This window comes from Hydra vulgaris, chromosome 07, assembly GCF_038396675.1.
Source record: "Hydra vulgaris chromosome 07, alternate assembly HydraT2T_AEP".
NCBI lineage: Eukaryota > Metazoa > Cnidaria > Hydrozoa > Anthoathecata > Hydridae > Hydra > Hydra vulgaris.
Genome location: NC_088926.1, coordinates 38,692,829 through 38,764,917, shown reverse-complemented (window position 1 = coordinate 38,764,917; position 72,089 = coordinate 38,692,829). Strand labels below are relative to the sequence as shown.

General features: G+C 28.3%; 1 protein-coding gene and 2 long non-coding RNA genes across 4 annotated transcripts in view; all 3 read left to right on the top strand.

Annotated features, from left to right (window-relative positions):
* Positions 1–17,904: 17,904 nt before the first annotated feature.
* Positions 17,905–48,185, top strand: LOC136082465 (uncharacterized). The gene is made up of 4 exons (XM_065801841.1): positions 17,905–18,141; positions 18,233–18,283; positions 18,350–18,604; positions 44,102–48,185. The coding sequence occupies exons 2-4, from the start codon at positions 18,238–18,240 to the stop codon at positions 47,968–47,970; spliced, it is 4,170 nt and encodes a 1,389-aa protein (XP_065657913.1). The 5' UTR covers positions 17,905–18,141; positions 18,233–18,237; the 3' UTR covers positions 47,971–48,185.
* LOC136082466 (uncharacterized) lies at positions 29,100–33,221 on the top strand. The gene is made up of 3 exons (XR_010639712.1): positions 29,100–29,516; positions 29,794–29,866; positions 30,205–33,221. It is a non-coding gene; the product is annotated as an uncharacterized LOC136082466 (long non-coding RNA).
* A 22,195-nt stretch (positions 48,186–70,380) lies between the features above and the next one.
* Positions 70,381–72,089, top strand: part of LOC136082177 (uncharacterized) — a 5,145-nt gene continuing 3,436 nt past the window's right edge. Inside the window, exons 1-2 of one of the 2 annotated variants that reach the window (XR_010639471.1) lie at positions 70,381–70,587; positions 71,639–71,865. This is a non-coding gene — a long non-coding RNA (uncharacterized LOC136082177). Of the gene's footprint in view, positions 70,588–71,638; positions 71,882–72,089 lie in introns of both variants that reach the window. The other variant, XR_010639470.1, reaches the window with a different exon arrangement.

Sequence of the window (72,089 nt, the reverse complement as noted above, 5' to 3'; positions counted from 1 at the left end):
AGTTAAACTCAGTAGTATCCTTAATATTTTTAAGTTTCCCGGATTACCTAATCCTTATTTCACCCTGTCTGTAAGTATGGTATGGAGAAGACGAAAAAGTTCTTCTATTGGATTAAGCTGTAGCGTGTGTGCTGACAGATACCTAATAGCTATGCCATGAGAGGCTAGTGCTTGCCTAACAGAAAGACTCCAGTGAAATTTAAAATCGTCCATTACAAACACCGCCGCTTCCGCATCTGCATTCGTAATCGCTGGTGTAAACTTTGTAGTAATGAAAGTACAAAATGAATCTGCATTCCAGCCTCCAGTTTTTATTTCATAAACCAGCACTCCCATTGTTGAAACAGCACAAATCAAACTAACATTAACAAACTTACCACAATTACAGTCTTTTTAAAGCAAACTGTTCTTCTTTCATGGTAAACGAGGTTAAAAATACTCAAGACGAAAACTCTTTACATTCGATGATGGTTTATTAAATTTAGTTTTAGGTCTCTATTTAATTTTTTTTTTAATTTTATGCCGTTTAAGTGTATACAAATCCTATGTTAATAACAATATATATATATGTAGCTGGGGCGAGAAAAAGACTAATATGTCTTATCGCCAAGCCCCTTGATAAATTCCGAAAGTATAAAGTTTTATTTAAAAATAAGCACTTTCTTTAACAATATAAAATAAACAAACGTAAAATTGCTAAGAAAAATAAATAAATATGACATTTATTATTAAAAAGTAACAAGAAACGCTTTTTACTTTAACATATTTTTCTTAAAGCACGAAAAAATTTAAATTTTAATACTATAAAATCATGAATTAATTTTTATTAATAATATTTTTTAAATCTTAAACTTCAAATAACAAAACCAAAGTCTAAAAATAAAAAAGAATAACAATACATATTAAACAACAAAAACATAAATAAATTTGAAAAGTTACCAAGTGCATTTAACTTAAGCGCTTTTAAAATTAATGTACTTTTCATTTAATTGAGGGATCAATCGTAAAGATATTTTAAATTTTTTGAAATAGTTTTGTGGTAGATCAATTTTTAGTAATAACTGTCTAAGTTTAGCTATGAACTCATTTAACTTTGTAAGAGTTTTAAGTTCAGTGAGTATTTTATTCCTCGCCCTTGGTCCTCTAATTGAAATTGAAAACTCAGTTGCCGCAAAACAACTTTTAGTGATAGGTGTTATTTGAATATCTAGTTAAGTATTTATTCTGATTAATTTTGAATAAGAGAATAAAAGTTTTTTGAATAATACTTTTATTAATTTTGAACATAAAAATAATAAGATGATAAATATTTATTTGGTAGATATTTAGTATATTTAACTTAGTAAATAACGGTTGGTAGGGTGTATAGCGACTTTCATCGGATATAACTCTGATTGCATATTTTTGCATATTATAGAGTTTTTTGATTTACCTTTTATTGGTACTACGCCATGCAATATTAGCGTAATAAAAATAGGAATAAATAAAAAATGTAAATATAATAGTTTTATACAACTTGAAATTAAAAATAGTTTTGCCCTGTAAAGTAGGCCAATGCTCCTTGATATTTTACCAATCAATATATTTTATATGATCTCTCCTTGTCTTATTTTCGTCAAGGAGTACTCCTAGAAATTCTAATGATACTTTTTTATTTCGCAATTGTTAATACAAAGATTTGGAAGTTTTAATGGATTTTTGTCACGTTCATGTTCATGCCCAGTAAACACAGATTGGTTCAGAATTGGTCAATATTTAGTCGAAATTGGTCGAAAAATTGATAAAACGTTTAGCGACCTATTATTGACAAAAAATCGACGCTTAATTTGAAATGTATAATTCAAACTTTTTGTATATACGTTTACTAAACGCCGATCTAACGTTTAGAATATCGACTTACATTAGTCAATATTGTAAACCTTTAATCGACCTTAATTAAACGTAAACATTCATAGATTTAAAATCTACGCTTTAAATCTTTAAATTTAACCGTTTGTTAAACGTCAATCAAACGTTTACAATATTGACTAATATTAGTTGTTATTCTAAACGTTTGATCGACATTTAATAAACATTTATTACATTATAATATAGTAATATAGCCATTGGTCAGAAGACTCGCATAACAGCTTGAGTCACGCGGTTTAAATAGGCATAATTAAAACGAAATAAAAAAAATTACTTTTTATTGGCTAAATAACTAAATTAGATGCGTTTTCAAGATTCACTTCCTTACAACAACTGAAAGCAAAACGACTGATTAATAAATAATAAACGAGTGTCGGTAGCGCCATTTTAATTCAATGAAGTTAAAAGCCTCTTATCACAATAATCTACCTTCTTAAATGCCAACAAATTAATGGACTCAGTTGTTTTAGAAATTATTGATTGCAACATTGTCATAGTTAAAAATATGAGTTGGTGGTCTGTCGTTATGAAAGTCCTGCTGCAAGAACTTTTTTCGTAAGTTTTATAAGCAGTTTAAATTCATTTTGTTAGGGCTAGTATGATTGTGTAACAGTAGGTATTCATCTTTGCATTAATCAAGAGGTTAAATAAGTAAATTTTTAATTTTTTTATTTTAGATGCATTTTAGCTTAATTTAGTTACATTTGCTAAAGAAAATTGGTAGAACAGAGCTGGTAAAATCCACTGTATATAATATGGCGCGACGTTACGAAGTTTTTAATGTCAAAAATAAACATGGATGGTACAGGAAATTTCCGAAACTTCCATTCAGAAAATCCTCTATATATAAAGTTGTTCAGTGTAATTCCAATTTTGATTTATGAATGTACATTTAAAATGCTAACTATTTTACCCAAGTAAAAATTCCACTACCAAAAGCATGGTCATTTAATTTTTTTAAATCATCTAAACATAAAATAAAAGTATAGTATACGTAGTATAGTATAAAAGTTTATAAACATATTATAATAGTTATAAAAAATATAAAAAATAAGACCAGGTCTTTTATAACTATATCTTATTTATAAATTTAATTACTTTTATAACTATATCCTATTTATAAATTTCACGACCTAATATAGCTCTTATTACTTATATAAAGTTAAAAAGTTATAACGTAGTTTTAACTTATATTAGTTTTAAAACTTAAATAAATTAAATTTACGTTAACAAAATTAAAGAAACTAATAGACATGTTTAATGTACGTTTACTTAGACTAAATCTAAACGCTTTATATACGTTAATTAGACTAGATTTAAACGCAAATTAAACAAAATCTATACGCTTTATATACGTATAATAATCCTATAATAGACGTCTAAAATACGTTTGAATATAGACGTTTTATGGACGTTTGTTCTAAACGTTAATCTGGATTTCATTCTAGACGGATAATTGACCAAATCTGAACGTTTTGTTGAAACGTTGTTTTGACGTTTAGTAGACGTTTGTGTGTTTACTGGGTGATAGCGATTGAAAAAAGTGTATTTTGTTTTAGTTAAATTTAGAGTTAATTTGTATGCTGTAAACCATTCAGCAAGGTATAGTAGCTCTGTGTTTACAATTTTAGATAAAAATTTTATATCACTGTGAGCATAAAATAGATTAGTATCACCTGCAAACAAGATTGTGTCTAATATATTACAAGATTTGCTTATATCATTGATATATACTACAAACAAGAGTGGTCCTAATATAGATCCTTGTGGTACTCCACAAGATATATTCATGTTGTTAGTTTTTCCGTTATTATGAGAAATATATTGCTGTCTGTTTTCAGGTAGCTTTTAAACTATTTAAGGTTCGAGTCTTTAATACCGCAGTTTTTTTAATTTGGTTAATAAAATATAATGATTCACAATGTCAAAAGCCTTGTTGATATCAATAAAAGTACCTTAAGCATATTTTTTTTCATCAAAATATTTAAGAATTTCATGAACAAGATGAACAATTGCCTGATCAGCAGAGTGACCTTTTTTGAATCCAAATTGTTTATTATAAAGAATGTTAATAATATCTAAGAAATAGTAGTCTTTTATACGTAATATGTTCTAATATTTTTGTGAAGCATAGTAGAATTGAAACAGGCCTATAATTTGCGATACAAGTTGCATCTCCAGATTTTAGAACTGGTATCACCCTTGCAACTTTTAATTTGTCAGGAAAGATTCAATGCTCTAAAGAAAGACTGAAAATATGCAAAAACTGAGTTTTTAAATTAAATATTGATTTAATTATTGTATTGCTACTAACCTCATCAACTCCATTACCTTTACTTGATTTTAATAAATTTACAGCATCATGTAGTTCTTTTTCAGATAACTTATTATTTTCCATAAGATTATTATTAGAGGTTAAGTATGATTCAGAGCTAGTTTTACTATTTTTTATTTTTGAGGCCAAACTTGGGCCCGTATGAAACGCATGATTGAAAGAGTTAGCAATTAAAGAATCATTAATAATTTCACGATTATTTATAATGAGTTTTTTGGGAAACCCATTAGTGCTTATGATTTTTTTACCTATCACCTCTTTCATTATGCGCCACATTTTTTGTACATTATTTTTGCAGTTAAGTAACTGATTAGTATAGTATTGCCTAATTAAATACTTTTTAACTGTTTCGAAGAGCCGTTTGTAGTTTTTATATTTTGTTTCGTTTTCATAAGTTCTTTTTTTAATAAACTTTTCGTATAAGCGTTGTTTTTTTGTTTTTTTGTGACTTTATTATTCCCGTTGTTATCCAAAGATTTTGCTGGGATTTTGATAAACTTACTAATAATCGGGTAAAGCTTCATTATAGTGGCTTTGAAATATGCTATGAAAACGATCGTAAGCTTCCTCTGCATTTTTAATTTTTAAAATAGTTTTCCAATTTGTTGTGGATAACAGATTAATAAAAGTAATAATGGATGAATTATTAATTATTCACTTTTTAATTTTATTTTTTCCTGATATTTTATAGATGTTTTTTTGTGAAATTATAAACACTGGAAAGTGGTCTGAAATATCAGTGACAAATATTCCAGTTTTAACTTTTATGTTTTTGAATTCGTTAATTGTGATTTGATCAATTAATGTAATAATATTTTTTGTTATGCGTGTTGGTTTGTTAATTGTTGGAATGAAACCCTTTTGAAATATAATATTGGTAAAATTTCTGACGCTTTTATTTTTTTTATAACCGAGCAAGTCTAAATTGAGATCACAAAATAAACTAGTTTGCCACAAATATCATTTTTTATAATTAAACAATTTAAGTGTTTGTTAAATGCTTTTATATTACCTGAAGGCTAATTTTATTATTAAATTTATTGATAGATTAAATTATTATTTATCTAAATATTCATTTATCTAGATTTAAATTTAATTATTTATAATTATTGTTAACACTCAAATATTTACCCAAATGATGGAAGAGAAAATAGCAGAACCAATCATAAAACAAAGAAAATGTAACAGAAAAGCACATTGAAATGCTTAAACATTTAGTTGAAAGAAATGATTCTACAACAAGATTTCCACTTCTCTTAATTTATCTATGCACACAGTTCAAAATCTTGTCATTAAGTTTAACAGAGGAGAATTCAACGACATGACAGCGTTCAAGTCGTTTTCTGATTAGAAACGAGGTAAATGACCTATAAACGCTTAAATAAAAAATATTATTGAATTATGCGTACAAGAAAACAATTATTGTACGCAAAAAGCAATAAAAGAAAATCTTTCTGCTGAAGGCAGTATGTCTCAGCCTACAATTTCAAGAAAACTCAAACGCTCTGATTTATCAAGAAAGTGTGTTAGGCATGTGCCAGAAGAATAAAACTCAACACGAGTTATTGATGCACGCTAGGCATTTGCAAGCGAATGTAACAGTATTTCAAATGAAAAATGGATTTATTTGGATGAAACTGGATTTAATGTGCACACTAACAGCACATATGGTTATTCGCTAAGAATGAATAAACACGCATATAAGAATAAATAAACACACATATAAGAATGAATAAACAAGCATATAAAAATGGAAAGACGCGCATAGACAGTACAGCAGTGGATTCCGCCCTTCAGTTGTGTTACAGGCATTGATAGTATTTAAAGTTAAACTTAATTAGGCTTCATTTTGAGTAAATTAAACGGTAGCTAGGAATCTGGCTGATCGGGCCAGATTCCTAGCTACTGTTTGATTTTCTCAAAATGAAACCTAACTAAGTGGATTGGTTGCAATTACCTGTTGAACATTGGACAAAGACGAAGGACTAGAAAAACTAGAACTATGTTAAAAAAACATTCGATTTTTTAGAAGTGTCTGATGACTGCGCTGAACAAGCAGTCAAGCCGATCCAAGACTTTAAAAACAAAATCAAAGATCCAAAGCAGTTACAATACGAGCTTCAGATTTTTTAAAATTATCGCAAACGAGTGTCTCTCATTGAAAAAAGGATAACTTAAATAGCATATAATTCTTTTTAACATTGTTTTTGGCAATTTTGAACGTTAGTAACATATAATTTTCGCCCTGTGCTACCCCAAAATATTTTTCTTTCAGCCAAGTTTTTTTACCTGTAATACTTTACTTAATGAAAAATAACATACTAAAAGTTCTTGAATGAATTTTGAAAAACTGACAGTGAAATCTTAAAAAATATTGAAAAATAGGCGCAAAAACTACAATTTGCTTAAATTAGGGAACTGTGCCACCCCTAAATAATGTTTGATAGTCTTAAATTTTTACAATAATTATTTTATCATAATGCACCCCACATAAAAAGTTTAACTCAAAATTAAAAAAGCAATGCGGAAACGGGACACCCTGACGCTCCCTAGACTTTAAATAGGATATCTTTTAAGTAATCAAAACATTCTATAACAATAGTACTGTTTATGCCATCTGCTCCGGTTGATTTATTTTTTTAAAGATTTTTGAAAGCTTTTTCAAACTCTTGAAATGATAGTTCAGAAGATAATTCCTAGAAACCAACTGCAATTTTCCACCTAAAGTAAAAAAATCTCTAAATGCAGCATTTGTATAATGAAACTCGTTTGCTACTTTGGAACCGATGTCAACAAAGAATTTATTAAACTTATGAGCTATAGATCTTGATTCGCATATATATTCTTGCTATCAACTATAATCGTTTGGGGAAGGAAATCTGAGCATCGCTTTTGTCTACCACTAATTTCAGTAATTATTTGCCAAGTACGTTTTGAGTAATTACAACATTTTATTTAACTTGCTTTCTTGGCGGTTTGTTTTTTTGGTGTCCTCACAAAACAAACACTAAGTCAGCGGTAATAATAGAAGAAATCGTTAAAAAAAGTTAATTAAAACAATTCACGCAAAAACAGATTTTAATTTAGCGTAAATAAAAGAAATAGTTAAGAAAAATAATTAAAACAAACAATAAACTTTTAGCATTTTAGTTTAGCGTAAATAAATAGAATCGCTGTTTAACAATAAAAAAAAAAATTTAATAAAACTGTTTAGAACAAAATTTTAAAAATGGACTGAAAAGTAAAAAAATAAAAAATTTCACAGGACCCAAGGACTTTTTTTACTTTATGCCCAACATTTTCAGTCATTGAATTAAATGGATATTTCAGGTCGTGTACGTACACAAAGTTTCTTCGGTCCCGCGAAATAGTTTGTTTTTTTGCTTTTTAGTCCATTTTTAAAATGTTATATTTAAAAAGATTTTTTGATAGATTTTTTATTTTTATATTTATCTTTAAGTCTTGAGAGGTAATTTGTTTCAAGTTTTGTTTCAAGATGGTTATAAAAATCTTCAGTTTAATTTGTGATGATTTTTTAAATATCCTGGTCACCCATGGGTTTTCTATTTTTTTTGGATTTCTTGTTTTTACAATGATAGGAAAGTTGGCGTCATACACGAAATAAAAAGTTTCTAAAAAAATTATCGTAAATAACAGCATACTTGCCTTCACTGCGTAGTCTTTTTACTTCCTCCCATTACTTTTAATGACTTTCGATAGTTTCCTTCGCAAATTCGCAAAATCGCAAATATTTTTTGCATATATATTTTACATACATATTTTGCATATATATTCTGCAAATATATTTTGTGAAATCACAAAGATTTTTTTATCATGAGATTTAAATATTAATGAAACAAAGCAATATGAAAGCAGAGACGTCAGATGACGGGAAAATTTATATCCAAGATACAAAAACTTCTTAACTTCTTCGATACATGCCTAATATCAAAAAGTCTATAGAATCATATAAAGCATATATTTTTATAGATGACATTTAGATTTTGAAGCTCTTAAATTTAATTTTCTTTAGGCTCCAGGGCTCTAATTCAGCTTGTAACCAGGGCCCTGATTTAGCTTGTAACGGCCCAATATAAATTTATTTATGAATCACAAACAAAATAAAGAAAATAGAAAAAATAATGAAACACGTAATTAAAAGATTAACTTGGAACAAATAATACTATTATACTATAAATTAGATAAAAATGTTAGATTACCAAAAAGTAAACAAAATGCTAGGTAGCATGTAAAAGTCAAAAATTAATAAACAAAAATTAAAGGTTTAAAAAATCAAATTGAATAGAAAGAAATTGAAATTTTAAGATTACTATTAAACTAAATTGATTTTTAGTTGATTAATAGTAAATCCATAATTGATCAATTGACTATTCAATTTTTTAAAGTTTACTTATTTTGACACTCGACTAATTAATATGAATTAACTAGAGTTTATTTTTATAATTATATTGAAATGTTATTGTGCTTTAGTAATTAAACAATTATTCATTTATGATCTATTGAAAAAACTTAATCTTAAAAATATATTCGTTGGGTTTTCAGGATTTATTTTTTTCGATTGTTTTTATTTCTATTTTTCTCAATCTCTGTGTGTTTACATCAAAACACAGCTGTGTGTTTACATCAAAAAAAAGCTTTTTTTTGTGTCATTTCCTGATGATAGATTTTCTTTAAATTTTGTCCATATGGTCTTGTTTGATTACAATGCAACTTTTAATTATTAATTGCGGTAGTGGTGTAGTGGTTAAGCGCTCGCTTCATAAGCGAGAGGTTCCGAATTTGATCCCAACCACGTCCCTAGTAGTACCGCGCTCAACTTGTTTCTCTGCGTAGCGGCATTGTTCGTCAAGGATCGTGTTTCGGAGTTATAGAGTTGAGAGAGGGTTATAACCACTATTAAGTATTCTCCTCCTCTGTAGTGGCTTTATCGGTCTTGAGGAGGTGAATAACAAAATTTATTGAAGACTTTGAAAAGAAATGGAATGAAATAGCTAGACAAATGAGGAGATTCATAAATTGTTACAAGAAAGTGTCAAATATAGAGTTTATTGTAAATGAACGTCAACAAGAACGTCAGCAAGAACGGATAAAAAGTCTACAACGACGTGCGCCATCAAAACCATTTTAAGATCTCTCGAAAAGTTCTTAGAAAAGCAGACTTTCAGAAATTAGTGAAAAGCCACAACCGAAAGTTTTATTGATTTATTCTTAATCTTAAAAAAGAATATTTAAAGATTTCATATTTTTAAACATTTTAAGTAAAGTAAAATTTTTCGGTCCTCTAAAAGACATTCTCTAAAATAAACCTAGCAAAAGAAATTTCAGCTTAATAGCAGAATATGTTTTAAGCTTAAATAGTAGAATGAGTAGGGCTGACCACTAAACTGATTTTAAGTAGTCTTTGATAAAGGTTGCATGTGATACCCTGCCTACAATACACAATTCTCTGATTACAAGTTAATGTTGCGCAAACGCGTTAGTTGCTATGCTCTAATCTAGCGGAGATAAACAAACCAAATTAACGGAAGCAATTGTCAAATATTTTTTTAATAAAATTATTAGATATCGAAAGTATATATTTTTTTTAAATCAAAGAATATAAAAGATTTTGAAATAATATCTGATGAAGACGTGAGAGTATTTTAAAAATTGAAAAAAATTCTCATAAAGATGGTTTTACTTTTTGTAAAGACATTTAGAAAATACGAAAACTTTGATATAATTAATGGTATTATGCATATTATTTCTTTAGAGTAAAGGCAACTATGGGACATACTCATAAACAACGGAGCTGAATAGCAACATAGGATAAACTTATACAAGATTTTAAAAAAAGTTAGTATTGATAGTGGAAACCACAGTTTGTTTCTTCTTTCAACGTTCCGTGAATTTCATAAAGTTCCTGCTTTCACTTTAAAAATCTACATTAATCATTCTTTTAGTTATTTACTGCAAAGTGAGTAGACATTTTTTTTCATTATAATACATTTTTGAAGCAATTCAAGTCAAAAAATAAAAAAAAATCTTTGTTTACTTTCGCTAAATTTGCGTATGACGTTTTATGCCCGCACAACGATTTTACTGTAATCAGAGAATTGAGGTAATATTTGTGTTAATATGAATAATGTAACTATATTATTGATTAGATATAAATAGAATTGGAAACTCGTGGATAAATCTAAACTTTCGAGTTTTATAATAATCTTCATTTTATAAACATAGCTGGATTTGATTGTTGAAATTAAAAGTTTGTTTATAACTAGTGATGAAGCTGAAAATGAGGAGGACAAATTGCCAGTTTTAGTTAAAAAGCCTTTATTTTTTTCATTTACTGTATCAGCTCGACCAAAAATGCACAAAACTAATGTTATTCTATGGAACATCCTTAAAATACCCTGAATCCAACGTTGCTTTTTTTTTCGAAGTTAATATTTTAAAGAAAATAAACAATTTCTTAAAGCAGAATATGATTTTTTTATATTATTTGCCAACTGTATTTTGCTCAACAACAATAAGCTCATTTCAAGTCAAGCACAAGTTTGTAAGTTCTAAATTTGTTGCTTTGAATGTCTCTTACATAATGAACATATACAATCTTGCATAAGATAGATCATTCCGATTATTTTCATGCAAACACTGCTGAAAAAAAAACAATCCAGTTGTACAAATCTGCTTTTAAAAATTATGGATTGCTAAATTGCAGCTTGAAGTTTTGTATCAGCTTTTTTAAGCAAACCTGATCAAAAACTACAAAAATGAATTGTTTACTTAATAAGGGATAGGCTTCTGCTTTATTAGAAGTTTCAACACTTTTAGCAGTACACATTTCACTTGTTTTCACTTCTTCAATGTTAAATAAAAATAAACCAGCCTGACAATATAAATTCTTACAATCCTTAAACAATAGTTTAACAGCTTTATAATTATTCCTAACATAATATGCAAACAATAGTTTAACAGCTTTAACACTATTTCTAACATAATATGCAAAACAAAATGCATTGCATTTTTTAAAGTTCTTGAGAAAAATTACAGTGGCAATAATCGAAAATGAAACTTACTTAGAGTTCTTAAGTTTCTATCTTCACTCAGGTTTTCATTGTAAGCCCATTCCAAAGTTGTATTGTTCTTCTTAAGATATTGAAATAAGCAGATGTAAAAAGTATAGTAACATGGCTTCTTAATGATTTTAACTCAACTAGGTTTGTAGAACTAGAAAAGCTGACAGCTAAACTCTGGTGACCCAGAATATCATAGATGAACTGAAAATCTTCAATAAGAACAGCTTCACTATATTACCTTTTAATTTTTAGTTGGACAAATTCTATCAATGTAATTAGAACAATGCCAAAGAATAAAAGCGATCTTACTACAATCCGAACTTTTACAAAATAAATCAACATCAACCTTATTATGTACGTACTTTATAACTAAATAATCTTACTTTTTTAAATGTAAAAATGGGGCCCTCGAAGGTTTTAGAAACTAGAGCTCGCTTTATCATTAATCTGGCACTGAATCTAGGGTTATATAAGGAAATATATAAATTGAAAAAGATAAGCGAACCAAACATTTAAAAATTTTTCAGCACGGAAAATTTTATTTGGATATTCATGATTATCTTAAGCAAAACCGGCAACTGGTCTCCATTAATTTTCTGTTAGCGTAAATGATGTGCTCTTGACTATCATTAGTTAACATTATTTTTAACTTTTGGCATCAACAAAGTTTTGTCAGATTTACATTGTGCGGTCCAAAGCTTCTTAAAGTTTTGGATATTGTTAATGAAACATGTATTGGACGATGTATTTATAATAAATTGTTTCTAGTTTTAATGACTAGGCAACTCATTCTTTATCTCCTAATGAGAATATAAATCTGAAACTCAGTTTATGGATCTGAGGCCAGCTGGTAGGCAGGTTTCCCGTACTCTGTAGTAGCTCTTAGAGGAGCTGATTATATCAACAGCTGTAAAGTATTAGAGTACTAACAGTGTCATGTTGCGCATGGTTGGTATCCCTTTTACTTTTTCTATGTATTTTCGAGGCCACGTTTGGAGCCTTTTGTTACGGCTTAGGGTTTTTTAATAGTAATAAAGCAACTGCTTGGACTATTAGATTTGTCAGCTGAGTACAATCTTTGCTTTGAGTTAAGTTTTTTAACCAATTTAAAAAATAAAGGTATTAAAAACCATAAAACACAAAAAACCATCGTCATCACTAAGTTCTCTAAATATAGAACTAATATTCGTGGTTTTCGAAGTAACTTTTCTACGATTGAGCCTTATTTTTTGCAGACTCATTAGACCTATTTGCTCTTTATGAGACTAATTTGAAATCAGCTGTTTCATCTTGCGATCTTCGTGTTGATGATTATCTTCCTTAAATTCGTAAAAACTATAGTCACATGCTTGGCCTAGGCATTTACATTTGTAATAATTCATCCATTTGTCGGGAAACTGGGTTTTAATCCATAAACTGTTTTTTTATGTGCTTTCGTTTAGCACCACTTCACTCTATCTTAGCACCATTTCACTTTATCACCTTTCTTTTTGTTCTGTATTGCTCTCCTTAATCTCAAGGCTGCACTCTTTTTAATGCACTTTGCTGATCAAATTGACTAAGCCCTTTCTCTAAATCTTTCAGACAATATTGTTGTTGTTGAATTTAATACTCATCACACTGAATGACTTGGCTCTTGTGTCAGTGGCTCTGCAGACGTTAAGGCCCTCAAAATCTCCAACACAAACAATCAACTTTCCATCTTGCTTTCCAGACAATCCGAATCATTTACCTTCTCTACTCGACTTATGTCTGATCCAAGTCAATGCTCAGTTTCTCCAAGTTCACCCTTATGTGCTGCTGATCACAGTTTGATCTCTCTTAAAAGTTTATCTCATACTTCTTCATCATTGGAATCCCCCTATTGTTGTACCTCTTACCCCTTCCTTAAAACTGATTAGGGCTCTTTTCGTGATTTCCTTTGAGATGGTCCATTGACCAAACAATTCTTCAAAAAAATAGAAGTCTGTTTTACTAGTGCTTGAAACCATTGCAAAAAGGTTTTGTCGAACGCGAAAGCCCGCTTTTTTCAGGTCACAAAATCTTGTATTTCTTCTCAAAAGTTAAGCTGTAGAGACTTAAAGATAAACTTTAATTCTGTTATTCCTTCTCTCTTGCATGATTCAGATTTTGTTACCTCATCTAAGGACCAAGCTCAATTGTTTGCTTAGAACTTTTCATCAATCTTGATTCGACTAATCACATTCTACCTGATACAGCCGACAAACAGGTTGATCCATTGCTTGACATTCGTATCACTCCAACTTCTGTTTTTCAAGTGATTTTCTGCTAAGACTCTTAATACAGCTTGTGGTGCGGACAACATACCTGCTATAGTCTTGCAGAAATGTTTTTGGTAGTTATTGTCGATTCTTTCAAAACTTTTAAACAAGTTCCTATTAGAGTCTTGTTTTTCGGCCTTATGGAAAACGGCATCTATTATCCCTTATTCAAAAACTATTAGTATTCTTCCATATCATAAGCAAGGTTATTGAGTCTTCATTTTCAGTTTTGAGAAACTTTTCTCTTCTGAAATAATGGAAACTAAAGTTGTTAGAAAAAGTTTTAAACTCGTGGCGACATTTGGAAAAAACGTTTTCAAGTTGTATTTATATAAAAAATTTAGGAGTTCTTCCCGCTGCTTTATGTCTTTTACGATTATTTTCAAAGAAGCTATTTCTTCATACTATTCTACGCCATTGATATCACAGGATTCACCATCTTTAAATTTATAATGAAGATATAAACAATTTTTTTAAATTTCTTTATCTTCCATATCAATAAATTTGTAGAGAAATCCAAATCATTGTTCGAAATTTGACAAAGTTTTAAAACGGGTGGTAAGAGATGAAAAAGCTGTATCTAGTATTACATAATAAAAATTAACTTTAAAATTTTTCTTTTGGAGTAAATTGAATAACTACTTTCCCTTCATAGCTAAATTAATTTCGGTGACATCGGCGACGAACACTAATTACAGCAGGAAAATCCGTTTCTATTTCAACTGCTTTACAAACTTCATTAGAAATATTCAAATATTTTTCGAAACATTTATACTTTCTAATGCTTTTGAAAAACTTCAAAACTTCTATAATTGATTCAGCACATGAACTGATATTCCAAGAAACTTTCTTCATCATTTTACTTATGACATCTACCTTTTCCAAGATTTCGTAACATATTATTATAGAACAAATAAATTTATAAGATTTAATTTTCATTGCCAAACTTTCAGTCTCATGTCAAGCTGTTGGCGTTGAACATACTTTAGCTATTTCTATAAGGCAATTGTAAATTTCACCAAATTCATGTCACAGTGGTCTAATCGCTTTAATTCTTGCTTCCTATCGCTTTAATTCTTGCCATCCTATAAACTAACCAGTTTCAACGTTAAAGATTTCACATACTTCTTTAAAACTTGCCATCTTAATGGTGAACCACTGAAGAAAATATATATTGCTGATACAGTATTAAAAAAATTTACCGTTGAACACGAAACTTTAGCTGCATAATCGCCAAATTTAATGATGCGCGTTGCATGACATAAACAAAGCTCGTTGATAATTGTCCAAAGTTCGTTTTTGCACTCCAGTAAGTTATACAGACATATTAGACCCATTGCCATATCCCTGGCTTCTCATATTATTATATAGTTAATATTTAGTTCAAGATAATTAATTTTTGAATTAAGAAATCTTAAAAAGATTCTCCGGTAAATTTTTCAGCATGATAATCACCAATGAAATTTTCTTTTACTTCAACTTTATCACTTTTAGTATATACATATCTGAAAACCAAAATTTGCTTGACATGTGCAGCATCCGGCGTACAGTCTAAAATGACTGAAAAATATTTTGCTACTTTTATTGATGTTAATATATATTTTTGAACTTGATTTGCAAGGATAGTGACTATTTCATTTGAAAGCGATTTCCCAGGTAATGGGGCATGTGCGCGGTTCTTAAGCATTCTTAGTGGCATTTGCGCAAAAACAAAATAAACAGTTTAATTAATGTAAAGAAAAAAATTATTATCAGCTAGAAGGTGGTAATACTGATATTATACGTAACGCATAAAAAAATGTTTCTGTATATGAAGAAAAATAATACAAAATTCAAAATAATATGAATTTTTATTTTTGCATTTTAATACTACTTTTTTATATTTTAAGGCACTAAATGTGGAGTATATGTGATGCATTCTTATAGTTTGTTGGCCGCCTTTTAATTTGGTCACCTGCGTGCGGTGCATGCAATAAAAGCCGGTCAGACACGGCCCTAAATATGGGTTTCGACCTTCTAGTTCTACTGCTGATTTGTTAAAAGTAATAACTGATAGGTTTTATTGTGCATAATGATAGATACTGAGTGGTTAAGGCTAACGCGCTCGACATTTCTAAATCCTTTAATAAAGTTTGGCATACTGGTCTCCTCTATTAGTTGTTTTCTAACGGTCTATTAGGTAACATCTTTAAAATTATTTAATCCTTCCTTACCGATTGCAGTATTAAAGTTTTCCTCGATGGACAGCATTCTTCTTTATTTCATGTAATTTTTGGGCTTCCTCAAAGTTCTATATTTGACCCTATACTTTTTTCAATATACAATAACGATCTCCCAGATGTTCATACATCTAAGGTGGCATTGCTTTCTGATGATAATACCATTTATTCTTATCTTGATAAAAAGCCAACACTCTCTGATTGCTTAGAGGGGACACTTGGGCTTTAAAATGATCTCGCTACAGCATGTAGCTTCCTAGTAGCTGGTGAACTTTATTTCAGACTAAACTCAGTTTTTTTCACCTAGTTGTTATTGCAATCGTTATCTATACTTCGTCTACTAGGATTAAATTACTTCAGATCTTTCTTGGAAACTAAATATCAAAGTCATTGTAAAATTAGCATCTGCCAAGGTTGCATCTATTTATCGTTCTTTCCTATTTCTTACTACGGGTTATACTCTTTCTATCTATAAATCTCAAACACGTCTTTGTAAGGAAAACTGTTGACCTTTCTGTAACGGATCTTTAAATGATGTCTTTTCTCTTTTATACCAGGTGCAAAAACGCATAGCAAACATAGTTTGACCTGCTCTTGCAGGTCAAACTATGTTTACTATGCGTTTTCTTGTTCTTGCCAACTTCTAACCTTTATCACGTTTTCGTAATGTTGCTTCTCTTTCTCTTTTTTATAAATACTAGAATGGGCGCTTCTCTAAAGAGAAAGGGTCTCTTTGGCTAAAGTTCATTCATCTACTAAAATTCATTCTAATGTTACTCGTCATTTAATTAAGTCTTATCTTTTTAGTGTAACTTTTCCAAAGGGACACAAAAATTTTTATTTATCTAGTTTTTTTCCTCAAATATCAGTTCTTTAAATATCAATAAAAATTTTAAATGACCCCTCCCCCTTCTCCTTTTATACCAGATGGTCTGGATCCGCCCTTGGTCGTCTGTTAACCTTTGTTAGCTTGCTATATAAACTTTGTCGTTTGTCGTTATCTTGCTATATAAACTTCATCTTTTCTCTTTCGGTAACTTTTAATTCTAATAGTGATTGCTTGCAGTTTAAAGTGAAGATGTGTAAAAAAAAAAACGCAACGACTGAGACGCATTGCAAACCTTGGTAAATTTTGCTGAAGCGTTTGGTTGTGCGTAAAATTTTCTGCTAAATCTCAAACTAGGTAGAGATTTTGCAATGAAATTCTTGGCTGAGAATTTTCTTGAAATTAGAAACCAACTATTTGTTTTTAGAAATACTTTCTATGGACGTTTTAAGTAGTTCATTAATGATCGTTTGCAGTACCTCTCCAATTTTAGCTTGTCATCTGTGACATGATAGAATTAATTAAAAGTATTTGCAAACTATTTGCTAGTAATAGCTACTTGATCGCATCTTCAGCTAACGAATATATGTTAATCTGGCAAGTAATTGGAACAGTAGAAAGCAGTTGGAACAGTAGAAAGTGTTTAAGTAATGAAAAAAAACTTCTAAATATTAGTCATGTAACATGTATAAAATTATTTTTTATAGCGTAAAGTAAAGTTACAATTTTTTGAAGTTGAATGGCGTTTTTGAAAAGGTTATAATATTAAAAGTGACTGTTAATATTTTTGTATAATATTAGAAGCGTAATTTCTGATATTATACAAAAGAAAATATAAAAATAATAATCTTTATAACCTTATGTTATACGAAATATATATTGATAAAATTATGCTGTTGTTTTAAACACCATTATTACCTATTACCTGGAAAATCTACTATGACCTAAAGTACATAGTTGACCTTCGTTCCTATTTTATTTAAAGCATACATAGAGAAAATATTAGCTTTTATAAAATAAAATAGGTATGGAAACCACAGGCTTGTAAACTATAATGAAAATGTACATTATCTTAGAATCTGCATAACAAATAAGTTTTCAGTGATACCATCTTTATTTTATTTAGCATTAAGTTCAACAAAGAGCCATTCTAAGCAAATTAGATAAAATCAAAGTTATTGTTTAATTTTTTATTACGCTATTGTTTAATTGATTAGAATTTAATATAGATTAGTCAATTGGCTTGAATATCACACTTTATAGGCGATACATATCTACGTTTCTATTATATAAAATCTTTCACATATGCAAATCTATATCGTTCCACTTTACGCCTGCTAATAGCAAACAGCGACCAATTTTGTTGAATTAAAACATAATAAAAAGCTTTCTGTTATCACACGATAATTTCTACTTTTAAAGAAATGAAAACATCAATCAATAAAACTTAGAACCCATTTATTAAATCTTGTCAACCCATTTATTAAAAGTATTGTTATTATTTTATTGCTTTAAATTTACTTATAATTTATAATGTTATAAAGTTATAATATTTATCAACACTTTTAAAAATCTTTTAGTACAAATGGGATCAAATCACGATGGTTGTAATAAATTTGATTTTTTAAAAGGTAATTTTTAATTTAAACACGCATTGCTTCTCTGTTCTTTGTTTAAATAATGTTCAAATTTTTTAGTTAAAAAACTTTCGAGAGATGTGCTCTCTACGCTTGCTGACGAGTTACCGCGTGATTGGAAAACACTTGCTCGCTTTTTGAACATAAGTAATATAGAAATAGACAGAGTTTTGCATGAGTGCAGCACAACCAGAGAACAAATTTATCAGATTTTCAACAACTGGTGCATAAATAATCCAAATAAAAGATGGTGGGACATAAAATCTGGATTGATTTTTTGTGAACGAAAAGATGTCATCTCTGAATGCGAAAAAAGTGAGTTTATTGTTTCAATTGTCTTAATTTTTTTCATGTTGTTGTTTGTAATGGAAACAATTTTAATTCATAAAATGAGATTTTTAATTTTCTAAATTTAACCACTTTAAAACAAACATTTTATAAACAATCATGGAGCTATATTTAATATTTGCGAGTCTATTAAGTGGATAATTAAAATTTTATAAAGCGAGACATGGCTAGTATTGAAAGAGTTATGAAAGTAAACAGATCACCGGGTTTAGCAAACAGAGTTTATTATGAAACTCTGTTTGCTAAGTCTCCATTTTATGAATTATGCCTCTAGATTGAATATTAAATTAATATTTAAAATTTAATCAACTCTAAACAAAATGAAAAACCTAAAAATTAGGGCCTTCGCCATGACCTTGCCCTTGAACATTTTTGTATTAGCCTCGGCCATTAACGTTTTGGCCTTGGCCTTCCACCTTTTCTTATTGAATTCAAAACTTTCTTTTGTGTTTGCATTTTAAAAATCTCACTACAGTTGATTTTTTTTAAGAGTTATTCTTTTAAGCCTTGAAAGCTTTAGTACTTAATTTTGTGTTTTATGTCATTTTCCCTAGAAAATCATGGGAACCTACATTTAAATAAAATACAAACAAATAAAAAAAAATATTTTTACTTTATGCACACGGTACAAAATCAATTTTATTAAAAATATTGTTCGAAACAATGAACACTGAATTAGAAAGCTTTAACCAATGTTTTATAGTTAATAAGTTATCATTAAATTGGAAGAGAAAAAAACAAGTTTTATTCTCTTCCATAAAATAAGACAACCAAATAATCTTCCGTTAAAGTTGCCGAAACTGTCACTGAATAAAAATGAAATAAATCAAGTAAATCATACAGGGTTTTTGGGACTAATGTTTGATGAGAGCCTATCATGAAAAAATATATTAGTCTTATTGAAGCAAAAATGTCTTCTGCTATAAGTGTATTATAAAAATCTAGCGCCTTTCTTGATTATAAATCACGCAAAATGCTTTACTTCAGCCTTGTTCATTGTCATTTCTCCTATGCTAAAATACTTGGGCTAACAAATACAAATTCAAATTAATAAAATTTCAGAGCCTACAAAACGACGCATGTAAAGCAGTTAACTATTTAAAGAGATTAGAAAACCCATTTCCTGTAATGAAATACATGAATCTGTTGAATATATCAAAGCATAACTCGCTTCAAATATAAATATTTATGTTTAAATATATGAATAACTTGCTACCAAAAGTATTTTCTGTTATTTTTACATCGGCGCTTTCACAAAAATGTAATCTTCGGTCATATTCCAACCATAACTATCACTTGAGCAGAGTAAAATATTTTATTCCTAGTTTACTAAAGCCATTGTAAGCTTTAAATGTTGTTGTAAAGGGGCTCTATGAAAAGATTGAGGTGACACTAGTCATCCGTATCTTCTTTGATCAACTGTCTATTTTATATATATATTCTTTTTGTAACGTAAAAGTTTCATTGTTATGTTATTTTTATACTAACAGCGAAGTAAATATATTTAAAAAAAAAAAAAAAAAACTAAATTTTTAAAACTATTTTTGTGATTTAAAGTGACGTTTTAGAATAACCAGTGCCTCCAGATGACTGTGTGATAATCTAGTTCTAAACTTTGTAAAAAAGTGAAAAAGAACCAAAACAAAAACTTTTAAAACTTAGTGTTAAATAACAAAGGTTACTTAACACTAAGTTTTAGAAATAACAGCAACAAGTTGCTGTTATTTTTAAAACTTTAAGTTTATTTTGTTTTCATATTTATTGAAGTGCACGCCGTGTTTTATGGCGTCTTAGTGTGATACTTTTAAACGAAGAACGTTTTAATCCTTTTAAATGTGATTATAATAAAGAGGTTTTTAAAAATTTACAAATGAATTTAATATTGATTCATATAACATTATGAAAACTTGGGATTGTACGTATGATCCTTGGCGACTTGTTCAAGACGGAAAAACAGGAGATTATCACATTATTAAATTATGCATAGGCCAGGTACCCGATGAGACGAACGGTATTACCAAGATAGACTTCAATTTATTTCAAAAACTATTTGTGAATACGCTGTTTGCCTTTTATCAGCTCAACTGAGTATTTGAAACTCAATAATTGGAGATTAAAGCGCGAGCGCAAATATAGCTCAGCAAGAGTTTATTAACGCATTAGAAGCATATATATTCACCGCCCAGAAAAAAATACGGATGATATAACTAATTATCAAACAATAATGCAAAATGCATCTCAACCAAATAACCCAGTGGGCACGGTACGTTTTTAAAATGTTTTTTAGACGTTTTTATAAGGTTTAATCCTAATAAAAACGTCCAAAGAACGTTTTAAAAACGTACTGAGCCCACTGGGAATGGCTTATCCCAGGCGCTTACATAATTGCTGGCGATTAAACATTAAAAATGGAAAGTACAGTTGAATATGAAAATCAAATTATTATTGCTCCTGTAGGTGCTCCTCTAGGTGTAACAGGTATAAACAAGATATAAACAAGATATAAACAAGATATAAACAAGATATAAACAGATATAAACAGGTATAAAAAAAAAAGATGTATAGATCCAACATGACAAACGGAAACAAAAAAACCAAAGGAAACAATAAAACTAACAGAGACAATAAAATTAACAGTAACAGCAAAACTAACTGACTGCTCAATTAGTGAGAAAAAAAAAAAATGAATACGCTGATACAAACAACCATAAAGAGACGCTTACAAGTACTATTATCGCTGGTGGTTCAATAGTTATAACTTATTATGCTACGCGATATAAAATCTATTAAACAATTTGAATATTAGACATAAATTGTTATTGATGAAGTAGATTGATGCAGCTCACCAAGTAAATGTAACTAATTCTGTTACGGTTTGAGTATTCAAAATACCGGAAAGTTATAATACCGGTTTTTGATATTTAAAATTTAAAAAAGTTCAACACTGGTATAAACCGGCATTGCACGGATTTACAAAAAACATTTAAAAAATTTAGCCAAATCCTTAGAAAACTTTATGAAAAGAAAAATAAAACAGAAAAAGAAAATTTTCACATTTTTCTTTTTCTATTTTATTTTCTTTTACTTTTTAATATCTGAAAATTAAATTTATTATTTAAAATATCAAAAATATTTTATCCAGCAGTATTAATTCAATTATTTAACGTTCCAAAAAATAGTATTTTAAAAATACTAATGAAAAATATCAAAATTCATTCGGTTTTGAAGCTTAGTTAAAAAGTTACCTGCAACCGAAAAAGTTCTTTCGCTGGATGTTGACGTGGATGTTGACGTAGATGTTGACGTGGATGCTGACGTGGATGTTGACGTGGACTGAATTGTTTTGAGAGCAACATCAATCTTACTTAAATTCAATGTTCGAACTCCACTTGCTTCAAACAGCTTAAACTCCTTTAATATACCTGAAATGGATCAGAACAGCTAATCTTGGGTTAGAAAGAAACCATCGTTCTTAGGGATTGCAACATGCTTTTGCAATATAGAGCTACAACAATTTACGAGATTTTTACGAACGCTTGACATTTAAAAAAACTTAATCAATTTGCATAAATTATTCAATACAGACTTGATACTCGTGTGCTTTACCATATCAATCGGCATCTTCTTCATTTGATTCGTCATTCGAACATGTTCGGTTATCGCTGGTATGTAAAATTTTGTAGAAAACATTGAAAAGATAAATACCATACCTGTGGCTCAGTTGAATCTCTACAGGAATTGTCCGTCCATATATTTACATTACTGCAGCACCATCGTAAGTAGACGCAATGATGTATGTAAAATCTAACCCAAATTCTGTCAATATTTGTTTCACTAATTCTTCGGTTGTGAAAGCTTAACAAGACCCAATCTATAGGCAACTTTAACAAGATTATATTTAATAAGATTTTATAAATTTTAACAAGACCCAATTTATAGCCAACTTTATTGTGCAGAGTTATACTTATATACCTTTTAAAAAAGATGTCAGTTCATTTATCATCTGCTATGCTTAACTTTTCACCACATTATTCAAAATAAAAAATTTCATCACACAGCTCTTGTTTTTTTTATCTCGTAAAACAAAATTATTAGTTTTGCAACTGTGGTTTGATTATTTGGCATTTGGAAACCACGTTTTTGAATAAACTCACGTATTGCATCGGATTTTGCAATTGTTCTTAAAGACATGCCACCATTAGGGGATCATTTCCATAGCTAAGGTTTCATGTGAAACTTTTTTGGAAGGTTCAAGATTAATTTTTTGAGATTGTTGCTAAATAGTTCTTTATGGACGGGCAACGTCAACCTGATTGGCGGTTGATGACATAACAGATATAGATGCAAGACCCATACCAAATCTATGGTAAAACTCACCACCCAAAATACATAAAGCTTGCATAAAGCAAAATACATAAAGCTTGCTGAAGCACTTGATTGTTATCGAGATCAGCTCTTTAACCTTCATGGTCCCCAATTGGAAAAATCTTTTTACAAGCATTTTATAGGTTATTGTTGCCATTTTTGAAACTCCTGTACCCATGCTTGTGTACTACTGAACCCATGCTTGTACCCATTTTTGAATTTCCTGTACCCATCCGCATTGTGTATTTAGTATATAGTAAAATTATTTTTTTTAGCAGTCATATTTATTATTTCTTGGTGAGTTAGTCTTCTTCCGAGAAGTTTTAAACTGATTCTTCCAGAAACACATGCTGCTAGCCTTGACCTATGCAACTTAACAGAGCTATCCTCTGTTTCATCTGTGTTTTAAACTAGGATTTCTTCTTTACCTTTGAGCTCAACCAAAAAATTCTCTATTTCACAATTTTTAATATATTTAAAAACTACTTTCCTCCAAAATAATGTTATAACAAAACCTTAGATAAGAACACCAAGAAAAATTGAATTTATTAATGTTAGAATCAAAGAAGCTTGACTCGCTAATGTGCGTTAAAAAGCAAGTGTATTAAAGGAGCAGGGTAAGGTTTAGAATAAAGATGTTTCTTCATCTGTTCCTCTTGGGTATCACTAATATGTTGACTATTTTCTTCTATATTCATTCTGAAGCTTGACCGAACTTTTAGCGGTAATATACCAATGTAGCCGAGCTGGTATCAGACAATTCGAAGTGTCCCTGTATACCTTTGATCAAAAAGCTATAATGAATGTTTTATGTGGCGTCCTGATATGGCGAGAGCGTCTAGTGTTGATATACGCAAATCCCTGTTAATTTTCAAATACAATCTTCAACCATAAAAATGCACTTGTCTCTTTCCATAACTTTGCTGATAAGTTCTAAAACACATTGAATCCCATATCAATTGATCCAAAAAGGAGGCATTACATAAAACCTTTGATTAAAAACTTTTTTTCATTTTTTCTGTATGTTTCATTGTATCCAATGGTCGGGCATATTAAAAATATTATAGCGTCTGGCCGTCGGTTGAGCAGGTGGAGCACGAGCTCCGTTTTTCCTGTTTTTTCCTTGCTCCAACAGTAAGGAGATATCCTTTAATAGTATTTTCCATCTATTAAACAATAGTTTTTTATATATGCGTAAGACTATTCTCAAAAAGCTAAACTCAACCCCACCACCAGCTCCTTTACCAAACATTTATCAAGCAATGGAGTTTGCTAAAAATTTAAGAAGAAATAATTTTGAATTTGTCCGACAGTTCTGTGTTAACTTTATAGTAACAGAAGAGAAGCTCTTTTTTCAAATTTTCAAATTTTCCAAAGCTGCTTGTGGTTTCAAAACATTGCTTAATATCAAATGCCTTAAAAAAATTATCGGAGTAACACTTAGCCCTTATTTAGATTAATGATAAGTATTAATATATAAATCTTTTTATATTAATGCTAATGCGTTGTAGTAGGAGATGGAACATTTGCAGCTTCCGTTATCTTTGAAAAGTTAAAGATTACAAAACAGACTGAGCTCGATTTCAAAATGCGTGATTTTGGATAGTTCTTTGTCTTTCTCCTTTTAGGAGAAGTTGTTAGGCAAAAATTAGTAGATTATAGTTGGATACCTGTAACTATGATGAAAGATTTAAAATAATAAATTAAAGAATAAAAAAAATTATATAAACCAAAAATCCCTGGCATTGGTAACATTTTGTTTGGAACTCTCGCTAACTCGTTAGCTTGGTCGGAGCCCAAGCGATTTTTGCGCCAGAATTGCATGACGAAATAAAAAGGCATAATGAAGCTACAGAAAAGCTTCAAAAGCACAAGTTGAGTGGCTACAAAAACAAATAGAAGCACTCGATAAAATAAACGAAAAACTCTACGCTGAAAATACCTCAAAAGCGAAAATAAATAACTACGTTCAAGCATGTCAAATTTTTTGTGAAGTATATAAAAAAAAAACCTTCAAACTGATAGTAGTTTGCTAAATATACCAAAAGAACTAGAACTCAAAGACTTTTATCAACCGAGTGAAGAATAAAAAACAAATAAGTCTATGTTTGTCGCAATAGATGCTTTTTTTAGTGGTGTTTTAGGGTGGTATCTTTCTTCTGGAAAGTCAAATAAAAAAGTCGAACTCAGCTTCGACTAAAATTAGGAAACGCTAAATTAGATAAAGATAGATTGCATTGACGCTCTTGAAGCTGTTGAAAAAAGAGATGTTGCCACTATTAAACAGCACTTTCTAAAAAGAAATGCGTTGTTTAGATTTTTTCAAGCCCACATTTCTTTTTGAAAATATATGGATGAATAACATCCACCTGCTGGTGAGATTGAAAAATATATTGAATTTGACCAAATTTATATTACGCTAGTTGAAAATTACTTTACAGGATCCTCTTGAATAAGTTTTTCCTTCTTTTGCTTTCACTCAGCTTGGTATTTTTCATATTCAATAGCCATATAAAGATATGAAATGGCTTCCAGTACCTCTTCAGAAGCTTTAACTGCAACTAAAATTTTTCGAAACTTAGCTCCAGATGTACACTGTGAAGTAATTTTTTTGTAATAACTAATAAAATGCTTCAACGATGTTTTTTGCTGACTCTGTTGTCCATACAAAGTCTTTAATTTTTTCATCGTTATGCAAATTGTTACCCGTAACATGTTTTCATATAGGCTCGCTTACTTTATCATAAATATTTGCTTTTTTTTTAAAATAGAGTTTCATTGCATTTTTTACAATTTTTGCAATATTTGTTTCTTCTATAGCTTTTTTCACAATCTCTTCATGCTTTCCTTCTTCCATTTTTGTTATGTATATTAATATCCGTTTTTATCTAATCAAAAGTTCTCAATATCATATAAATATAAAATGGATAAAAAGCTTTTAAAAACTTGCTATTGTTTTAAAGGTCTTGGGCTTGCTTTTGTTAAAAAGCTAGCAGCCGATGTAAAAGTTTTTGAAAAAGACTGTTGAATGGCTTTAAAAAAGCATTTTGGCAAATTTATCTCCCTCCACCAATTTACTTACCAAAAGTAACAATAAATGAAAGTAAAACCTAATAAAGTTCACCAAGCGGATTTACTCTATCTACCTCAAGGTAAAGTCGGTCGGTAGACTTATATATATGCTCTAATGATTGTCAATGTGGCAAGCCGCTATAAAGATGTCGAACTTCTCAGTAACAAAACTTCTCTAAGAGAGTTCCTCTTATGTGGCCCAACCTAATGCAGGTTGATGCTTGAAGTGAAATTAAGATAAAAGTTACAAAACTTCTTGAAAAGAATAAAGTACAAATACAAATAGTTGCGGCTAAAAATCTCCGCAAACAGTCTATCTTTGAACGTTACAACCGCACACTTGCTGAAAAACGTTTTGGTTACAAATATTCTCAAGAATTGTTAAATCTATCTGAAAGATCAGTTGAATGAGTTAAAGTTTTGCCTGCCGTAATCAAATCAATTAATAACAGTGTAACTCGTTTGCTAGGTGAAAAACCGATTAATGCTTTCAAAATGAAGAAAACAACCTTCCCATTGGACACGGGACTAAAAATAGACGTCTTTTGAACGTTCAAAAGACGTCCACAACGTTTAAAAGACGTTCAAAAGACGTCTTTTTTACGTCCTGTGCCCACTGGGTTAGCTCCATCAATGCCTGCTAGTAGGCAAACAGGTTTAAAAGAAATTTTATTAACCTTAACTGTAAAAGTGCGTTATTTATATGCGCTAGGTGAGTTAGTAGGAAGTCAAAAAAGAGCTACCAATCCAGTTTGATTTTTAACAATTTATTCTATTGATTCCATTGTTCGTCAAAGAGGAGAACCTGTACTTTATCATCTTATTGGTGGGCCGAATAGACGCTTCGTTCGAGAAGAACTGCAATTGATACCACTAAACAACCTCCTACTTAATTTATATTTTTATGGCCATTTGCCAAAATATTAACTCCATCTGGAGCAATCCATCTCTTTGTATCAAGAGATCGGAATTCCGCATTCACTTTTACGGCGAACAGACGTGTTTTTTTTTTTTATCAAATAATTTTTTTTTTTTTTTTTTTTTCAATAATACAAATTTAAGAGTATAAAATACAAGTTGCTATCAATTAATAAATATGGCAGTAACCATCAGCGAAATTCGAACCATGTTCAAGGAAATGTTTGCGGAGTACAAAAAAGATATAGTATTACTAATAAAACAACAAGGAGAAAATATTCTTAAACTCATGAGTGAGAACGCAAAAATAACGAGCGACCAATAACAAAAAGCTGAAACAAACATTAGTGACAGCGTGGAAAAAACTAAACTATTGGAAAAGGATGTGTTTGATATGAAGAAAAGTTTAAATTTTTACAAGAAACTCATCGAAAAAAAGGTCAAATATAATATTGAGTCTATTGAAAACAAAAGATTTTGTAAAACCGAAGCACATAAAAACGATGAGTTTATTGACTTAAAAAAAAAACTTAGAGAAATTGAGGATCGGTCACGAAGAAATAACTTTAGGATTGATGGCATACAAGAAAATGAAAATGAAGCATGGGTTGAAAGTGAAGTAAAAGTGGTTAAACTTTTTGAGGAGACTCTTGGGGTGGAAAATGTGTGAATCGAACGAGCGCATTTTAGTGGACGGCGAGATGCAAAAACACCACGCACAATTATCATTAAGCTGTTAGACTACAAAGATAAGGTAGAACTTTTAAAAAATTCTTCTAAATTAAAGGGTAAAAATATTTAAATAAACGAAGATTTTTGCTTCGAAACAAACTTAAGAAGAAAAGATCTTAGAGAGAAAATGAAAATTGAGTGGCAGCTGGGAAAATTTGCATACATATCATATGATAAGCTGATTGTACGCGAGTGGGTATCTAAGAAAACAAAAGAAATCCCGAATCCGTGTTAGTAAGGGTTAGGGTTTATTACTTTTCTTTTAACTATTGCTAACTATTTTATTAACTATTTTGCGTTTATTTATACATGCGTTACTTTAAAATTGAGGAAAACTTTATAATTAAATTTTTAGATGAAAATGTCGTAATCAGTGACGTCGATGACTTTAATAACTTTAATAAAAAAATATCTTAAAGTCAATATTATACATTTATTGAATCTTCTCAATATCTTCAAAAAAACAAAATAAGTTTTTCAATTTTAAACATTATTATTCGAAGTTTAAATAAAAATTTTGAAAATCTTAGGTTTTTGTTGGATGAATTAAAACACGATTTTAAATTTATTTTTCTAACGAAAACTTGGTGCAAGCGTGGTGAAACAAATGCCCAATTTGAACTAATTATTTGCTCATCATTTCACCAACCACTTGGTTTTGGTGTTGGTGGGGGCGTATGTATTTTTGTTTGCAACTCAATTAGTTAAAATTTACGTCACGATCTCTGTGTAAATGAAATAGATTGTGAGTCATTGTGCATTGAATTAATAAATAAAACCACAAAAAAAAATTATAAATGCCACATACAGACCTCCATCTACTAGCTCATAAAAATTTAAAACTCATCCTAAACCATTCTTAACAAATATAAATAAAACACGAAGTCATGCCTACATAGTAGGCCACTGCCAGGATTAAAATTTAATAAGAGTCACCCTGGAAAATGTTTTTATGTTATAAATAAAAAAATTCCAATAAATATAAATTTAAAAAAGTTAATGATTATTTAGGGATTTGAGTTCAAATAAATATTGGCTCATCTGTTTTAGGGATGAGGGGCGCTAGGAATTTTGGTAAACAAAAAGTTTCATAATTAGAATTCCGAAGTCATAACTAAAATACTTAAAACTGGAATTTTTGTTTTTACAGTATTTATGTTTTCACTTTACACTATTTCGAATGTAATATTAAATAAATATGTATATATATATATATATATATATATATATATATATATATATATATATATATATATATATATATATATATATATATATATATATATATATATATATATATATATATATATATATATATATATATATATATATATATATAATGTGTGTGTATATATAATACATATACACACACACTTAAGGGAAGTGCCTGAAATAATAAAAAACTAAGAACTCATAATGAAAAGCAAGAGGTATACTGGTTTGCCATCAGAGCTTCCAATAAGCGAACTTCCAACCTACAGACAAGTGATTCAATATTCATATCTTATTTGTAAAAATATGTATGAAGTAACAAGTACTAGTTCTTCAGAGATAATTTCAAAAGTAACAAATGAGTTGATCAGTCTCTGGAATAGAGTAAATCCTAAGCTTCCTCTGTCCGCAAGAAGTCAGTAGCAAAAAAAATTTCTAGACTTCTTAAGAGAGTTTTATCTGCTTATGGAAAATGCAAAAATGCAAACAAAAACAAGGAATATCTTGATTGCAACTTTGAGCATTTGTTTGATTTGTCTTCTTGTGGTTGTGAACATTTAGTAGTAGCTTGCAATAATAGGTAAGAAAAATTGTTAATTTCATTTTTATATGCAATACTTATTTTTAGCTTGTGCTAAACTTTATACAAATAATTGTTTATAACTTGATATCATATTTTTTGTAAGTTAAATGCTAAATTAAAAAGATTGTATTGGATAATTTTACATAATTTTATAATTTTAATGATATGTTTTTGTTTTCATTTTTTCTGTTATGCTTTTTTATAAAAATGATATTAAAATTATTCTAATAGATTTTAAATATTTTTATAATGCATGCAATTTTTTTATGCATAGATCTGTTAAGTGTAAGAATCCTTTGGATTACAAAACAACACACTTTGCTTGTCTCTGTGAAAGCGGCAAAAAGGTAAATAATTTTAATTTTAAAAATTAGATTTTATTTAATTCTTTAATCTTTATTTAATTCTTTAATCTGTAGTAACAATCAAATACACGTCAGAGTAAATAAATAAGAATAGAATAAAATTTTTTTCCATTTTGTCAGCAAAATACTTTATTTTGTTTTATTATTAATAATAAAAAGGCCTAAGAGATGGTTTGAACTGTAATTTTCTTAAGTGTTTAGGATATTGTATAATATATTTGAGACTATTTTATTGTATTCATTCTATCCTAGAGTTACTTTAACAAGTTTATTATTGAACTGAGTAAACACCTTTTTAAAAGAGAATAAAATTGTTTTAGGTACCACCATTGGATAGAGAATATTTAAAAAAGATCAAACATCGAAAATTGGAATAACAGGAAGATTTCAAATTGGTACAGTAGATAAAAAAACAGTTGCCAGAGAAAAAAGAAAGCAAGAGAGAGAAATTAACGAGAAGATAAAAAGATGTATTAAGCTGCCGAAATTCAATGTGATTCCAATCTGGATACTGAGTTAATTGATAACAATAATAAGTTTGAATCTGTTCTAGACTTTTCTATAACTGTGTCAGTTGAAAAAAATTATACTTATTTAACAAATTTGGCAAAAGCTGCTATACGGTTTAAAATAAGCTATGCTGCAACAGCTGCATTGGTAACAGCTGTTTTAATAGACTATGGTATTGTAAAAAAATCTAATAAATCACAAACAATAACTGAAAAAAAAAAATATCAGCACTATCATAAGTTCTAAACTTTTAACTGATGTTAAAGAATTAAAGGTTATTGGAATAGATAGAAAAATTGATAAGTCTACATTAGTACATTCTGTCAGTTATAACACTGATGAAGATCCTATTATTGTTGCTTCAACCAAAGAAGAACATCATCTTACATTTACAGCAGAATAAGTGCCAACAACACAAAATTATTTGACTCATGTAGTTATACCTAATGGAGCTGATGCTACCATGGCAAACGCTACTGCAAATGTTTTAGCATAATATTAGTGTTCAGAGCTTAGTCGCTGTTATTGTAGATAACACAACTTCTAATACAGGTGCAGATAACGGTTTGGTTGCAAAACCTGAAAAAATTCTTAAAAGAAGTTTGACCTTTTAGGATGTATACTTCATCAAGTTGATCTTCACTGCAACACATATCTGAATTAGATGGAAACACAAATGGTCCTAAGTCTTATAAGGGGCCTATTGGAGATGCTGCGTCTCATCAAACTCTTCATGAACAGCTATTGGTTGAGTTTGTTCCCATATATTTGGAAATAGAGTTGTTTATTAGCAGTGAGGTTATAAGCAATCTTAGTACAGACCAGCAAAAGCTTTATGAGTACAGTGTGAAGGGGTTATATCTAAAAAATTTCATGCAAAAAAACCTGGAACAATTTTTCATGATAGATGGCTAACTCTAGCCTTAAGAATAATGATGGTTTATGTTAGGAATGATAAACCATCTCCTGAGTTATTAGTAATAACTAAATATATTGTTCAAGTCTATTGTGTAATGTGGTTCGCTATTAAGCTCTCCGAAAAATACAAAGATGCATGTCAATTTCTGTACAAAACCATTAAATTAGTCAAACTTCAAGACAGCAAGATTCAGAGCATTGTTTTTAACAACTTACAAGGACATTCATATTGTTATTTGCAAGAAAATTTCCTGTACTGCATGCTGCTGGATGAAAATCTGAATATAAGAAATCAAGTCCTCAACCAAATCCTTAAAATAAGAGCATTGACAGAAGACATTACTTTTAAACCAAAGCTTAAGCAGAAATCCATAATGAAAATAAATTTTGATGCTGAGTCTTGGGATTATCTTGTTTCTGTTGATGATATTCAGGTTGAGTTCCCAACAACTCTTTGCATAACGTCAGAAAATCTGAAAGAGGCTATTAAATCAAACCTAAATCTTTAGGTAATAGATATGCCTAACAATTCTCAATCAATTAACCTCAGAGGCATCTAAACAAGTTTATGGTTACGAAAAGAGATGCAAATTCATTTTGACTAAAACTCAAAGTGGAAGAGAGAATAAAAGAAACTTAAAAAAGTGTGACTATTTTATAAAATGAATATCTAGTATATTAGTTATACTTTTTGTTTATTTGTTTTTTTCTATAACTGCTGAATGAAATATTTACTGTAGTCAATAATCTAAGTATAGTTCTATTGATATTAAATTCCTAACTACATATACTTCCAGGGCCAGTTTTCTAGGGAGGGGGGCAATTGGTGAAATGGACACACATTTCACTATTTAGGGGCCCCAAACGCTAATGAACTTCCTATTAATACTTTTTTTTGTAATTAGTTTAACAACTATTCAAAATGACTAAAAATACGCATAAAATTATTGTAATTCTTAAAAATTTGGTTTAATCTTAGTTTCAATAGTTTTTCTGTTTTTTATCTTTGGAACCTTTTTTTTCAACCAACTGCAAAAATTCAAGAAGCCTGTTACTATAAAATTACATTTATATCTGTGGGCCCCTAAAATTATTATAGCACCCGGGCACCAGAAGTAGAAAATCGGGCTTTTAGACCACTAAAAAATAGCCAATAAAACATCAAAATGGCTAAAAAGTGTGATTATTAAATCCAATTTCCCGAAGTGAAAATAACTTTAAAAAAAGTAAATGTTATTGTTTTGTGTTATTAACATTGCAATAAACAAATGCCAGAGTGACTCTTTATGATTTAAAAAAAAAACATCTAGTAGGCAGTGACCTACTACTTAGTTGGGGATTTTAACATTGACCTAATAAACCATGCTTCCAATAATAATGTTAACAATTTTACAAATACTCTTCTTCAAATTAATTTAATTCCAACAATAAACAAGCCAACGAGAGTGACTAACAACTTTTCTACACTTCTTGATAATATAATAACTAATAACTATCTTAAAAACCGTCTTTACACAGGCATAATCAAAACTGACTTATCGGATCATTTCTCAACATTCCTAGTTACTAACAATATATTACTTAACAGTATTCCTTCTCAATCCATAATATTTAGGCGACAGATCAATGAAAACTCGGTAAGAAAATTTCAAAATTTTATAAGAGCCAACGCTGATTGGAATTTGGTATTGCAGTAACATGACGTTAACAACGCATATGATCTATTTTTAAATAAATTCTGCAAGCAATATGATCAAGTATTTCCTGGAAAAAAAAATTATTGTAAAAACCAAAACTGTTTTAACTCCATGGATGTCTAACGGGTTACTAAAATCTTCAAAAAGAAAACAAAAGCTATATGATACGTACTTGAAAAAAACAAAACTAATAAAACGAAATGACATATAAAAATTATAAAAATGTATTTGAAAAAACAAAAAGGAACGCAAAAAAGCTTTATTATGCAAAACTATTAAGTAAAGCCGCCAGAAACACTAAAAAAACAGGGAGTGTAACTAAAGATTTAATCGGAAAAAATAGTTATGCGAGAAACATTCTGCCAAAAAAATTAACAATTAATAAAAACGCAATTTATGATAAATCAATAATTGCTGAAAAACTAAACAGCTTCTTTACTAATGCTGGTCCGAATTTGGCATTGAAAATTCCTATGAATTCAACACCGTTTGAATCTTATTTAAAAAATTACGATAAAGTTATGGATGAACCTAATTTAAAACTAATTGAATTACAAACCGCCTTTTTTTACCTTTTTTTTTTTTTTTTGTTTTTTTTGTTATTCACCTCCTCAAGGCCGAGAAGGCCACTACAGACGAGGAGGTTACTTAATAGTGGTTATTACCCTCTCTCAACTCTATAACTCCGAAACACGAACCTTGACGAACAAGGCCGCTGCGCGGAGAAACAAGTTGAGCGCGGTACTACCAGGGACGTGGTGGAGATCGGACTCGGAACCTCTCGCTTATGAAGCGAGCGCTTTACCACTACACCACTACCGCATATAAAACCTTAAACTAACAAAAGTGCTGGATTTGATAAAATTAACGTTAATGTTGTAAAATCAGTATATAGTATAATAGAACCCTCGTTGTTTCACATATTTAATCTTTCATTTAAAACAGGTATTGTCTTTGAAAAGCCAAAAATTGCACAAACCATGCAATGGTTGAACTAGTCAATCAAACACTAAGTGCATTCAGTAGTAACTACTTAACCTTAGGAGTTTTCATTGATCTGTCAAAATCTTTCGATATCGTTAATCATAATATACGAATAAAAAAATTTGAACACTATGGAGTAAAAAATAACAGTTTACTTTTGTTCAAAAGTTATTTGACCGATAAAAAACAATTTATAGCGTATGAACAAAAAAAACATTTCCGATTGTCGTAACTTGTGGAGCTCCCCAGGGCTCTATTTTAGGACCACTGTTGTTCCTAGTATACATTAATGATTTAAATTTAGCAACAGACCTATTAAATTGTATTCTTTTCGCAGATGACTCCGATCTTTTTTATTTCCAAAGAGATAATAATACACTATTTGAAACAACATTTCAATAATTTGAACAGTTATTGAAAGTTAATGAGTGGTTTATAAGTAATAAACTTTCTCTAAATGTGGATAAAACCAAATTTGTTTTGTTTTACAAAGTGAATAAATCAAAAAATATTCCCATCAAATTGCCTAATAATCTAATAAACAATAACATTAACATTAACAAAGAGAAAATTCAGTAAACTTTCTAGGCATAATCTTAGATGAATATTTACTTTGGAGTTTACATATAAAAAGTATTGAAAATAAAATATCAATATATTTAGCAATGATATATATGACTAAACTATTTTTAAACAATAGTTCTTTAAAAAGTTTTTATTTCTCTTTCATTTATTTTTATTTAATTTATTGCAATATTGCATGGGCAAGTACAAGCGATACAAGATTAAAAAAGTTGTGCTGTAAACAAAAACACGCGTGAAGAATAATTTTTGAAGCTGATAGAACTGTACCTTGTGAGCCTCCTCTGCGTATACTTGGACCATTAGATAATTATAAAATCAACTTACTCCAAATTTTAGTGTTCATGTATAAAACAAATATAGGATTATCTCCCAAAATATTTCAATCCTATTTTGACAAAATAGTTCATAAATATCCAACAAAACTTTCAAATAACAACTTTGTTGTCCCAAAATAAAACTCAAAACTAACTTCATATTCAGTTTTTTATCGTGGACCTTACTTGTGGAAAATGTTTCTCAAAATTGTAAATACACATAAAACTAGTATAGAGCAGTTTAAAAATGAATCAAAACAGGCATTCTTACTTATGACTTTCAATATATCCGATTTTAAATGTTTTTTTTAATTAAAACTCAAATACAAAAAAATAATTAATACAAAAATTATGCCACTGAGTGTATCAACATTTTTTTTATTACCTTAATTATGGTATTACCTCTTTAGCGTTTGTTAATTTATTTACGTTATTGCTATGAAGTATACTAATTTATTTATGCTATTTCTATTGTGTTATTAATTTATTTACTTTTTATTTTTAAATCTTAGTTTAAATTTTAAAGTTTTAAGCAAATGATAATATCTTATTTATTTTTTCTTATTCACTTGATCTTACTCTTTCCTTAATTTTTGATTCTTTAAATTTTTCTTTAAAAGACAACGAATTATCTATTTTATTTTTATATTTTTTTTAATAAATGGTTTGTTAACTATAGATATTTAAATATTACGGTTTTTGTAAATAAGTGAGAATTGGGCTCGGTGATAAGGCTAAATAAATCTTCTTCTTGCCCCGCCAATATTCATTTTTATTTATATGCTTCGAAACTGTATATATTATTAAATGGCAAAAAGAAAAAAAAAAGAAAGAGGTGACAAAGAATATTGCTCGTAAATTCCGATTAAGTGTCCTTTGCAGTTAATCCTAACCTGGTTATGTTTCATTTCAATCTGCTTGTTAAGCCATTTTTCTTGTATGACTCGTGTTTAAGATCCTTTTTAACAACAATGGTGCTAACACCTTCATCATTCTTTTTATCTTCTTCACCAGCTTGTGTGAACAGAGTACATTTTAGGTCGTAAACCAACAAATTTTGAAATTGTACGTCCTTACATTTCGTTTTTCATCTTACCTATAATCATTTCGATTTTATATAATTGTATAGGATAACTGCTTAAGTCATACTCTTTAGATTTTTATTTGAATGTCTTTGTAAATATTTTCAGCCTCTACTTGGAACAAAAAGCTGCCTGTATCAATGTGGATTAGTTGTGCTTTTTGACTATATTTTGATACTTTAATCTGGTTGTATCAGAAGTCATACATAAATGCTTTGAACGATTGAGGGGCAGCCTGTCTAATATGTATGAATCGATTAAGCTTTGACTTAGCTTTTATTATGTGAGATCACCATTAAATAATTGATGACTAAGGCTGTGTCAGCGATAAGTTTCCTTAATCAATCTTCCTCATTTCCACAAACATGGTCAACCCTGATTCTTTTTCTAACATTTTCCATTGTTTTACCAAAAAATGCATTATTCATGAGCTTAAAGAAATCCATCTCAAATTCTGATGCAGTCTTTGCTAATAAATTAGTATTGATCTGAATATAGGGAGGCATCCATGGCTCTTGGTTAAACTTGATAGCTCTGTAATTCTTAGTTGCTTTCATCCCGAAAGATTGGTATAGTTAAAGACTTCTATTATGCACTATATATTGTTCTTTGTTTCGAAGATTGGGTACCAGCTTCTTAAAATCTGTAAATTTTATGTAAAGTTTTTCCACTAAATTTTTCTGATACTCACTTAACTATTCTCTTTAACCTCCGTTGTTTTATAGCAAGTGAATAATCGTTATGAGTGTCATTTAGTTAAAAAACGTTTACTCCCAAGTGATATGCCTATACTTTATATTGATAATATTCAAATAAAAAGAGTAACGTCTACTAACTTTTTAGGTATTGTTATAGATGAAAATCTTTCCTGGAAAAATTACATCAGAAACTTATGTAGTAAAATTGCAAAAAGTATTAGAGTCTTATATAAAGTAAGAAGCGTTTTGAATAAATATCTACTAATTCAACTTTATTACTCTTTTATACAGTGTCATATTAATTATGCTAATATTGCGTGGGGAAGCGCTTACAAAAATAATTTAAAACCACTATATTGTCAACAGAAGCACATTGCACGACTAATAAATTTCAAAGATCGTCTTACTCACTCAAAGCCTCTCTTAATTAATATGAATATTCTTAAAATATATCAAGTGAATGTTTTTAATGTTCTTTGTTTTATGTTCAAAACCAACTCTTCTCCAATCTCCTTTCTTGATTTATATTCTTTAAAAGAAAAAAAATAAATATTCTTTAAGAAGTTATAATTCTATTAAACAACCAATTATTCAAACGAGCTTTGGTAAAACCTATATTTCATTTCGTGGAGCTTTCTTATGAACAATATTGTGTTGAAAAATTTTGATTTTTCTCTTAAATGGAGTCATTTTAAATTTAAGAGAAAACTTAAAGAAGTAATTTTTTCAATTGATAACATGCTCACATACTTTTAAATGATACTTAGCCCTTACATACCTAAATATTGATTTATTTTATTTAATATTAATTTAAATTTACTATTTATATACATTTGTTTGAATATAATCAAAGGTTACATTGACCACGGTATTTGGTTTATATATATTTTATTTTATTTATGTGTATGTGTTTATATGTATATGGGTATATATATGTGTTTACATGTATATGATATTTATACATAACTGTATGTATGTGTGTATATGTATGTTTGTATGTGTATTTGCATATTCATAAACCTTTATATCAGAAGAGTAGCATTGTACAGTGTATTACAGAAGAGATAACATTATTACAGACAAAGATAGAACATAAAATAACATTACAAGTATTTGATCAATATTTATCAATCCAATAAATATCAATACTATAAAACGAAAAAAGTAACATCCTAATTATTTATACTTTATTTTTGACCTTCTACATATACTTTAAAAAGAAGAAATAAAAAAATGCAACACATAAAGAGAAATTAGTCGTAAATATAGAAAAAGTGTAAAAAAACTCAATTGAAATATTAAATAATAATCATTGAATGAAGATTACTTGACCATATATTTTGATTTTGAGAAAGTGAAATTTATCTAAAAATCACAGACAAAAGTCGCATGAGTCGTTTGGAAAGCTATTTAATTTCGTTGCAAGCACCTTTAACTAAGCAACTTAAAACTATAACGAAAGAAATGTCTAAGTTTCAACAGCGGTTCTTTGTGACAAGACCTTAAGGTCTTCTTAGAGTATCCGCGTTTTTTATATTTATCCTCAACTTTTTTGAGTGTAATTTTTTATTTTTATTTTGGTATCTTCAACGTTTGTATTTTAAATCATGTAGTAAAGAACAACAACAACAACAACAAAAATGTTCCTTGGGATACTCAATATCACACAATATCAAGAATAAAACCTAAAGATTTGTCATCAGGTGTTGTAAGAACATCCTCTATTGATGGTTAGCACACTTAAAATTTGGTAACAGCTGCATCAATGCCCGTCCATACAAATTATTTGCGTCAAGATGAGATATATAACTATTTGGCTTAGTTTTATCATAATCGGGACATCCTGAGTTGTTTGCTTTTGCACAACGTTTCGGAAACATACTAATCCCTCCACGAAGTCTTTTTTCATAGCATATGTGTTAATGTTAATATTAGAAAAAATTTTTTATTTTTAGTTAAAATTATTTATATTATTCTTTTTTTATTTGCTTCCTCTGTACCTCTGTTTTAGTTGAAGTATAAAAATACATAAATAAACAAAAAACTGTTATTTAAGTATTTTTCTTTTGACAATAAAAAAAAAAGAAGCAATTTTTTTGTTATTCTTATAATATAAAAAAATAAGTTAAAACCTTATCAAACCAACGCAACAATCTGCCAGAAATTTAATGTCAGTCCTAAGATAAATATCATGATAATCGCCAAAGGTTTTGCAACCGAAAGCGTTCCAGACATTTTGCGTGTGCTGATAGTCTTTAGCAGTAATTCCAATCCTCAATATCTTTGAGCAAAATGCTTCTTGAGATGGTAAGCATTGCTCATTAAATCTGTCAAAACTGTCAACATATTCGTAGGGGTAAAAACCTTTACGTTTTTGCAGATTAAGCTCCTTTTCTGTTAAGCCGACTTGGGTTATTTTCAAATCACTTAGTTCAACATTTTTTTCTAAAACATCAAGAGATGAATTCATAAATTGCAAACTGTTGATAAATTGTAACTGGCCTACACTAAACGTCATATATTTCTCCATCGTGTTAGGAATACAGCTAATCTTGCCTTGACTAGTTTTACCAAGAGCCTGCATGATTAGGTGAGAGTTATAACCTCTCAGATTGTAGAACACTATTTAAACTTTTGTGACAGCATTCTTGGTACGAAGTTTTAAGTTGCACTCACTGTGATCGGCGCCTCGCTATTTTTCCGTGATGTGGCAATGGTCGCGAACTATCGTTACCATGTTTTTTACCACAAATAGAACACACAACAGCTTTTGTAAATAATGCCTTATCATTTTTAGTCATATTCAAGTCTTCTGGACTTCTAGTAACCCCGAGAGAATATATGAAGGCATCGACGACAAAAGAATTTTTATAGTAAATTTAAATTTACTATTATAGTAGCACATACCAGCTAAATTTTTAATCCATACGTAGTGTGATTTTTCTGAATCCTCTTGAATAAGTAAAAGATCAATATCAGTTTTAACCTTTTCATAACTAACATAAAGTGGGTAAAGTCCTTTATCCCATGCAAACACATTAATTGATAAAGTTGTGTTTCAGCGCTCAAACTCAGCCGTATTGCTTACCTTAACTGGAAATTCAATGCCATCAAAAATTAGCTCTCCAAGGTACTGGCTGTACTTTGTCGTGCAATTAACATTTTTTAACCTTGCTTAATTGTAGTATTACCCTTATTTTTAGGAGGATCTACACGGTATAGTGCGCCAGGAATAGCCCACTAATAACATCGATTCTCTGGGTTTTTCCTATTTATAACACAGCGTTTTGATATACAAGCAGGGTTCTTAATGTAACTTCTTCCTCGGAAAGGTTCGTATTTCGCAAACCCAAGGTATAATGCTTCACAACAGTTATTTTTCCTTCAGTTTAATAAATTTCGGCGGAGCTTTTTCAAACATTTCTTTGACATCATTTTTATTATTGATAACTACAATATTAGAGCGAAGGTAAGCAGTTTGTTTTATAGTTTGAACAAGATCGCCCTTATTATAAACATTTTCAATATCAAATTTTGCTTTCTTCATTTCAGCTTCGATGATAAGTGTAACTTTTTGACTGTCTTCCTTTAGTTTATCTTTTAATAATTCCTACATATTTAGTATCATTTGATTTATAAACAAAAGGGTATCAGACTCGAATCTATGACCTTACGGTGAGTTGACCATATAATTTGCAAGCTGAACGGTTTCTTTGTGGATTTCAAAATTAGGTACATTTATTTTTGCTATATATTGTGAAATATGATTTTTTAAGAAAATTTTTGAAATCTAGTCATGGTCTCTGATAAATTCTTTTCAATTAATCTCTCTATCTAAGAATAATTTTTTTGATTCATCAGTTGAAGGAGGTTTGATTTAAGCTGGAAGCTGCTTAGCCGATGGTTTTGGTGCATTTGAAGGCTTAACCGCTAGCCTTGGTGAAGGCAGGGCCTTCTTGAAGAGGTCTTTTATAGGGAGGGGGTTCGTATGTGTTTTTTGCCAACTAGAGACATAAAAAAAAAAAAGTGGTTGTCTATATTTGATTATATTTACCAACTATACTTCAAAACTTGCCAACTGAAATTGTAAATGTACAAATGTGCCAACTCAATGATTTTTGTGGAGTGCTGATCAAACACGGGCGTTAAAAAGTTTTTTAGGAGACCAACTAGAGGGAGCTCTCTGAGGGTTTCTTTGTGTGTTCCAAATTTAGAAATATATTTCCAAATTTAGATATATATTTCCAAATTTAGATATATATTTTCAAATTTAGATATATATTTCCAAATTTAGATATTATTATATCTAAGTTATATTATTTAATATATTTTTAATTGAAATGAGCATATTTTATTGAGTATTAATCATCATTAATAACAAACTAAAATCGTTTCTTTGCAATTGAATGAAGTTGTTTCCGATTTAAGTGTTTTTCAACATGTCATTTTTAAAAGATCTTTTCAAAAAAGTTAAAGAATTTGTTCACATATGTAAAAAACAAATAAATAAATCGTTAGCTTAAGAAATCAGTTTTCAGGGCAACTGGGCAAAATAAAACTGTATTTTAGTTGTATTCTCAAGAGAATACAACTAAATATTTTAACTTTATCTTTACTTATTTTTATATTGTTTAAAATATAAAAATTGTTTACGGTAAACTTTATCTCTAAATTTACTTTTTTAAAGCACGAATATAAGTTTATAATGTTTTATAAATTTTATATATAAATTTTTAAAATAAAACTTATCGCACCAATTGTTGCGTATTAGGGTTATGACTTTTTGACTTCTTTTTTTATTTAAATTTCCTGTGTCATAAATCGATGAGTTTTTGTTAGAAAACATTGAAAACATGTTTAGTTCCTCTAGGTTATAAAAAAAGGTCACCCCGCAAATAAAATTACGATTCGTCATTTATTTAATTTTGTTACTGCTACTACTAATACGTGTGACTTTGCTGAAAATCATTTAAAACTTTTATATATTAGAAGTGTTTGGAACTTTAAAACTATTTGGAAAATTCTGGAATATTTCAGACGACTTTCTGGACAAATTTAGAACATTCTGGAACAATTTAGAGTATTCTGGAAAAATTAAGAATATTCTAGGACAATTTAGAATATTCTAGAACAATTTAGAACATTCAGGAACAATTTAGAATATTCTATAACAATTTAGACTGTGTATATATAGCTGCTTATCTAATTTTATACTCATTACTGAAGCAGAACATAGCGACAAGCCTAGCGATAGTAGCATTCAGAAGAACAAGGATGTCTGGACCAATATATAGTAAAAACTGAAGACTCTCATAAAAGAAGAAGAATGGTCACTTTGGAAGAATATTCACTCGAAGAAAAATGCAGATTGCCTCTATAAAAGCAAATTATCGGACACTACCATTTCCTTGGACCAAAAATCAAAGGAAGAAAGGGGCGCATAGCAGAAATTTCCAAAGAAGACACCAAACTGTGGAAGATTAAACTGAATTTTCCTCATGTATCTGATCAACTTATGCGAGCAAAACTTGATAAAATACTAAAATGTTATGATGAATGTGTTAAGTGGGGAAGCTACAAACGCCTTGAAATTTTTGATATTGCTAAAGTGGATGAAACATTGTTATCATACGAGGACAAGCGATTGTACCATCTCATAGTGGAAAGCAAAGGAACAGTGGTATACTCTACAGCCCAAGCGGCCAGTAAAGAAGCGATCCATTCCTCTAAAAGACAAAAACTGTCTAATAGGTCATCCAACTCATCATCTTACTATCTGACTCGGGCTGACGACAGTGAATATGAAAACGATGAAGAAGAAGAAGATAAGACTACTCCTACACCAAGCCGAAAACATCATAAAAGCAAAGTTGTAGTCAACTTGGTGACCTACACAAGAGAATCAACAAACAAAGCTGCTATCATATCCAAGCAATTGGCTCGTGAAGGCATTGATATCCCAACTCCATATCAACCAGCTATTCACAAGTCAACAATCAAAGAGGCAGTCAAGCTGAAAAAAGAAATGATTGAAAAGTTGCATATGGAAAGTTGGTCCTTACACTTTGATAGCTAGCAAATCAACGGAACCAATTAACAAGTCGTCGTTCTTATAAATGAAAGAAGAGAAATCAAATTGGATGTCCTGAGCTTGGTAGTTGGCATGGGAAAATTTATTGCTCATTCAATGCAAATGATTATTGCAGATACCACCAGCGCTAACACTGGAAAAAAGAATGGTGTTGTTGTAATATTGCAACGAATGTTCGCAGAGAAACGCATCAACAAACCTCAGTTTATCAGTTGTCAACACGATGTATTAGATAGAATCCACTGTTTGGTGGTGGATAAAAAACTTGGAAGTAAACACAATTGCCGAACATCGAATATCCATTTGTATTTCAACTGTTAAAGGAGTACGAACAACTGAAAATACAGTTTCATAACGGAATAGAAGTAATTTTCGAAACATGAGGCTGGAGAGATATTATGAAATTTTTATTTTATCTCACTCAAGTGTTACGATTTTTTGATGAAAAGGGACATTTTCCATTGATCAGGTTTCAGAAATTACCCAACATCAGCAATGCGAGGTGAAGTTTCAGAGCTATACTAGCAATCCTGGCCTTCATTTTAATTCCTTCAACAAGGACAGTTCTGCAGAGAGTATGTCTATTTATATCGCATGGCTGGGAAGACTATTGGTTTACAGACCAACTGTACAACGAAAACGACTTTAATAACTTGGTTGAAGTACTGAATCCATACAGAAAGTCTATAGGCTCTTTGAAAAATCACTGGAATCTACAAGCACCCATACTAAAGATCACAAGAAGTAACCAATGTGCCGCGCGCGCAATCAAAGAAATGAAGGAAACGTATTCGTCATTCGTCAAAAAAAAAAAAAAATTTCACCTTTTATTCCTTCTATGCTACAAGGAAGAGCAACAACAAGGTCAACGGTCTGAGTCATTATTGGATTGAAAATTTATTGCATTACATGACTATGACATTCTAAATACATTTTAATACGTAGTTGTATTAATGTCAAAATCGATTTTTCAATGGCGGAGTGAACTTTTTTCAAAAAATGCATATAATAGTTCATTTCGTGCTTTTTAGGTAAAAGTTCATCAAACTACAGTACAGGAGCGTGGGGTTAAAAATAACTCATAACCCTATTGCGTTTATTTTTTGAGAAGTTTATGCTTAAACATTTGACTACAAAAATGAAATTATATTTATATTTTTAGAGTACGATTATAAGTTTATAATTTTTTATAAATTTCATATATAAATTTTTACAAATATAACTAAACGGACCAACAATTGCGTATATTTTATTGAGAAGTTTAAGCTTAAACATTTGACTACAATAATGAAATTATATTTATTTTAAATAAGGCAATAAAAAGTATTTTTATTATAGAACTAAACGTACGTTTAACATTTGGTATTCAAATATCTTCAGAAAACTTACTTTTACGCGAAAATTTACTTAGCAAAATTCATCAGTTTTCGTTACAAGATACAAAAAAAAAAATCTTAGTGTTGTATGGAATGTCGGGTGTCGGGAAAACACAAATTGCAATAAAATATTGTGAAAGTTATAATAAATTCTATGAAAATTTTGTTTGGATAGATGCAGCTTTTGGAAAGTTACAAACTTCAATGCATAATCTTTGTCAGATAATAGGAATTATAGCTCAAGATTGGAAAGGTGAATATTTTGATATAGAAGTGATTGTTAAAAAAATTCACAACTATTATAAAAACGAAAAAACATTGTACATTTTTGACAATGTCGATATTGAAAGTGTAAAAAATTTGAAAATGTACATTTCAAACAAACCAAATTCATTTACTTTGATTACTTCACAATGGAGAACGTGGTCGAACAATGTAAACAAAATGCTTGTTGATGTTTTCTCTTCAGAAGAAGCTTACATTTATGTAAAAAATAATCTTAAAGATAACGCTGTTGAAGATATGCAAAACTTAGTTAAAGAACTTGGTTCTCATCCGTTTGCTATTACTCAAGCAATAAAATATATAAATATGCATAATGTATCGATTGAAGAATATTTAAATCGTTATAGATCAAAACCCTTAGAAATATTAGACACTGATATCATTCCAAACGAGGAAGAATCAAGGTCTGCAATAAAAGCAATTAATTTAGTTTTAATAAAATTAGAAAAAATAAATTTTAATTCAATTCAAATAATCAACTGTTTATCACACTGCGACGGTCAAAATATCAGTAAACAATTTATAACTCAAATCTTAAATCACATGAAAATAAACGAAGAAAATTTAATTGATGAAGCCATTGGATTACTAATAAGTTATTCTTTATTAAACTCATTTGATAATGAAAAATATTCGATGCACGAGTTGACACAGTTGTCTTGTAGATGTTTTCAAAGAAGAAATTCAACTACAAATACGTACCTTAATCTAATTCAAAATTATTTTGAATTTAACTTAAACAAAGTGAAAGATCAAATGGATCACGGAACTTTTTATGTTTTTCATTTTCTTCATATGTTTCGTATCAATAACAAGTTAATGTCAAAAACTTTCCATAAAATGACAACTTCTATTAAAAATTTATTAGTATGCAAAGGTTTATTTAAAGAAGCAATCAATATATTAAATGCTGTTCAGAAATTTAATGCAGAAACTTATGGAGAAAATAATGAACTTACGTTTGATACAAAACATAATATCGCAAGCTGTTTGTATGAAATGGGAAAATATAAAGAAGCTTTAGAAAATTATTATTCCGTTGAGAAAATGCGCACTGAAATTTTAGGTATCAACCATCCAGATATAATGAAAACAAAACATAGTATCGCAAACTGTTTGAACGAAATGGGAAAATATAACGAAGCTTTAGAAATTTATTGTTCCGTTGAAAAAATAAAAACTGAAATTTTAGGTATCAAACATCCAGATACAATGACAGCAAAGCATAATATTGCAATTTGTTTGAACAAAATGGGAAAATTTAACGAAGCTTTAGAAATTTATTATTCCGTTGAGAAAATGCGAACTGAAATTTTAGGTTTCAACCATCCAGATACAATGAAAACAAAACATAATATCGCAAACTGTTTGGACGGTATGGAAAAATATAAAGAAGCTTTAGAAATTTATTACTCTGTTGAGGAAATAGAAACTGAAATTTTAGGTTTCAACCATTCGTCTACAACGAAAACAAAACATAATATCGCAAGCTGTTGGAGTAATATGGGAAAATATAATGAAGCTATAGAAATTTATCATTCTGTGGAGAAAATACGAACTGAAATTTTAGGTATAGACCATCCAGATACAATGAGAACAAAACATAATATCGCAAGCTGTTGGAGTAATATGGGAAAATATAACGAAGCTTTAGAAATTTATTATTATGTCGAGAAAAAACAAACTGAAATTTTAGGTATCAAACATCCAGATACAATTACAACAAAACATAATATTGCAATCTGTTTGAACAAAATGGGAAAATATAACGAAGCTTTAGAAATTTATTATTCCGTTGAGAGAATGCGAACTGAAATTTTAGGTATCAAACATCCAGATACAATTACAACAAAACATAATATTGCAATCTGTTTGAACAAAATGGGAAAATATAAAGAAGCTTTAGAAATTTATCATTCCGTTGAGAAAATGCGAACTGAAATTTTAGGTATCAACCATCCAGATACAATGACAACAAAACATAATATTGCAATCTGTTTGAACAAAATGGGAAAATGTAACGTAGCTTTAGAAATTTGTTATTCCGTTGAGAAAATGCGAACTAAAATTTTAGGTATCAAACATCCAGATACAATGACAACAAAACATAATATTGCAATCTGTTTGAACAAAATGGGAAAATATAAAGAAGCTTTAGAAATTTATCATTCCGTTGAGAAAATGCGAACTGAAATTTTAGGTATCAACCATCCAGATACAATCAAAACAAAGCATAATATCGCAAACTGTTGGAGTAATATGGGAAAATATAACGAAGCTTTAGAAATTTATTATTCTGTTGAGGAAATACAAACTGAAATATTAGGTATCAACCATTCGTCTACAACGAAAACAAAACATAATATCGCAAGCTGTTGGAGTAATATGGGAAAATACAATGAAGCTATAGAAATTTATCATTCTGTTGAGAAAATACGAACTGAAATTTTAGGTATCAACCATCCAGATACAATGACAACAAAACATAATATTGCAATCTGTTTGCACAAAATGGGAAAATATAACGAAGCTTTAGAAATTTATTATTCCGTTGAGAAAATGCGAACTAAAATTTTAGGTATCAAGCATCCAGATACAATGACAACAAAACATAATATTGCAATCTGTTTGAACAAAATGGCAAAATATAAAGAAGCTTTAGAAATTTATTATTCCGTTGAGAAAATGCGAACTGAAATTTTAGGTATCAACCATCCAGATACAATCAAAACAAAACATAATATCGCAAACTGTTTGGACGGTATGGAAAAATATAAAGAAGCTTTAGAAATTTATTATTCTGTTGAGGAAATAGAAACTGAAATTTTAGGTATCAACCATTCGTCTACAACGAAAACAAAACATAATATCGCAAGCTGTTGGAGTAATATGGGAAAATATAACGAAGCTTTAGAAATTTATTTTTCCGTTGAGAAAATGCGCACTGAAATTTTAGGTATCCACCATCCAGATACTATGAGAACAAAACATAATATCGCAAGCTGTTGGAGTAATATGGGAAAATATAACGTAGCTTTAGAAATTTATTGTTATGTTGAGAAAATACAAACTGAAATTTTAGGTATCAACCATCCAGATACAATGACAACAAAACATAATATTGCAATTTGTTTGAACAAAATGGGAAAATATAACGAAGCTTTAGAAATTTATTATTCCGTTGAGAAAATGCGAACTAAAATTTTAGGTATCAACCATCCAGATACAATGAAAACGAAACATAATATCGCAAGCTGTTGGAGTAATATGGGAAAATATAATGAAGCTATAGAAATTTATCATTCTGTTGAGAAAATACGAACTGAAATTTTAGGTATCAACCATCCAGATACAATAAGAACAAAACATAGTATTGCAAGCTGTTTTAGTAAAATGGGAAAATATAACGAAGCTTTAAAAATTTATTATTATGTTGAGAAAATACAAACTCAAATTTTAGGTATCAACCATCCAGATACAATGACAACAAAACATAATATTGCAATCTGTTTAAGCAAATTATCTAAAAAGAAAAGTATTGTATAATTGATTATATGTTATTTAACGATTTTATACTTTTAAAGAATTAAAGCGAACACCATGTTCTTTTAAAAGAGAGCGCCGAAAAACTTTTTAAAATTAGTCGCGTTTTTCTATTAAAAAGTGGAAAATTTGTTGCTATAATAATTGTTTATTTCCCCTTCATTATTATGTATTTTATTAATTATAAATTGAAAGAAGAATTTAATTCATGGTCAAAACCTCTTTTATAAAAAGCAATGTAATTCTAATACAGTTTAAAAGCATATATATAATTATATAATTATATATTTATATATGCTATAATATATATAATTATATATATATATATATATATATATATATATATATATATATATATATATATATATATATATATATATATATATATATATATATATATATATATATATATATATATATATATATATATATATATATATATATATATATATATATATATATATATATATATATATATATATATATATATATATATATATATATATAGGGGAAAGTATGCATCCTTGATCCTAAAATCCAGGGGGGAAAAAAACTAAACAAAAATTTACGAAAGACAAAATTATAAAACTATTTTAGAGTTTTCTATATTTATGGTTCTAATCAACTTTAAGAAAGTATATATATTTTTTTTATAGTCAATATTATTTTTACAATTATTATTAATTTAGGAGAATGTTATTAACATAATGCGCCCTGGATTTTATGATCAATGGTGCACGCTTTCCCCTACATTAAATGATTAAGCAATGCTTAAGATTCTCTGATGAATCAAAAAATTGCAGTTTATATGTCATATTGAACTTTTTTAGTAAAAGTTTATAAATTATCAACTCTCGTGATAATAGCTTAATGATGATAATAATAAATGTATATACTCTAAATATTTGCTTTTTTTGAGTTTTAATAAAAGTTTGTAGATGATTATATACATCTTTTGTGCTATAAAGTAACTTTGAAATTAAAATATACGACATGGCGCCTAATTATGAGAAATTTTGCAATAGTGATTTTAGAAAACTGAAAAAATTACACTCAAAATTAATTCATGCAAATTTAGTTAATCAATTTATGCAAATTTTTTAAATAATTGAATAATCAAACAAATTCCTATTCAAGTGGCAAACATTTCCAGTGAACCAGCTCTACTGAGTCTGTATTGGGATTGGGTTCGAGCAGGGATTTATTCAATAGACTAATGTTAAAAATTTTTCAAAACAGTTTTTATGGTTTAGTGTGCTTACAGTAATGGCTTAGTGAGTTTAATTTAAAAAATTTTTTTAAACAAATCTTAAAGACTTTTTGAAAAACCTTTGAATTTGCGATGGTTTGTAAAGTGACTTTGAAAAAAATCACTTTACAAATCATCGTTTTTTTTTACAAAACGTAGCAAAGTTTTACTATGTTATATTGCCATATGTAAACTTTACATATTATTTATAAAAACATAAACCAATTAATAAATGGTTAATGTGTTTATAAATAATATATAAATTTTACATATTGACAAAAAAAATTAAAATCTTACATTTATTAAATGTAAAATTTTACATATTTTATAATTAATATATTTCTTATAGTATAAGTAATATATTATCAAATATATAACTAGAAAATATTAAATCTTACATTTATGCATTTGTAAATGATATCTAAAGTTTATATATAGCAGTGTCGGTTAGTAAACCTTACTAATAGTAATATTATCACTTTACAAAACATAGTAATACTATTTTTTGCAAAGTGATAATATTTATAATTTGAGTTGTATTATAAATATTATAACTTAAATTTTTAATTGTAATATAAGGTTATATTAAAAAAGTATTTAAATAATTTGTATTGTGAGTTATTTTTGAATAATAGTAATTAATAATAAAAATGATTAACTGCCCAGTTTACTTCGACAACTGGGTCCCAGCTGGGATGTAGCTGGATTACTTGGACTGAGTTACGGCTGAGATTTGAACTGGGTAAAAGATTGGTCCCATATGGTGCAACGATTGTGGCAAAAATTATGCTTGATAATATGATAAAATCTTTTAAAATGACATACAGTAACACGGCTGGATTTGGATTGAATATACACTTGCATTTGGAGTGAAGAGGAACTTAATTTGGTTCACTTTTGGTGTTTTTGTAACAATAATTATTTGCAAATCAGTTTTAGTTCTATAATATAAGCATAAGCAATATTTAAACATAAAAGTAATTGTTATATTGTAATTGTTAAATGAATGTCTAAGTATTGTAAAAGCAATATTTAGACATTCATTTAACAAATGATTTTATAAAAAAAAAATGTGGCATATTTTTAAACTTCTAAAATGCTCTAAATTTCATAGCCATTAATAAGTTTGAGAGTATGTCAAAATTTACTTTTTTACAGACTTGTAAAATGTTTTATCAAACTGAAGGCATATTTTTTATTTTTTATGTAATAGACAAATGTGGAAATTTTACCAAAGAGTTTATATGGTTTGGTGTGCTTACAGTTATGGCTTAGTCACTATGTCATTGCACATCCCACATGGGTTCCTTGTGGGTTTGATGGGATTTACGTAGGACAAATTTTCCCATGTGGTATCCGTATGGAAATTTGTCACCTTAAACCCATGTGGGTAATCCCACATGGGTTACATGTAGGAACTATATGGTATTTCACACATGGGAAATCCCACGTAGGTTTCTTGTGGGATTTGCATGGGAATTAATTTGAAGGCTGGAAACTAAAAAAAAAACTTAAGTTTTTAAATTGACATTGCGTTATTTTTATATTGTGTGAATATATTTTATATTATTATAGAGAATGGCAAGCAAGTATGGAAGTACCACAAATAATGTTTATCTTTCTTTATAGAAATAAGTTTAGGATTTGTGCAAATAGACGTATTATTAGGATAATATAATAGTTATTTGAATATAGATCTTGAGTATATTACCTGCAAACAATTAACTGATGCAAGTTGAAAGTTGTCAAAAACCAATCTTGCATGCATGGGACATAGCAGTGTCTCACAAAGAAATGCGGGTTTGAAAGTCAAAGAATTCCCAATTTTCTTTATTAAAAAAGAAAAAATAGGAGGGAGATGGGTTTCTTTTTTTAGGCTCTAAAACTTTTACCTTTAGATATAATAAGGTCCTTAAGACTTAAGGGACTTACAAACTACATTGAGGAACAAAAGCAGGATATTTACAGAAACTTTTTAATTTTTTATCTGGAGTATCACAGTGTTATTGGGAATAAAGCCTCTGGGTCCAGTTTTCAAATTAATATGATCTAAAGTAACATATAAATAAAATAATATGATTCAAAATGCATATAGTTATACATATAACTCCTGATAGTTAACTATATGTATAACTAGTTATACATATAATTTATTACATAAACTTATTTTTTAAGGTTATGTTTGAACAAATTAGTATCAATTAATTCAAATTCATGTTTTAGTTAAAGTTCAAATTAATGTTCTTATTTTTTCATTGTTTTTTTCACTATTTTTATTTATTTGTTCATTTGTAATTAGTACTAATTCTTACTCAGTAAGAATGTTTATCATTGTTGAACTTGATACATGTCGTATCAATACATGTCGTATACAACATACATGTCGTATACAAAATTCATGTCGTATACAACAACAATGCAATGAATACTTTTTTCTCTTTCACTCTTTTTATATGATCTTAAATAATAAATCAGCTATTTTTAATAATGTGGGGTTTTACATTTTATTTTATAGGAGTCACAAAAGAAATATTATTTTGTCAATAAAGTCAGAAAAAGTGAGGATGCCTTTTGACTGCTCTGCAGATTTACCTACTACATCTCAAGTTGACGATTCCGCTGTTGATTTTACAAATGAGGCAGCTCACCATGAAAATACTGAAAAGTTTTTAAAAAACTTTAATTTTTCAAATGTTCAAGATTTTTTCCAAAGTTTAGACAATTTAGGTCAAGATAATGACCAAAATTCTAACTTGAAAAGTTCTAACTTAGAACAGCTTTCATTACGAGACAAACTTATTTTATGGTATATACAGTATAATGTATCAAAAAATACATTTTCATTGTTAAAATTATTGGTCCTGATAATAATTTACCCATTTATGCTACCACTTTACTTAGCAAGATCAAATGTTCTAATAAAAGTTATACCGATGCAAACAAATCGTATCACTATTTTGGAATTCAAGATAATATAGAAAATAGAATTAATGCTAGGCTAAATGCTGAATTTATTCCTGAAGGATCTCAGTATAAAAAATTAAAACAGGAAGTTTATGTTGATGGTGGAGAAACTCTTGTATCACTAGCAATAAATGTAGATGGTATTAAGCTTCAAAATTCTACAAACAAATCAATGTGGCCTATACTTTGTAGAATAAATGAATTTCTAGATCAAATATCATTTGTTGCAGGTATACACATTGATTCTTCGAAGCCAGATTCATTAGTTGATTTTTTTTTTGCCGTTTATTACTGGTTTTAATCAAGTGTCTGAAAATATAAAAACCATTTATCCAAAAATAAGAATTAAAATTCTTTTCTTTGTTTGTGATGCACCAGCCAGGTCTTTTTGTAAAGGTACAAAACAATGTGGAGAATACTTTTCTTGTGATTATTGTCAAGATGAAGGATCTCACTGTAAAGAGTTAAAAAGTTGTTTCTTTGGAAACTATTGGTGTGCGACGAACTGATCAACAGTTTTTAAATTTGGAAAAAAATGGACACCAATTGAGAGAATCTCCCTTAGTCACAATAGTTCCAATGGTAACATGTTTCCCACCTAATCCAATGCGCCTGTTATATCTTGGAAATGTGCGTCGATTGTTACTCATTTGGTGTTGTGAGATTAGAGGAAAAAGTCGACTGATTGCATCAAGTAAAAATTTGCTGCCTAATTTTATTTGTATTTTAGGAAAATGTCTGCTGTCAGAATTTTCTAGGTGCCCACGATTGATTGATGAAATAAGGTTATGGAAAGCCATTGAATTTAGAATTTTCTATTTGTTTGTAGGTCCTGTAGCCCTTAAAGCTGTACTGTCTACCGCAGAATACCATCATTTTATGCTTTTACACTTTATGTTTTTTCTTGTGATAATTGGAAGAGTATGATAAATGTTGGTAATGAAGCATTAATTAGCTATGTTTCTGGAATAAAAACTTTATATGGTCAGCATCATTTAGTCTATAATGTCCATGTGCTTCTTCATATTCCTGAATATATTGAGAAATATGGCAGTTTTAGCTTTTGGTCTGCATTTTGGGCAGAAAGTTACTATGGTGTTTTAAGAATAAGATTTTGTGGCACTTCTAACTTTTCAAGTCAGGCTGTAAATCTAGTAAATGAGCTTGGAATTTTGAATTATTCACTAACTTGTAGAGTGTTGGCATGGTCAGAAAATCCAAATGATCATTTTTTTTTAATAGAAAAAAGAACTATGCATCCCGAATCATTAAATAGTAATACAATGATTGGGACAGGTTTTTTAATTGAAAAATGTAAAGATTTTTACTCTTACCCACAATCTTTTAATTTGTTACATATTGGAGTGTATTTACCAAGTTATAAAATCTAAAGTAATTCGGAAGTGTGTTGCTTTTTCACAGTGTGACAATACTTTAATAATATTTCCTTTTCCATCAATTGACTATTTTGGAAAATAAGCTTGTGGTTAGTTTTATGCCTCAAATATATATAATAAAATTTGACTTTGTTATAATATCAGCAGCAATTTATTTATATTTAAAAAATTGTTTTATTGATCTTACCACTTTTTAACCTGAAATTTTTATAAGCATAACAATACTTATAAAATTTATTAACATTTATCAATATATTAAAGAAAAATTACATAAACAGGGTGTTAGCTAGCTCAATGACACCATGTATACTGCGGAATTCCCAATGGGTTTAAAATTCCCAAAACTCAATGACCTAAAATTTCAATAAAAGTTCCTAATATTTTAATAAAAGTTCCTAATATTTTGGGGAACAACAATAATAAAAAATCCCAATATCGCAAAAATACAGTTTAAAATATTTTCCTGGCTAACACCCTGATAAATATTCAGAAGTTGGATGACTTCTAAGTAATAATTTTATTAAATAAAATTAATGAAATAATTCTATTATAGATAAAATAAAATATTATAGATTTTTTAAGATGACATTGTTTTACATAGTGGAATTTATAGAGGAAGATGGCAGTGTGGATTATGTGTGTGAATGTTGGCTAGTTGGAGAGACCCAATGTTGGTGGCTATCGTACAAAGGAACAAAAATTAATGAGAACCAAATGTGAAATTCTCGGTGATGATTGGAGCTTGGTTGGTGTGTGTATTCTAGGAGAAGCAGTTGGTCAGTAACTAATTTAATTAAATTTCTATTTGTATATTTTATAGGCATTAAAATTTTTTGAAAATTGTTTTTTACAATAAGTAGTCAATAGTTTTTTTTGTAATTTGTTAGTAATGTTTTATTTTATAATTATATTGCAATAATTTAGATGATGAAAAAACAGCAAAAACAAGGGCCAAACAGGCTGAAGGCTCTTCTTCATTTGAGGAAAAAGCACCAGAAAGTAGAAAAAAAATTTTAACTTTTCGTTATGAATGGTAGTACAATAATTTTAGTTTTAGTTTTTAAATCCAGTATATACCATTACAGAATTTCATTTAAATATTTACTAGTTTTACATTCAGTTACTAGATAAGTTGATATTACTAAAAGTATAAATGATAAAGCTTTATACTTCAAGTAATATCGATATATATGATGATGATGATGATGATGATGATGATGATGATGATGATGATGATGATGATCATATGGATATTCGGTATAGCAACGCAAAGTTTGCATTATCGAACATTTTTGTTCGCTAATGCAATCTAACGCGGCCTATGTTCGTTTTTGTAACAATTTTGTTCGTTATTGCTACTCCGGGAACACACGTTAAAGCCTTATAAGTTTTTTTTTTTTTTAAGATATTTATTTGATCGTAAGCCGGCAATAAATTTGTTTAATCGCCATTAAATACTAAATAAAATATTATATACATACATAAAATATTATATATATATATATATATATATATATATATATATATATATATATATATATATACATATATATATATATATACATATATATATACATATATATATACATATATATATATATATACATATATATATATATATATATATATATATATATATATATATATATATATATATATATATATATATATATATATATATATATATATTTAAACAATTTTAAAATGTATTCTACAAGTAGAGTGCTCAATGTTCTTAAAAGAACAGAGCTATTATAAATTAGTAGAAAATCACTTAACAAAAATTTATCTCATTTAACACTGTGTTTCATCAATAAAGACTCATCGAAATGCATCATTTCTGAGAAGGCTCATAATCATTTCATAAAGACTCATCAGAAAATCATCATTTCTGATGAGTCTTTATTGATGAAACACTGTTAAATGAGATAAATTTTTGTTAAGTGATTTTCTACTAATTTAATTTATTTACACTTCTAAAATGCCAATTTTAGAAGTGTAATCTGTCAAAAATTTTCTGTTGATGATGGATGCGCTATTTGTAGTCAATGTTTAAGTATAAAGTTGTTGTTTTTCACTTTTTCTGTTTAAAACAAAACAAAAATTCAAACTTGTCTAATAATTCTTTCAAGGTAGTTCAAGTGATATCGAAGACTTGGATACATTTGTTACAGCAGGTATACGATTTATTCATATTTGTATATAATTTTTGATACACGTATTTGTGTATATTATATGTTATAAATTATATATATGTTAAAAATTATATATATTTTATAAATTTTGATACACATATTTGTATACAATTTTTGATGTGTAAATATATAAGAAATAAAAGTGTTGTTCAATAAATATAGTCTTAATAAGGCGTTAAGCTTGAACTCATAAAATTAGCAGTCAAAATAAAGCCAAAAAGTAAAGATTTTACTAAATGATGACTTAATAATAGATTTTTTATTTTTGGATCAGAATTTTTATGTTCGATAGATTCTCAGGTGTAAGGTTGCAATACAATCAAATAACTTGCATGAAATTCTTTTTAAATTTCAAGTCTAGATGTGAGAGAAAGATCCCCAATACAGTCTACCTTATTTTGTGGTAATATTTTTTTTATAACTGTTTGTAATAAAATAAGGATATAATTAAATGTTTAAAGGATTGAATCTGTTTACAAAGAAAAGTATGATTGAAATAGCATCTGCTCAGTTGCTATAATCTATTTATTCTGGTCAAGTATCTTACTTAAATTTACAATTCACAGATACATTTTTATATCATATACTATTGAGTCCGGATAGCTCAGTTGTATAGCGTGCTGCTATTATTGTGATCGGATTGCCTGTTGCAGCAGGATTGCAGATTTAAATCCCACTTTTGCCAGTTACTATTTAATTATGAAGGGAGTTTGTTTTGAACAAATTTGAAGGTCCTTAGAGTTCATTAAATACTGTGTTCTTAAAAATATATTTTAGCATTTGTTTATTTATTGGGAGTTGTTTAAACATCAGTTTGGAAACAAAATGACTTGTAATATTTTAATGTAAATAAAATCTTTTGCAATATTTTATTTTTGAGTATTCAATTTTCAATACTTAAAGTCAAATAGTTTTGACTTCAAGTATTAAAAATCGGCTTTTAGTCAAAGTTGATAACAACTTACTAAATGCTAAATCCTTAAATAGTATTTTTGTATTTGATGTTCAGTTATACAGTTACAGACATAACTGGTTTATTGCTGGTGGAGAAGATAAAAGTTTGTATTACATAAAAATATAGGAATTTACACTATATTTTTCCATTAGTTTTATTTACTTTTTTGTTTTTTTCTTGATTATTTAACATGTTTTTGCATTTCCATTTATTTATTCAGAGATCTCCTTAGCCTAATGACAGAAGAGCAATTGCATGATCTTTTTAATGCTTTTGTTTTAGCTTTTAATAGTTTGAAGGTAATCATAATCTATAATATTAATCATATATTTATTTCAAATTAACTCATCTTAAAGTCATCTATTTGGATAATATTCAACTTTTCAGTATTATTTTTGTTTTTTAAGTAATGATCTTTTTAGGATAGTGACTATGTACTTAAAATTCTAGTGCCTAAATATATTGTATTTATATTTGCTAAAGCTAGTAATTTGTCAAGAATAAAGGTAATCTAAAAGCTTTTGTTTTTCGATTTTTTATTCTAGTAAATAATTACTTAAATAATTAAATATTACTTATTTATATAATTAAATATTACTTATATAATTAAATATTACTTATATAATTAAATATTACTTATATAATTAAATATTACTTATATAATTAAATATTGCTTATTTATATAATTAAATATTACTAATTTTATAATTATATAAATAAGGGATTTTTTTAAATAACTTTTATTAATATCATAACTATTTGTAATAATATTTTTGCGTATTCTCGATTTAGGCTGAAGTAGGTCTCAGTACTTACATTTCTGAAAGACAATACAAACTTTTATATTTTTTTTTTTTTTTTTTTAAACTAATTTACCATTATTAGTTATTACTACACAATTATTAATTTTTTTTAAGAGATAAAAAGCGTTTCTGTAGCTCACCAGAATCAACTTGTGGAACTGGTAAGACTGTAAGACTGGTATTCAATCAATATATATATTTTATTTAATGTTTATAGCAACAAGGTATAGAAATAAGTTATTTTTTATTATTATAAAACACCCAACCCTTGAAAGTAAAAAAAAACTAAAGTTGGCAAAAAATTGCAGACCTTGATATGTTTTAGGTCATCATCAGGTCAGCAAAAACATTTATTGACAAGTTCCATCATAAAAAGTAGAAACCTAAAATGTTCGGAATTATTTGGCAACCTCAAACGCTAATTTCGGTAGTTAGGTTTGCATTGCCAAATGCTGACCCTAATTCCGAGGGCTGTACAGCAATACTTTCAAAATTTGAAAAACTGTAAAAGAATTGAAATATTTAGCTTTAATGTAATAAGAATAACGTTTTTATCTTTTTTTTATCTTTTAGATGTAGATTTTTCAGTATCAATTTATTCAGAAAATCAATTATTAAATGTGAGAATTTTAAAGTCAAATTTATTAAAGCAATTCAATAAAATAGTTTTAGATATTAAATAATAAATTATAAAATGTGTGTTCTTTAAATTTGAAAAATAAATGTTTATTTTATTTATATATATATATATATATATATATTTATTAGGTCACTGCCTACTAGATGTTTTTTTTTTTTAAATCATAAAGAGTCACTCTAGCATTTGTTTATTGCAATGTTAATAACACAAAACAATAACATTTACTTTTTTTAAAGTTATTTTCACTTCGGGAAATTGGATTTAATAATCACACTTTTTAGCCATTTTAATGTTTTATTGCCTATTTTTTAGTGGTCTAAAAGCCCGATTTTCTACTTCTGGTGCCCGGGTGCTATAATAATTTTAGGGGCCCACAGATATAAATATAATTTTATAGTAACAGGCTTCTTGAATTTTTGCAGTTGGTTGAAAAAAAAGGTTCCAAAGATAAAAAACAGAAAAACTATTAAACCAAATTTTTAAGAATCACAATAATTTTATGCATATTTTTAGTCATTTTGAATAGTTGTTAAACTAGTTACAAAAAAAAGTATTAATAGGAAGTTCATTAGCGTTTGGGGCCCCTAAATAGTGAAATGTATGTCCATTTCACCAATTGCCCCCCTCCCTAGAAAACTGGCCCTGGAAGTATATGTAGTTAGGAATTTAATATCAATAGAACTATACTTAGATTATTGACTACAGTAAATATTTCATTCAGCAGTTATAGAAAAAAACAAAAAGTATAACTAATATACAGATATTCATTTTATAAAATAGTCACACTTTTTTATGTTTTTTTTATTCTCTCTTCGACTTTGAGTTTTAGTCAAAATGAATTTGCGTCTCTTTTTATAACCATAAATTTGTTTAGATTCCTCTGAGGTTAATTGATTGAGAATTGTTAGGCATATCTATTACCTAAAGATTTAGGTTTTATTTAATAGCCTCTTTCAGATTTTCTGACGTTATGCAAAGAGTTGTTGGGAACTCAACCTGAATATCATCAACAGAAACAAGATATACCCAAGACTCAGCATCAAAATTTTTTTTCATTTTGGATTTCTGCTTAAGCGTTGGTTTAAAAGTAATGTCTTCTGTCAATGCTCTTATTTTAAGGATTCGGTTGAGGACTTGATTTCTTATATTCAGATTTTCATCCAGCAGCATGCAGTACAGGAAATTTTCTTGCAAATAACAATGTGAATGTCCTTGTAAGTTGTTAAAAACAATGCTCTGAATCTTGCTGTCTTCAAGTTTGACTAATTTAATGGTTTTGTACAGAAGTTGACATGCATCTTTGTATTTTCTGGAGAGCTTAAAAGCGACCCACATTACACAATAGACTTGAACAATATATTTAGTTATTACTAATAACTCAGGAGATGGTTTATCATTCCTAACATAAACCATCATTATTCTCAAGGCTAGAGTTAGCCATCTATCATAAAAAATTGTTCCAGGTTTTTTTGCAAGAAATTATTTAGATATAAAACCTTCACACTGTGCTCATAAAGCTTTTGCTGGTCTGTACTAAGATTGCTTATAACCTCACTGCTAATAAACAACTCTATTTCCGAATATATGGGAACAAACTCAACCAATAGCTGTTCATGAAGAGTTTGATGAGATGCAGCATCTCCAATAGGCCCCTTATAAGACTTAGGACCATTTGTGTCTCCATTTAATTCAGATATGTGTTGCAGTGAAGATCAACTTGATGAAGCATACATCCTAAAAGGTCGAACTTCTTTTAAGAATTTTTTCAGGTTTTATAACCAAACCGTTATCTGCACCTGTATTAGAAGTTTTGTTATCTACAATAAAAGCGACTAAGCTCTGAACACTATTATATTATGCTAAAACATTTGCAGTAGCGTTTGCCATGGTTGCGTCAGCTCCATTAGGTATAACTACATGAGTCAAATAATTTTGTGCTGTTGGCCAATATTCTGCTGTAAATGTAAGATGATGTTCTTCTTTGGTTGAAGCAACAAAAATAGGATTTTCATCAGTGTTATAACTGACAGAATGTACTGATGTAGACTTATCAATTTTTCTATCTATTCCAATAACCTTTAATTCTTTAACATCAGTTAAAAGTTTAGAACTTATGATAGTGCTGATATTTTTTTTTTCAGTTATTATTTGTGATTTATTAGATTTTTTTACAATACCATAGTATATTAAAACAGCTGTTGCCAATGCAGCTGTTACAGCATAGCTTATTTTAAACCGTATAGCAGCTTTTGCCAAATTTGTTAAGTGAGTATAATTTTTTTTAACTGACACGGTTATAGAAAAGTCTGGAACAGATTCAAACTTATTATTGTTATCAATTAACTCAGTATCCAGATTGGAATCACATTGAATTTCGGCAGCTTAATACATCTTTTTATCTTCTCGTTAATTTCTCTCTCTTGCTTTCTTTTTTCTCTGGCAACTGTTTTTTTATCTACTGTACCAATTTGAAATCTTCCTGTTATTCCAATTTTCGATGTTTGATCTTTTTTAAATATTCTCTATCCAATGGTGGTACCTAAAACAATTTTATTCTCTTTTAAAAAGGTGTTTACTCAGTTCAATAATAAACTTGTTAAAGTAACTCTAGGATAGAATGAATACAATAAAATAGTCTCAAATATAATATACAATATCCTAAACACTTAAGAAAATTACAGTTCAAACCATCTCTTTGGCCATTTTATTATTAATGCTAAAACAATATAAAGTATTTTGCTGACAAAATGGAAAAAATTTTTATTCTATTTTTATTTATTCACTCTGACGTGTATTTGATTGTTACTACAGATTAAAGAATTAAATAAAGATTAAAGAATAAAATAAAATCTAATTTTTAAAATTAAAATTATTTACCTTATTGCCGCTTTCACAGAGACAAGCAAAGTGTGTTGTTTTGTAATCCAAAGGATTCTGACACTTAACAGATCTATGCATAAAAAATTGCATGCATTATAAAAATATTTAAAATCTATTAGAATAATTTTAATATCATTTTTATAAAAAAGCATTACAGAAAAAATGAAAACAAAAACATATCATTAAAATTATAAAATTATGTAAAATTATCCAATACAATCTTTTTAATTTAGCATTTAACTTACAAAAAATATGATATCAAGTTATAAACAATTATTTGTATAAAGTTTAGCACAAGCTAAAAATAAGTATTGCATATAAAAATGAAATTAACAATTTTTCTTACCTATTATTGCAAGCTACTACTAAATGTTCACAACCACAAGAAGACAAATCAAACAAATGCTCAAAGTTGCAATCAAGATATTCCTTGTTTTTGTTTGCATTTTTGCATTTTCCATAAGCAGATAAAACTCTCTTAAGAAGTCTAGAAATTTTTTTTGCTACTGACTTCTTGCGGACAGAGGAAGCTTAGGATTTACTCTATTCCAGAGACTGATCAACTCATTTGTTACTTTTGAAATTATCTCTGAAGAACTAGTACTTGTTACTTCATACATATTTTTACAAATAAGATATGAATATTGAATCACTTGTCTGTAGGTTGGAAGTTCGCTTATTGGAAGCTCTGATGGCAAACCAGTATACCTCTTGCTTTTCATTATGAGTTCTTAGTTTTTTATTATTTCAGGCACTTCCCTTAAGTGTGTGTGTATATGTATTATATATACACACACATTATATATATATATATATATATATATATATATATATATATATATATATATATATATATATATATATATATATATATATATATATATATATATATATATATATATATATATATACATATTTATTTAATATTACATTCGAAATAGTGTAAAGTGAAAACATAAATACTGTAAAAACAAAAATTCCAGTTTTAAGTATTTTAGTTATGACTTCGGAATTCTAATTATGAAACTTTTTGTTTACCAAAATTCCTAGCGCCCCTCATCCCTAAAACAGATGAGCCAATATTTATTTGAACTCAAATCCCTAAATAATCATTAACTTTTTTAAATTTATATTTATTGGAATTTTTTTATTTATAACATAAAAACATTTTCCAGGGTGACTCTTATTAAATTTTAATCCTGGCAGTGGCCTCATATTTATATATATATATATATATATATTTTTTTTTTTTTTTTTTTTTTTTTTCAGAAATCCTTTAAAGATATTGGCAAATCAAATTCACCTATAAGTACTAAGGATTTAAAAACAGATCTGACTATAATCATTGATGTACCACTTGGATGTTTAGCAAGTGTGATTCGGGTGTTGGATATATATATATATATATATATATATATATATATATATATATATATATATATATATACATTAATTTTTTATATTTTTTTTATATTTTCAATATCAAATCCAATGTAGAAGATTGAAAAAGCTTAACTGACTTAGCCGATAGGATTTAGTGGCAGAAATGGTTACGTTAACTTTCCTGATGTTTGCAGAAAATGTTGTTTTCAATTTATTTTATTTTTAGAAATACATTATTATAATCAAAACTTCGTTCAATTCCTATAAATTGTTCAATTGCGTTTTTATAATTGAAATAAAACTTGATATTTAAATTTCTGATAAAATATTTCGACATCGTTACATCATAGAAATATAGCCTACAATATACTATAGGAAAAAAAAAATACTGAAACATGAAAATAATAAAATAATCAAACAAATAAATACTGAAACATTTAGAGAAATTAAATTTGGCTCCTCATATTAGATACAACATTTTCCTTAAGTTGGTGAAAATGAATATAAAATATAATTTTTTTTAGTTGATGCATTAACTACAAAAAGTGCTTCAATATAAATACAAGGTAAAATGCGAAATATAATTGCGGACCATTATTCTATAGGTATTTCATGTTGCAACAGCTTTTTTAGTCGTTTTTAAACAATAAACATGACTACGCTGCTCCAACCAAAACCCTCAGTCGATGTATTTACATTTACCTGCATGCTCTCTCTAATAGTCAGTAAATGCTTTTACACTTTATAACATACATTACTAATATATTCATATTTATTTGTATTTAAATTAATAATATAGTCATGGTCCTTAAAATATGATATTTTGGTTTGCACAAAAGTTCGCATTTCACTAGTGTGTACTTTGCATTTTGCCGACTTCCTTATATTCAGCAAATATTAAAGAGATATAGGGAAGCACTTGCACCCTTGATCCGTAAGCACCTTTGATCCTAAAGCGTTATCTCCATTCTAGCAAAATCTTTTAAAGAGGGCTGATAGCCAGCGTCTAATAATTATTTTACAATGGAAACCTTTCGTGCCTAAGTTGCAAAACGAGCTTTATTATTATTAATGATTTAGATAATACTAAAATTAGTATTAGGTTATTCTATTAGTCATTATAGAAATAGTATTTCTGAATTTTCAAATTAAAATAAAATGCAAATCCTAAAAATGATTATTTTTTAAAAAGATAATATTTTTCAGTTTCTTGATTTTAATTCGGGGCGGGATTTATCATTCCCTAACAAAGGCAGAGGCTGATCTTGCCTTTTTTTTGACGTTTGAGATAACTTTTAGACATGGAGTAAACTCCAAACATTTTTATGGTTATACTTACATTAAATAACGATGCTTTGCAAATACTAAAATAAAAATAAATAATTATTACACCCAAATAAATTTAACCCCCCTACCCCATATGTGAGGGCAATGAGTTTGCAAAATATTTTTTATACTATTCTAAAATAAATTCAAATTTAACAATAAATTTTAAATTTCATGAAATAATCTTTTAGCGTTCAAAAATTATATTATAAAAATTATAGATTAATATTGTAACCCTCTCAATTTGAGGGGGATTCAAACTTTTTATAAACATAATTTTTAAACGCTAAGAGATTATTGCATATAATTTGAAATTGATTGATGAATATGTTTTTAGTTAACAATAGAAAAGAATATATTTTTGTAATATATTACCCTCACATTTGAGTTCAGGGGAGGGGTGTTTTTTGGAGGCATTTTTTTTATCGGGCTCAAATAGTAATAGTAATAGTAGTAATACAAGCTGTTACAGCAGCTTGTCGCGGAGCATAAAGTTTAAAATTTATACTTTAACAGCCGTTAACAAATGTTTATCTTGTCTAGCTTTAAAAGAATATACTGTCATTGCTTTGCGTTTGCGGCACAAGACGAGTAAGACGTATTCTTTTTTTGAGCATAACTTTATTTACAATAAAAATGGAAATAAATATTAAAAATATAGAAAAAATTATCACAAGCAAACTAGAAGACCAAAAAAAAAGTATACTAGCAGAAACGGAGTGATTACTCAAAGATCATGAAAAAAACTTAACTACAATAATAAGTTCGAATTTCAAAATAATAACAGCAAGGTTAGACAAAATGGACGCTGAAATAAACAATAACAAGTTAAATATCAGAAGAGTTGAAAATGAAGTTGACGAAATAAAAGTCAGCTTAAATTTCCAAGAAGAAAAAGCTAAGGATGAAATTATTCATATAAAAACAAAATATGATAATGAAATTTTGATGTTGAAAAAAAAATCTGTTGACTTAGAGAATCGCTCGAGACATAATAATTTGTGCGGCCGTGGCGCAGTGGTTAGGGCGCTTGCTTTATAAGCAGGAGATCGAGGTTCGAAACGGGCTTTGGACATATATTCGCGTCACGGTAAGGAAGGAGGCGTGAACTTCCTGGTTAAATGCACTTCCGCGGTGCTCTGTGACAAGACCGTTAGGTCTTCTTGGGGCACCTAAATAAAAAAATAAATAAAAAAATAACTTACGTATCGATGGCATAAAAGAAAACAAAGCTAAATATATTAAGTGAAGTAGTTGTGGAACGAGCGCACCGAGTCGGTGCAGTTAAAGATTAATAAAACACCAAGATCAATCGTTTTAAAGCTTTTGAAATATCATGATAAAAATAAAATATTAAGCTCAGTAAATAAACTTAAAGGAACCGGTATTTATATTAATGAAGATTATGCAAAAGAAACGATGTTAGAAAGAAAGAAGCTTTGGGAAGAAGTTAAACGATTACGAAACGAAGGTAAATTTGCAGTTATTAAATTTGATAAAATTTATTGAAGAGTTTTTAGAAAGTAAACGCGCGAATTTTTATTAAGCGAAGCGCTATTTTAACGATTTTAAATAAAGACCAACTTAACAATAGATTTTGAAAAATTACACTTTAATGTTTTCAATTCAGCAAATGTTTTACTTAATGATATTTCTGACGCTGATTTGTATTTTTTTAACGAAAACAATTTTAGTTCGCCCTTTTTTGAAATAAAAACTTTTAAAAGTGAACTAAAAACCTTAAAGAGTAATTTTACTGTAATACACATTAACATAAGAAGTATAAATAGCAACATGGATAAGCTAAAACATTTTCTTATCGAATGCGATTATCTCATCAGTATAATATGCCTAACAGAAACGTGGTGTTCTGACGAATCATGCAGAATAAATTCAAGTTTAGAAATTCCTAACTACAAATTATTATCATCTGAAAGAAAAACTAACAAAAGGGGAGGTGGAATTATAAATTATATCAGGAAGGATCAAGTTACCAAAATTAGAGATGACCTTTCGATCTCAGATGCCGATAGTGAGGTTTTTACAATTGAAATAGCAACAAATCAAAAAACATACTGGTCTCCACATGTTACCGGCCACCTGAAGGTGATTTATTTAAATTTTCCAATCATTTAAAACAAATTTTTATAAAAAACAACAATGAGCAAAAAAAAATATTCTGTATTGGAGACATAAACGTAGATTGTTTACAATATGATAGACATGCCAATACTAAACTTTTTTTTTGACGAAATGCTTCAACATTATATCTTCCCAATTATTAACAAGCCAACTCGAGTAACTCCAACTTCAATCACTGCAATAGACAATATATTAACTAATTCATTGTTTGATACTTCTCTAAAGGCAGGAATAATAAAGGCAGTTTTAAGTGTTTTTCCATGTCCATGGATCACCAAAGGTATTAAAAAATCCTCAAAAAAAAAAAAAAAACTTTATATTAAATACTTATAAAACAGAAATGAGGCAAACCTAAATGTTTACAAACAGTATAAAAACTTGTTTGAAAAAATTAAAAAAAATTCAAAGAAAAACTATTACTCAAATAAAATAAAAAACACAAATGGTGATATTAAGAAAACTTGGGATATCATGAAAGAAATAATTGGGATAAAAACCTGCACAATAAATAGTTTACCTGCTCAAATTGTCATAGATAATAAAGAGTATGACGATAATAATGCAAAATATATCTGATCATTTTCCTATTTTCTTCTCCTTGACGCAAGATATAAAATCTAATAATAGTTGTAAAATTAAAACTTATAATAAAAAAATCAACAAATTTGCTATTCAACAATATAAAGACTCACTGTCGGCAGAAGAGTGGGATAAGGTATACCATGAATGCAATCTTGGGCACACTAACTCTGCTTATAATAACTTCGAAAAAATTTTCCTAAAAAGCTTTAATATGCACTTCCCAATTAAATTACAATTAATACAAGAAAAACACTTAAAATGTCCATGGATCACCAAAGGTATATAAAAGAAATATAAAAGAACAATTAGAACAATACCAATAGAATACCAATACCAAAAGAACAATTAGAACAATACCAAAGAAATATAAAAGAACAATTAATATAATAAAATGTAAAAAGAACAATTTAAGCTATAAAAATAAATAAAAAAGAAATAAAACATAAAATATAAAAAAAGAAATAAACAAAAATTGTTAGCAACTATACATAGTAAAATATTACTGAACAGTAGACCTCAAAAAATTAATGTGCGTTTTTACTCTTTAAATTTTTAGTTTATTTTGTATTTTAAAGGTTCTCGATGAAATAACTTTTCATAGTCTTCTGCGAGTTTCCTTACAACTGCATAGTACTACTAATATATGTTGATATATATTTTCAACAAATAATATATATTTTCAACGACAACGACAAGCGACTAGTAGCCCTGTGGTGCGACGGACTTGCGTATATTTTTAAAATGCATGGGTTAATAGCCAGCACTTTATATTATAAACCACGAATTTATTATTTTAACTCGCATGAGTTAAAATGTCAAACGCGCATGTGTAAAACAGCATTGTTAACGCTCTTTAGATATTGTAAATATTTGTGGTGGACATTAATATAAACTGGAGACATGTAAATATTATTTGTTTTTGAAATATATAATAATGATTGTTGTAAAAAAAAAAAAAAAAAATTGCAGAAACCACTTTTTTAGGTAAAGCATTCCAATGAGGTATCACTCTGTTCGCAAAAAAATTGTGTCTCGTGGTTGTTTTTGCAAATTCTCTTTCAAATTTCATTGAAAGAGAATTTGCACACAATATCTTATCAATACTAGTTGTTATTTTAAAAAACTCAATAAGATCACCTCTTGTACGTCTTGTTTCCAGATTTGTGAGACACAACTTTGCCAATTTTTCAGTATAACTTAGATGTTTAAGTTCAGGTGCTAGCTTTGTTGCTCGTCTTCGAATTTTTTCTAGGTCATTGATATCGTTTTTATTACCTAGACTCAACACTTGAACTGCGAATTCCAGGTGTGGTCTAACTAGCGATGTGTATAATTGCCTTACCAATTCAGTGTTAAGATAAGTAAAGCTTTTATATTTTTTTAAACATAAGATTCTTTGTGCTTTACTTGTAGCTGCTTGAACCTGATGATTCCATTTCATATTGGATGAAACTATTACACCTAAGTCTAATTCTTTTCTTGTCGTTTTTAAAATAAAACTTTGATTGTCGTGTTCCATAGTGTAGTTATAGTTAATATTTTTTCTTCCAATGTGCATAACACTGCATTTGCTTACGTTAAAATCCAATAACCATACATTTGACCATTCAGTTAACAAATCAATGTCATTTTGCATATTAATTAGATCATTATGTTCTTTTATAACAGATATGATTTTAGTATCATCAGCGTATAGTTTTGTAATTGAAGAGATACATTGGGGAAGATCATTGATATGTAACAGAAAGAGAAGAGGACCCAATACAGAACCCTGTGGCACACCGCTATAAATCTCTCACCAATTTGATAAAGCTTCACTAATTACCACTCTTTGTTTTCTGTTTTTTAAAAAAGAATCAATCCAATTTAAAATATTGCCTTTTATTCCATAGTTAGAAATTTTATATATAAGTCGATGGTGGGGCACCTTATCGAACGCCTTTGCAAAATCTTGGAATAATATATCAACTGGATAATCATTTTCAATTTCAGTTGTAATAATACCGAAAGTTTCTAATAGGTTTGTTAGGCATCCTTTATTTTGTACAAATCCATGTTGAGGCTTTAACAGATTGTTTTCTGTTATATAAATTATCAGCTTTTTTCTAATTATTTTCTCTATTATCGTACATGGTATCGATGTTAAAGAGATAGGTCTGTAGTTGAGCGGATCTTTTTTGTCTCCTTTTTTAAAAAGTGGTATAATGTTTGCAGATTTCCATAATTCTGGCATCTCTCCTGAATGATGAGTCACATTCAAATAATCGCATTGTTTTATCGATGAAATGTGGTAGATCTTGATTTTCTTTGACAAATACTGATTGGAAACTGCAATTTAGTAGATTATTAATGACTTTTTTATCGGTTATTATTTTATTGTCACTAGTTTTAAGTGCTTGTAGTTTTGTATGTGTTTGATTTTTTTGTACATATGCATAGAAGAGTTTTGGGTTATGTTTTACATCTTTTGCTAAGTTTATTTTATGATCAAGAGTAGATTTTTTAATTTGCTTTTTAATCATTTTATTAACTAGTTTGTATTCATTATTTAGGTTTGTATTTTTGAAGTTTGTAGCACGCACTCTGCACCATAGATTACGTTTTTTTCTAATTAGATTCTTGATTTTTATGTTGATGCATGGATTTTGGATAGAACTAGTGGGTTTGAAGTGGTGAGGAATATATTGTTTGCAAGCTTTTTCATAAATTTTTAAAAAGTATTCATAACATTGGTTTGTATTTATTTTATCAAATATTTCATCCCAATTCACTTTATAAAACATGATATTCATTTCTTGGTATTTTTCTTTTCGAAAATTAAATCTCTTATTGTTGAACTTTTTCTCACATGAATTGAGTATGTTAGTTTCCCATTTTAAGATGTAATGTCTTTTAGTAATTTGACCATCGCAATTTTATTTCATAGTAATTTAGTCATCACAATTTTTCGCAAAGCATCTTTAATTGACGTAAGTATAAATAAATAAATGTTTGGAGTTCCATGTATGGAAGTTATCTCTCCAACAAAAAAAAACGCTGGTTCAGTCCTTGCAGCAAGGGAGGGTCTGAGAGCTAAAAAATAATTAAAAAGCTAATTGAAATTAAAACTTTGTTATAGTTAAGATAAATCAATAACCTTTACACAGTAGGACATAGTCTAGTTACTAAGTTCTGCACAATATTATATTGACGTTATAAATAAATATCTTAATACTCGCCTTTGAAAAATATATACCTTATCCCCAAGAATGCGTGGGGGTTGGGGGCTTACTACCTTGATTCTCACCCTCAACGCGCTCTTGATTGAAATCACACTCAAATAATAAAAGTAAAAAGTAAAATGCCTTAAACTTTATTTTTCTTATTTAAAACTAGTATTAAGATGCATGTATGTATGTAAGGATACGAAATGATCATTGTAAACTTATTTAGATTTATTATAAACTTAAAATTGCTAAATTTGTTTATTTTGGAAAAACGCCCACAGAAGGATTTTCAAAAAAACGTATTGGTTTGGTATAGATACTAGTGTAATAAACTATTTTTATTTATTAGAAAATTTATTTTTTGAAAAAAAAGTATAAACAGTTATAAAATGTAAAAAAATATTTAAATTTCTTCTGTTTTCATTTTTCTATTAGTCAATTTCTTTTACCCAAAAAAACCCATTCTGCGGAGCATTCCTGCTTTTTTACGATGGAGTTTAGATTTTATAAAAGGAGTTTGATTAAAGAAAAAAAAAGAATTAAACCTAAACAATAAATTAGAAATAACGAATCTTTTCTAGTCGTCTATTATCAAAAAATAAGTGAGTTCGGTAATGCAACCTGAATAGTTTCGGTATTGCAACAACTAGTGTTTAAAACTCAAATTCCCCGCAAAAAAAATAATGTCAAAAGCAAAGTAAATGTTTTTTGAACATTCGACATGATATATATTACATCCATCAAGAAAAATAACTTTAAAAAAGTTTTTAAAAAAATTTTATGGAACGTTTTTTTTCAAAATCAAAGTAGGAGATTGCACAATAATATATTATAGAAAGTTAACTTGAACTCAGAAACTTAAAATCGCCATGATGATATGAAAAACGTAAAAGTTTAGGTTAGTGGATTTTTTTCTTTTATAGCTTGAATTAAAGGGAATGAATAAAAAAAACATCCGAATCATTTTTTCATGATCCCCATGCATAAATACTCTATTTTAGAAACAATGCACTTGTAAATTTACAAGTGCATTGTTTCCTCACAAAACAACCCTGATAAACAATATATTGGCTTAACCGAGGGGGAATGGAAAAAACGTTATGCCAACCACAAACAATCGTTTAAACACAAAAAATATTCAAAAGAGACTATGCTGTCAAAATATATTTGGGATTTAAAAGAAAAAAACAAAAATTTTAATTTACAATGGTCTATTCTAAAATCTGCCCCTGCCTATAATAACATTTCCAAAAAATGTATGCTATGTTTGCAAGAAAAATTTGAAATAATTACTCATTTAAATCAAGAAAATTTATTAAATAAAAAATCTGAATTAATTTCTAAATGTAGGCACGAAAATAAGTACCTCTTAAAAAATTATAAAAACAAATGACCAAATTAAACTATCCCCATTCCAAAGAAAATTATTTCATAATTACTTTCTGTAACTTCCCGTTAACGAAAAAATATAGTAATTAAAAATTTTTCTTAAGAGTCTTTACTGTAAGTGATTTCTAATAATATAAATATAAATATAAATATATATAAATTTATTGTAAGTGATTTCTTATTTTATATATATATATATATATATATATATATATATATATATATATATATATATATATATATATATATATATGTATATATATATATGTATATATATATCTATATATATATATATGTTATATATATATATATATATATATATATATATATATATATATATATATATATATATATAAAATAAGAAATCACTTACAATAAATTTATATATATTTATATTTATATTATTAGAAATCACTTACAGTAAAGACTCTTAAGAAAATTATATATATATATATATATATATATATATATATATATATATATATATATATATATATATATATAATATGTTCATTATGTTTTGTATATCTATTTATGTATACTTAGTTTATTAAATTAAGGTAATCCAGTTAAGTGTGTGTCAACTAATACCAGTAATGAAATCAATGATGTTAAACGTCGTCTAACAAGTATTGAGTATGAAATTAAACAGCTAAAAAATATTATGATGGAAGTGAAACGTTTACTTCAAGAAAGAAATACACCCATTTCAAATCAAATAACTTTCAATGTTATTTTGTCTCCACAGGAATTTAAAGTGCTGGTGGATAGATTAAAAAATGTTGAGGTCAGAAAAAAACTTTGTAAGTTAAAACTTTTAAAAACGCTTAACTTATAACTTGCTTTCTCACTCTCTCTCTCCTTCTCTCTCTCTCTCTCTCTCTCTCTCTCTCTCTCTCTCTCTCTCTCTCTCTCTCTCTCTCTCTCTCTCTCTCTCTCTCTCTCTCTCTCTCTGTGTCTCTCTTTATATATATACACACACATATATATATACACATATATATTATATAT

Coding starts and splice junctions, on each gene's coding strand:
- LOC136082465 (XM_065801841.1), top strand. CDS start 18,238: ATGGGATCAAATCACGATGGTTGTAATAAATTTGATTTTTTAAAAG. Junction 18,284..18,349: donor TAAATTTGATTTTTTAAAAG/GTAATTTTTAAT, acceptor CAAATTTTTTAG/TTAAAAAACTTTCGAGAGAT. Junction 18,605..44,101: donor CATCTCTGAATGCGAAAAAA/GTGAGTTTATTG, acceptor TTTTTATTATAG/AACTAAACGTACGTTTAACA.